General features: G+C 40.9%; 1 protein-coding gene across 1 annotated transcript; it reads right to left on the bottom strand.

The window, feature by feature from the left end:
- Positions 1 to 15367: 15367 nt before the first annotated feature.
- Positions 15368 to 71086, bottom strand: si:dkey-171c9.3 (uncharacterized). The gene is made up of 5 exons (XM_060832727.1): positions 71038 to 71086; positions 40333 to 40428; positions 32225 to 32356; positions 22393 to 25638; positions 15368 to 18215 (listed from the first exon to the last, which is right to left on the bottom strand). Exons 1-5 carry the CDS (start codon positions 71041 to 71043, stop codon positions 18036 to 18038), a joined length of 3660 nt encoding a protein of 1219 aa, XP_060688710.1. The 5' UTR covers positions 71044 to 71086; the 3' UTR covers positions 15368 to 18035.
- Positions 71087 to 71520: the final 434 nt, after the last annotated feature.

The following is a 71520-nucleotide window of genomic DNA, read 5'->3' as shown; positions in this document are numbered from 1 at the left end:
CTAGTGTCCACCCTTTTCAAGCCATGTATTATCTTGTAAGTTTCTATCAAGTCTCCCCTTAATCTTCTAAACTCCAATGAATACAATCCCAGGATACAATCCCAGAATACAATCCCATTGTGTGCAGTTTTGGTCGCCATACTATTACTCTCCTGCTCCTCAGATGCTGACTGACCTGCTGTGCTTTTTCAGCACCACACTTTTCAACTCTGACTCTCCAGCATCTGCAGTCCTCACTTTCTCCTGAGAAAAATATCTGTAAATTGATCAGATTGGTCATTGTTAAGCAGCGGAGCAATACACTGCAAGCTAAGCTTTCTAATATCAGATCAATCGCTTGAAAACCAGTTTGTCTGACCTTTTGCTATCTGAAAATTTTCAAGATGGTTTCAATATCATATGCCGTTATCAACTTTTCAGCAATCATGTGCAATTTAAAAATAAATGCTTTCACCATTAAGTAGGATGGGACTTAATTTTTTTTTAACTAATGGTAGATGTGGTTTGATTACTACTTTAGTACCACCAATCCCTTCAGAAATAGCAGGGGTTTTCACTCAGCCTTTCCAGCCATTAAAAATGAACATGGACAAGAGCATAAAGTTCCAATTTGAAGGCATGAGGAAAATTGTGATATCACATTAGAAATTTTATCAACTTTGTCTGAAGACATTGAAGGAGAATGACCTGATCCTGATCCTGATCCTGATCCTGACTTTGATGGCAATGCCCAGAGTCACAGAGACTAGGAAGTCTTTCTCTTTCCATACCCTCATTTCTTCCCTTGAAGGATATGTGGCATGTGCACTGCTTCCAGTAATGGTGCTTCTCTTTCCATCTCAAACTAGGAACCTTGAATTGATAAAGTTGGGCCTTTTCCAAATATATAAACAATTTTCAGCTGACACAAGTCAGCTCCATACGAGAGGAAAGATCAAGGTTGAGAGGAAAGCTCACACCCCTATATACCTCCATATACAATTCTGCATTCTAACAGGCCTTCCCTGCCTCCAACTCATGTTTTAATCCTCAGGAAGGAAACTCATAGCTGCCATCATTATATTTAATGGTTAGAAGTGATAAGTTGTTTATGTATACTGAAGTGATAACTGCTGGGTCAAAAACCTACTGAGATAAATATTGCTGGGTCAAAAACCTACTGAGATAAATATTGCTGTAGACAGTGGCACACAGGTTTGTTCAATATAGAAACAATGTCCAACAGTAGGAACCTGATGACTGAACATAGAGTCTTTATATCACTGAGATGATTGTATTACAGGGAATTACTGATGTTTCCAGAGCAAACTAATTGGCAGATCGCTGAAATTTTCTTATGCGTCCTTTTAGGACTGCAGACACCCCCTTGAGAACATCTGTTATGCATAACACACTGTATGTTATATGAGTTGATTTCCCATTTTTTGCTTATGAATAAATGAATAATTTATTTGAATGAATAAATGAACTATTTCTGCATTATTCTCCCAGTCTCCAAGTCAGTCAGTATGCCTCCTCCCTTCTTTGCCACATTTCCCCTCTCTCTTTGTCTCTATGAACACTTTAAGGTTTTCATATTATTATATTTCTATCAGTTTGAGTTTGACACTTTATCCATTATGATCGTTTACTCTCTTCTTTTGTCTCCTGTCTCTTCCTAATTTATCTTCAAAGTTTGGCCATGATTCAGCTTGTCCATAGAAGGGATCATGATGTGATTCACTTCAATAAGCAGTCTGAGTACTTTACTATTATAAGAATTGAAACATGTTTTCACAGAATCCCTACAGAGTGGAAACAGGCCCTTTGGCCCAACAAGTCCACACCGACCCTCCAAAGAGGAACCCACCGAGACACATTCCCCTACTCTATTACTCTACATTTACCCCTGACTAATGCACCTAATCTACACATTCCAGGCAATTTAGCATGGTCAATACACCTAACCTGCACATCTTTGGACTGTGGGAGGAAACTGGAGCACCTGGAGGAAACCCACACAGACACGGGGAAAACATTAAATCTCCACACAGATAGTCACCTGAGGCTGGAACCAAATCTAGGTCCCTGGCCCTGAGAGACAGCAGTACTAATCATTGAGCCACTGTGCTGTTCTATGTTACTATACAACTGTGGGAAGGGGTGCAGGCATTTGGGGGAGGGTGGGATCTTGTGTGTAAAGTATCCCTGCCTCTGAGACAGAAACTCAGGCATAATTGACTAACAAAGGTGTTTTGATAATATAGCCAAACAGGCCAAGAATCTACCTGCAAATCTTTCCAACACATGGCAATGGCAGCTGACAAGAATAGGAAAGGTTTCTGGTCAGCCAACAATGAAAGAAAGTTGGAGCTTCGACCATTGCTATCCATTGCCCAGAATGCAACATGCATGTAAAAGTGTATGTTACCATAGCAAATTAGACTCCCAGGTGATCTGTAATATACACCCCACCATATAACTAAATGAACAATGGCAGAATCTGGGTAGTAACAATAGTATTACTTGTAACCTGAACCTTGTCTTTTGTTTGTGTTTTTCAAGGGCTCCAAAAACAGATTATGTTAACATTGGATAAGGTGAAGTTTCATTTGAATGTTAAGCTGTTTTATGCCATAGTAAAATGATAAGTACAATATGAGTTTCAATCTATTCAGTCAGAATACATATTTATGTAATAACTAAAATGAAAGAATGCTCGACACTAACTCAAGTTTATTGAATAAAATAGAATAATACTTCTGCCCCCACTGTGGCCAAGGGAAGAACCACTCTTCCCAAAGTCTCCTGCTTTTAATAGTCTTTTCTTGTCTACCTGTCTTCCTATCAATGCAGTATATGGAGTGATGGTAATACAATAGGAATTTGGCTGGTCTAGCATTTTAGAAGCCTAGACTAATGATCTAACCATGGGTTCAAATCCCACTCTGGCCATTTCTAAAGTATAAATTCAATTAATAATTCTGGAATTGAATGTGTCTCAGTAATGTTGACCATGATGAGATCATTGAGTGCTGAAAATCCCATCTGGTTCACGAATGTCCTTTAAAGAAAGAAATCTTACACACATCTACACACAACTCTAGAACGGCAGAAACATACTTAAAAAGTTTAACTGCCCTTTAGCAATGGTCCAGCATGCCATTCAGTTCAAGGACAAATTAAGGATGGCAACAAAGGCTGGCCTTGCTTGCAATGTCAAGCATGCAATGAATTTAATAAAAGACTTGCTCAGAGGACTTTGAGGATAAAAAGTGTGATCAGGTTCTTGGAAAGGGATTTAAACTTTAATCATAAAGTTTTGGAACATCTACACTGTTATTTCCCTCTCCATTTGACAAATCCATAACTTTGGTTAAAATAGAGTATTTGTAAATTCATTAACACTAATGCACACAAGAAGGACCTGCTCTGATGACCACATCAATCCATTTACTCCCAGATCATAGAGCGACTTAATGCATCTTGGTTAGGTATGAGATGTGCATCTTCCAGGAAGAGAAAATGACAAAGTGCACCATCATATTAATGATATATTGCTGAATTTCAATCATGAGCATTGGTTCTACCATATAAGGTTGTAGAGGTGCTGAATACTAAAGAGGGATGTAATACCACAGCTAGGACACTGGTTAGGCCACAGCAGGTTTTTTATATACAGTTCTAGACACTCACTACATTTCAGGAGGGACAAATTGCACTCGTGATAATACAAAGGACATTTACAAGAATATTGCCAGGGCTTGAAAATTTCAGCAATAAGGAAAGATTGAGTGGACTAGGATTGTTTTCCATAGAATAGAGGAAGCTGAGAGATGATTTAATTGAGGAGTACAAAGTAATGAGGGGCCTGGATAGATTGTACGGGGAAACCTGTTTACCCTAACTTATAGTTCAATTACCAAGAGGTACAGATTTAAGGTGATTAGTAGAAGGATTGGAAGGGACATGAGGAAAATCATTTTCACCCAGAGGGTGGTCAGTGCTCGGATTCACTGAATATTTTGATGGTTGAAGTGGAAACACTCAGGTAACCTAAATCTGCAGCTGAAGTGCTGTAACTTGTCAGGCTATAGACCAAGAGCTGGAAAGTCAGATTAGAATCGGGTCGTGAGTCTATTCAAAATAAGAGTGGTGCTGGAAAAGCACCTCCTGATGAAGGGCTCCTGCCCGAAACGTTGATTTTCCTGCTCCTCGGATGCTGCCTGACCTGCTGTGCTTTTCAGGTATCACTCTAATTTTGACTCTAGTCTTCAGCATCTGCAAGTCCTCACTTTCACCTAGTTAGTCTATTCAGTCAGCACAGACACGATGGGTTGAATGCCCTCTTTCCATGCTGTAACCTTCCTATAAATCTATGGTTCTTTGATAAGTGAGGCAGCTGATCATATTTAAACTGTAGTTTATGGTATTTTCTTCTCATTCAGTGGCTGGAAATGTTCACACAGGTCCGTGCAGGCTGGCAAACAGAAAGAATTATTGCTAGTCTGGACAGGCAGTCTGAGTCAGGCAGCTCTTCAACAACCAGAAAAGGTGGCCCAACCTCTGGCAGCAATGTTGATTTTGTGCTGGTAGTTGCTCACCTACTAAAGGGGTTATTGGCAGTGACTACCATCTTGGCTTCCACAGAGAGAGCAGAGAGCACCAGAATGGACACCGTTAAGGTGCATTATCAGGTTTAGGATTGAAGAGGCCACTTGAAGGCATTGTTCAAGGTGGTGGGTCTCCGCACGGGAATGAATAGAAATGAGTTGTCAGGGTAAAATGAAATAAAAGGGAACGTTGAAGCTCTGGGGGCTCCTGGTGACTAGGCAGAGTTCAGTGCTTATGGTAACCACCATGAGTTATGTTCTCTGTCATCAATTGTCATTCTGGGGTTGTGCAATGCACATTAAAGTGGCTTGGACAAAGCCCAACTTGGAGTCAGTGTCAGTTTGATGGGTGAAAGCATAGGACCCAAGACTGCTGGATGCTGGGACACTGCCAGGGCAAATACCTGATGAAATCCCATGTAAACTCCAACTCCGCTTAATTTGTAAACAATAATTCACACATACACAATCTGAAAGAGTTGATGCATCAAATGTTAGTGAAAAGCATATGTCACCATGTCATTGGTGCTTGCCAAACTAACCTTGCCATCTTAATAATACAGGAGTTAGCAGCAATTACTTAAAAAGAGATGAATACTGCCCAAAAGCTCCCCATAACTTGTCAAACATCCAAGGGTGCTGTGGGATGAGGGGCACATTGCTACATCATATGTCATGTACATAGGATGATAGACTCTGCTGAATCCAGTGGGAAATGAAATGGTTGATGTGAGCCTGGGCTGGGCTGGCATGGAGATGTGGATATTGTCTTTTGGATGTTACATGTTGATCATTGGGCATCTTCATCAAGTTGGTGCACATACCAGAACCAGGGCTAGGGTGTAGATGAGAAGGCTGCTGAATGTTAAGATCCATAGTTGGAGTGGTCTGGATGGGATGCTGTAGTGTAGTCCAGACTGATGTGCTTCACCATCCTGATACGCTTGCTCGGCATAATTAGCCCTGATGCTGAGAAACTGGTGGAAGGAAAGCAGTCTTCTGAGGAGACGTGTGTAGATATTGGGGAAGAAGAGGTGATCCTTATGGATGACAGAGCTCAACTGCATTAGTCCCTACAAGCCAAACAAGATCTGGTTAACACGAAATTCTAGTTATTGATAGTTGGGTGCAGGACTGTCATGGTCAAGATGCCAGCATATGATTTGCATTGTGGATGCGAACTGCAGTCTGCATTCAATTCCACTGTGTTCCCTTCAGACTTGTCCAAATGCTTGCCTGCATGTGATGTTCTACTCCTGAATGTAGGTGACCACTGGGCATTGTGGAAAGATATCAGAGAGGGTTGTCTAACAGGTTGTATCTGAGAAAAGGTAAACTGTCCGATGTGGAGGAGGGTGACGAGGGTGAGAGAATGGGGGTTGTGTGTGGAAGGGAATGTCAGCCATTTGCTATTGGTGACATGACATTGAGGTTGCTGTTTATTATACAGCCTAGGGGAGGGAGGGGTAATGGTGATTGCCAATGCTTGTCTTTAAGCACAACAGCAAAACAAAAATCAGACCATAGTGACTGATGAAAGTTTTTGATAAAATTCAAGGCATAATATTGTGGAAAATGAAGAATTTTGTTTTATATGATGCAGACATTTGCATGCGGTTTTCAAAATCCACTGTAATGTCTAGGCCAGGAGACCTCTCAAAGTGTTGTGAGGGGTGTTCATTAAAGAGCATAAGAGGAGATTGGAACTTGGCATAAGTGTAGATAAATCTGATGTAATTGGCAAATGTGTTGCCGACTTGTGGGTTCCCTGTGTATTGCATTGGGAAAAATCAGTCATAATGTTTACAAACCAAAGGGTGGAAAACATTTCCTGTCTTGGCTTTTGCCAGAATCTGTGCTGGTCCAGCCTATTACAGGATGTAATGGATAGCACAAAGCTTTATCAGAGCTATTTTAATAACAGATATTATAAGTTCATTTCCTGAGGACGTTTCAGCTGAAAGGATGAGTTGCTGCCTCCATCTGTAATTCTTCATGAATTGTTTGGGCCTGATTGGCTGGATTTTACCCCCCAAAATATGCTCAGCATTTGTCATTGCAAGGGGTCAACATGTTAGAAGCAATTGGATTAAAAGAAACATTTACAGTTCTACTCTAAAAAGTCATATTGTGAAGGATGATATTGGAATCAATTTTTACTCAAATATACCTTTATTCACAAAGTGAACCATTATAGGCATGCACCTTCTAACTGCCACAATTTCAATAAATTGATTTTATTGTGGCACATGTCTGGGGCAGTAAAACATGAACCTGGACTGACTGGCCCAATGAAAGGAACAATACCACAAAATCCTAAAGTTCAACCAGAATGGTTCCAGGAATGAGGGTCTTCAAATTTAAATTAGTTGTAATAAGTGTTATTGCGATCTGCAAGTGTAACAGGGATTCAGACTTCCAGGCCAGAGGTAGAGACACTACCACTGCACTACCTGAGCTCCTAAATATTCTTTATACATGTTCAAATCAGAGAGAGAGAAAGAAACCCACACTGCTAACTGACATGGCAGCGAATCTGCGCAGTTACTGCTTTTGCTGTTGAATTCATGCATCACTGGGACATCGGAGTGCGTCTGGGAAAATTAACAAACAGTGACATTCACAACTGATCTTGGAGGAACCTGTTTGGGAGAAGTCACAGCACAGAAACAGATAAGTGGACAGTTTTAAGTGTGACCTTGCAGTAAGTCTGCACTGGTGAGTAGAGTGGGTTCTTTCTGGATTATATGTTTTATTGAGATATGCCTCTTGATTAAACTTAAAAATATAAGCCAAAAGTATTAAGTTAGCCCAGAACAGTGTTTTGTTGAGCAATAAGATGGTGCTATTTTCTGGGTCTGCAGATTGGAAGCAAAAGTGGCCCCTAGTAGAGTGATATGCTCTGCTTGTCAGATGTGAGAGATTAGGGAGGGTTTACGTGTTACTGAGAATTATATCTGCAATAAATGTCATTGGTTGCAAATCCTATCAGGTCAAATGGATCGGTTGGAGTGACAGTTAAAGCAATGAGGAATTTACAAGAGCAAAGGAGTGTAATGGATGGCAGTTATAAGAAGGGAGAAAAGTCTCAGATACTGTTATAGAGATGGGTTATCTCCAGGAAGGGTAAGAGAGATAAGTAGGTACTACAGGAATCTTCTGTGGCTACCCGCATTTTACTGTTTTGGAAAATGTATGGGGTGATGGATTCTCAGGGCAATGTAGCATGAACAGCCAAGTTTCTGGTATCGAGACTGGCTCTAATGCAATGAGGGGTGGGTCGGGTTCCAAGAGATCAATTGCATTCAGGGACCCTGTAGTCCAAGGCACAGACAGACATTTCTGCGGCCATCAGCGAAAAATCAGAATGGCGTGTTGCCCTCTCTGATGTCAGGATCAAGGATGTCTCACAGAAGGTGCAGAATGTTCTCAAGCGGGAGAGGGGCCAGCAGGAGGTCATTGTACACATTGGAACCAATGACATAGGAAGGGAAAAGCATGACATTCTGAAGGGAGATTACAGAGAGTTAGGCAGGAATTTAAAAAGGGCCCCCTCAAAAGTAGTAATATCTGGATTACGCCCAGTGCTATAAGCTAGTGAGATAAGGAAAAGGAGGATAGAGCAGATGAATACATAGCTGAGGAGCTGGTGTATGGGATAAGAATTCACAATTTGGGGTAGAAGTGACCTGTAAAAGATGAATGGATTGTATGTGAATTGGAAGGGGACTAATATATTGACAGGGAAATTTGCTAGTATGGTGGGGGGACTCAAGGGGGGGGAGTGGGTTTGGGACACAGGAGAGATCAATCTGAGAGTGGTACAGTTGAATAAAGAATCCTGTAAAAGGAAAACTCAGGACAGGCAGGGACAAAGCAGAGAACAAGGTAGGACTGATAAATTAAACTGCATTTATTTCAATACAAGAGGCCTAACAGGAAAGTCAGAATGAACTCAAGGCATGGCTAGGAACATGGGACTGGGATATCATAGCAATTACAGAAAGATGGCTTAGGGATGGATAGGACTTAATGTTCCAGGATAGAAACGCTACAGGAAGAACAGAAATGGAGGAAAGAGAGGAGGGGAGCGGCATTTTTGATAAGGGATAGCATTACAGCTGTACTTAGAGAAGATATTCCTGGAAATACACCCAGGGAAGTTATTTGGGTGGAACTGAGAAATAAGAAAGGGATGATCACCTTATTGGTACTGTATTATGGACCCCCTAATAGTTAGTGGGAAATTGAGAAAAAAAATTGTAAGGAGATCTCAGCTATTTGTAAGAATAACAGGGTAGTTATGGTAGGGGATTTTAACTTTGCAAACATAGACTGGGACTGCCATAGTGTTAAGGGTTTAGATGGAGAGGAATTTGTTAAGTGTGTACAAGACAATATTCTGATGTTGTGGTTCTGTTCGCCGAGCTGGGAGTTTTTGTTGCAAACGTTTCGTCCCCTTTCTAGGTGACATCCTCAGTGCTTGGGAGCCTCCTGTGAAGCGCTTCTGTGCTGATTCCTCCGGCATTTATAGTGGCTTGTCTCTGCCGCTTCCGGTTGTGAGTTGCTGTCCGCTGCAGTGGCAGGTATATTGGGTCCAGGTCGATGTGTTTGTTGATAGAATCTGTGGATGAGTGCCATGCCTCAAGGAATTCCCTGGCTGTTCTCTATTTGGCTTGCCCTATAATAGTAGTGTTGTCCCAGTCGAATTCATGTTGTTTGTCATCTGCGTGTGTGGCTACTAAGGATAGCTGGTCGTGTCGTTTTGTGGCTAGTTGGTGTTCATGGATGCGGGTTATTAGTTGTCTTCCTGTTTGTCCTATGTAGTGTTTTGTGCAGTCCTTGCATGGGATTTTGTACACTATGTTGGTTTAGCTCATGCTGGGTATCGGGTCTTTGTCCTGGTGAGTTGTATTTATTTATCATTTATATTTATATAAATGATTTAGACATGAGCATAAGAGATATAGTTAGTAGGGTTTGCAGATGACACCAAAATTGGAGGTGTAGTGGACAGCAAAGAAGGTTACCTTGGATTACAAAGGGATCTTGATCAGATAAGCCAGTGGGCTGAGGACTGGCAGATGGAGTTTAATTTAGATAAATGCAAGGTGTTTCATTTTGGGAAAGCAAATCTTAGTAGGACTTATATACTTAATGGTAAGGTCCTAGGGAGTATTGCTGAACAAAGAGACCTTAGAGTGCAGGTTCCTAGCTCTTTGAAAGTAGAATCGTAGGTAGATAGGATAGTGAAGAAGGCACTTGGTATTCTTTTCTTTATTGGTCAAAGTACTGAGTACAGGAGTCAGGAAGGCAATCTTTCCATCTCCTGTAAACTTATTAATCAGACCACCTACATTCTCCAGAAAAGCATTTATACATATAACAAACAACAGTGTTCCAGCTTGCAGAACACCATTGGTCACAGGTCTCCAGTCAGAGGAACACCCTTCCACTGCTAATCTCTACCTTCTAGGATCAAGCCAGTGCTGTTTGCACCTTACCAGCTCACCACAGATCCCATGAGATTTCACCTTCCATATCAGCCTCCATATAGTCCACGATGTCCATCTTGTACTCTACCCTCATCAATCATCATTGTCACTTTCCCAAAAACTTAGTCAAGTTTGTGAGACACGACTCAGCCAGCATAAAACCATGTTGCGTTTTGCTAATGTGTCCATATTTTTTCTAAATGTGAGTAAATCCTACCCCTAAGAATCTTTTTCAATAATTTCCTGACCACTGATGTCAGAATCACCAGCCTGTAATTTCCTGGATTATCTCTGTTGCTCTGCTTAAACAAAGGGCATAACATTGGCTACCCTCCAGTCCTCTGGGACCTCTCCTGTGACTAAAAGGTTTTATACAAGGTTCCAGGAATTTCCTACATCGCCTCCCTCAGCATTCTGGGATAGATCCCATCAGGTCCTGGGGTCGTGTTACCTTAATGATTTATAAAACTCAACACTTTTTTTTATATATTTACATGTCCTAGGATATTAACATACCTCTTTCTGGACTCATCATCCATCATGTCCTTTTCCTTTATGAATATCTATGCACCCACTTCCTCCAGCTCCATATATATATTTTTTCCTTTGTCCTTAAGTGAACCTATCCTTTCCCTAGCTACCCAATTGCTCCTTATATATTTATAAAATGCCTTGGGCACTTCCTTAATCCTGTTTGCCAAGGACAATTCTTGGCCCTTTAGCCCTCCTAACTCCATCTTTAAGTTCTTTACATTCTTCAAGGTCTCTGTCTGCCTTCAGTTTCCTGAACATTCCATATGCCTCCTTTACCTTTTTGACTAAGCTTAAAATTTCTCATGACATCCATAATTACCGAATCTTGCTAGCTTTATCCTTCATTTCCACAGGAACATTCTGGTCCTGAACTCTAATTTTTAAAATATTCCTACATGACAGATGTGGATTTACTTTCAAACAGCCTCCTCCAATTTACATTCCCGGGTTCCTGCCTAATATTGCTGTAGTTGGCCCATTCCTAATTTAGTAAGGACTATTCATATCAATAAGTAAGGTAAAACTTAGGAAATTATGGTCATTTTCCTCCCCCCCCCCATTGAAACTTCAATCACCTGGCCATCATTGGTGATAGAATCATCATTCCTCTATACCAGCTTTAGTATGGCCCATTCCCTAATTGGATTTTTTACATATTGCTTCAGGAAACCCTCCTGGACACATAATTTTCCCTCTGTCCAAGCCCTCGGCATTAAAGGAGTCCCAGTTAAAATAGATGAAGTTAAAATCACCCACCAGAACAACATTTTTTTTTTACATTTTTGCATAATATGTCCACATTTCTGTTCATCTATCTTCCGCAGGCTACTGGGAGGCCTGTAGTACGACCCCATCAATGTGGTTGCACTCTTCTTATAATGCGTAATAGCATCTCTGGGCAGGTTAATTTGGAAATAACCAAGAACAATCATTTTAACAGAGAATTCAAATGTACTCTGGTTGTGTCGTTAACTCTGTACCAAGAGGCCTGGGTTCAAGGCCCACCTGCTCCGGAAGTATGCAATTACATCTCTGAACAGATTGTTCAGGAAGAAAACTTAAAAATTGGCATGTTTGTCTGGGTTCAAGTCCCACCTGTTCTAGAGATGTATAATAAAAACTCTCAGTAGGTTGATTAGAAAATTTCTGTTGTCTTGGCTAGAATTTGGTGGTGTTGAGAAGGAATGTCTTAGTATTGAAAATGGGGGGACAAATTAATGTAAGATAATTAAAAATATAATGAACACAATATGAATTTTAAAAAATGAGTGTCATTTCTTTATCCTTTATCTCTTACACACATGTTCTTTCTAATCACCAAATCAGCTGTGGTATTTTCTTCCAACTATTAACCACCATAACCTACGGAACATGTTTGGTGACTATGGAGTGTGCTATCCTCCAATCTCTCTTTAATGAGCATATATGACAGCATTTAGTTGGGCTACACTGATAAACAAACTATGATAGAGGAGGGAAAAGCAAACAATTATAGAGATGAAGCTGCAAGTGGCAAATACACAAATGGTGATCAAATGGACTGGGGGAGTTAAACAGATTAATAATGAGCAAGGGTAAAAAAATAGCTAGCTTCACCATTAAAGAAACACATATTAAAGTACCTTGCAAGATTACAATTCAAAATAACCTAATGAGATATATAATTCCATTCTCATCTAACTCCAGGATCTCAGAGAACATTCCACAGTGACTTGGTCAAAAATGTTTTCAAAGTCAAACTTGTTATTTAAGTTAATTATAGATTGTGGTGTTGAATTTGACTTTTGTTTGAAATTATCTTCCGATTCAGGCCTTTTTAAAATGCCACTGTTGAAGCCACAGTGCCAAATGGGTGCCACATGGCTGCTGGGTTGGAAATCAGCCAGCTCCCAAATTGAGTGGACATCTGTATGGCACCCAGGGACAGAGCCAATTTGCAGAGACTGAACATTGGAAGGCAGCAGGCCACTGAATATCAGGGTTGAGGGTGATCCACAAACTCCCATTCCCAAAGGGTTCTATGCCTTTTCACAGCCACTAGTCAGTTAATTAGCTCGCAGACCAATATGAATGAGTTATAGATGCCACTCTGCTCATCTCTACCTGAAAACTGTTTTGATGAATTTACAGATTTTACGACATGAAGCCCAGAACAAGCAGGCTGCTTGCACTGTTATAGGTTAGAATTACAATTGCATCAGGTAGCAGCTGGTTCAAAAGCCAGCTTCCTGATTTGTACAGCCAGTCACCTCATTTGTCAGGTTAGCAGCAGGCAGCTAGTTATTGAAAATCCTCCTGCACTCACCCAATGTGTGTTACAGCGTCACTATCACTAGAGACCAATGCATGGGTTTAACAAGTTCCTTCTCGGGCTTCCTGATGAATGACCCAAACAGAAGGATCTGAACGATGGACAAAGAAAAATGTACAATTCAAGTTATAAAAACATGGAGAGCTATTGGGATCCGTGATAAAACTGATCTAACGGTTTCTGGTACAAGCACTGTGAGCAGAATAGGCTCCTCTTCTATATAATTCTACAATACCAGGGGCAAAGAAATCAGGATTATAATTATCTGATCTTTGTTATGAGTCTAGAGATGAAATAAATAAACATTATTGAGCTAACAATCCGCATACATGAACATCAACTAGCCACGAAACGACACGACCAGCTATCCCTAGTAGCCACACACTCAGACAACAAGCAACATGAATTCGACTGGGAAAACATTACTATCATAGGGCAAGCCAGACAGAGAACAGCCAGGGAATTCCTAGAGGCATGGCATTCATCCACAAACTCCATCAACAAACACATCGACCTGGACCCAATATACCAACCACTACAGCAGACAGCTGAAATTGACACCCGGAAGCGGCAAGGACAGACCACTATAAATACCGGAAGAAACATCAAAGAAGCGCTTCGCAGGAGGCTCCAGAGCAGTGATGATGTCGCTTAGCCAGGGGACGAAACATTTGCAACAAAAACTTCCAGCTTGGCGAACAGAACCACAACAATATTATTGAGCTCTTCTTTGAAAGGGAAGACAGGGTGGTGTTTAATAATTCTCAAGTCCCATCCTCCTACACAAGAGGAATTCAGGGAGAAGTGGCTCAATTAATCCCTGGGAACAGGAAGGCAGCCCTAGAGATGGGGAGTCTGGAATGGTGGTGGGTGGTGGATTTCTACATAACGTCAGTCTTAATCAAATCAGGGACCTGACACTGTCTAGATATGTTCCTGATTACCTGGTATTTAGTTTCGGCCTCCTGGGGAGAAGTGACATCGGGTTTTCCACCACTTCTCCAAAAGCATGGTACACCCATAAATTTCTAGTGTGTCAATTGGATTTAAAAGTGTATTTTAATTTCTGTTCCCACACCCTTCCTGAAACACATCCTTAGTCATTTGTCCTTCCTCCCTCTGTACATTATGATTTATCTACCAACCAAATGAGTGATGAGGTTCCATCCCTCTGCAGAGAGGTGTCGAAAATAACACAGAATATTTCCTATCTCGAGAAACAAATCTAGGGCTTCAACCCACACCTATCCATGATATCATGATTTGATCTGGAAAATGTCGTGTAATGAGCCAAAGACATGAACCTGCATTTTTAACCACATTGTAGTAAATCAGAACAGATCGAAGCAAAATTAGGCCTTTCAGTTCACCAAGCCTGCTCCACCGTTCAATAATATTGTGGCTGACCTTATTATGGCCTTATATGCCTCCCCTCAATTAACTATCAAAATCACTTGCTCTCAAAAATTTGCCTGTCTCAGCCTTGAATATATTCAATGACCTAATATCCAATGCTCATTGTGGAAGATAATTCCAAACACTAATGACCCTCTGTGAGAAGAAATTCCTCACCTTCGACACAAATAGGAGATTCCTTAAACAGTAGCCCCTAGATTTTCCATAAGGGGAAAAATCCTCTGAGCATCTACTTTGTCAAGGTTCAAAACCTATTATACTTCAATTAGGTCACCATTTAATCTTTTAAAATCCAGAAGATATAGATCTAACCTGGTTAACTTTTCTCCCACAAATGGGCCTTATGAACCTTCTTGGTGTTGCTTCCAATTGAAGTATATTTCTCCAAAAGTAGTATGGGGTGATAGTACAGCTGCCTTTTCAGCTCCCATTGTGTCAAGCAATAGTGACATGTGGGAAAATGATTTGTATGCAGCAGGTAGTTAGGATCTGGAATCGCTGCTTGAGATTACAGTGAAGGAAAATTCAATTGAGGCTTTCAAAAGAGAACTGAACAATTATCTATGGAGACAATTCGCAGAGCTATGAGGAATGCATCAGGGAAGTCAGACCGTAGAACTGCCCTTGCAGAGAACAGAGGGGCTCGGATGAAGGACTCCTGCCCAAAACGTCGATTCTCCTGCTCCTCGGATGCTGCTTGACCTGCTGTGCTTTTCCAGCACCACATACTCGCTACTTTGAATCTCCAGCCTCTGCAGTCCTCACTTTCTCCTTGCCCTTGCAGACAGCCAGCATAAACCTTGCACACTGAATGGTGTCTTTTTGGGCTGTGACTTTTGTGCTATTTCTTTTCTATGATTCTAAGAACAATATTATTCAAACCAAATTATACACTGAAGAATGATGACAAAGCATACTGAAGACAATTTACATTTTATTAATAAATGCAGAAGATGGTTATAATATTGTTACACTTATTCTTTGAAAATAAGTATAAAAATACTGTAATATATTCCTCATTCCTTCCCAAATATTCTAACTTGCATCAAAATAGAACAGCATGTAAATTTGAGACAAAGTACATTTTTTCAAACAGAAGAACACACACTGGAGTAGATTAAACTTCTCACTCCTTTACCACACCAACAGAAAGTTATACGTTAAACTAAGTGAAGTAAATGCTGGGAAGCAGAAATATAAATAACAAATAAACATAAACACAAAATATGCAAAATTCTCTCTTACCTCTGCACAATCCTGTCTCCTCATTGACTCCTAAATACTCTAAAACGTAACTGAGAAAGCCCATCCCTGGACTGACAAAATCTATACCTTAACACTGTCCCAACCTGACATTGTTCGCACGCTGTGTCCAGCCTGAAATTGTTCTCAGCTTGTCAGTGTATCCCCCTTCCCTCACTTTCGTCCTTGACCTGTGTCCATTTAGACAATCTCCAGCTTGAGATGAAATAAGCACGAAGAAACATATTCACAAGCTGAAAGTATCCCAACTGCCTTTTTAACCACCAAGCTTGTTATTTTCAAGGAACTACGATCTTGCACTCTCTACTGCTGTACTTCCTAGGGTCCTACCATTCAACACCACTCCATTGCCTCGTTAGTCCTTTCAAAATGCATCACCACACACTCTCAGGATTGAATTCTATTTACTAACTGTTCATTCACTGTATATATTTATGGGCAGAACAGTGGCTCAGTGGTTAGCACTGCTGCCTCACAATGCCAGATACCTGGGTTTGATTCCAGCCTTGGGCAACTGTCTGCGTAGAGTTTGCACATTCTCCCCATGTCCATGTGGGTTTTCTCTGGCTGCTCCACTTTCCTCTACAATCTAAAGATGTGCAGGTTAGGTGAATTGGCCATGCTAAATTGCCAATATTGTTCAGGGATGTGTAGGTTAGATGCATGAGGCTATGTAGGGGAATAGGTTTCGGTGGGGTTCTCCTCAGAGAGTCAGTGTGGACCTGTTGGACTGAAGGGCCTGTTTCCACACAGTAGAGATTCTAATTCTTCCAATATTAGTAGCAGTCTAACTTTCTAACATCCAATGCTTCTTAAAGCTAGGCTTATTGCTTAAATGTAGCCTACAGTTCTTAATGAAAATGAGATGCTTAGGGGCCAAAGCAAATACCACTGGCAGTCACGCAAGAATTGAATCTGAACAGGCATACATAGAAGAATGACACAACACATGAACTATGCTCAAAATGAAAATTAGGAAAGGTGTCCTGTATCCACAGGGCACCAAGAAACCTTCCAGGCACACGCTCAAATGACAGTCAGAGAAGGCAGCTCCTGACCTCAATGCTTGGAGGAAGTGCTGCAATAAGCTCAATGACCTCATAAGAGATGGGTTCAGAGATCAAGGAGCAGCCAAAACATGGATGTAGTGCAGGAAAAAGTTTAATGATTTCAAACAAATGCGCAAGGTCTGTGAATATATCTTCAAATGCTCTATCACATCTATCATTATTGAACTAACCTCAATTCACCACACCATTCACCTAATAATTCAAATGGATCACAGACATTCAGGATGCTTCACTGGACACTCACAGTACAACAAGCTTCACATTCAAGGCCACAGTCTGTACATTCTACTAATTCTTGAACCATGCAGCAACATACAGACTGGCATACTTCTTCTTCTCTTCCAGGACACATCCAGAGACAACAGGACACACTATCATTTCATTTCACACTCAGAACCACAAGTTCAATTACTGACTGTGCACATTATTTAAGGGACAGCTTTCAGACAGCGTCTCCAAGGGCAGATTTTCACATTGCCCATGAGCAGTTTATAGCTGGGGATATGGGGCTGGAAATTCCTGATGGCTTTTCCATAAGCCTCCTGCCTAATTTGGTCCACCTAAAATTTTCCACAGGGATGCGCAAGTTGCAGCTGGCTGACCCTTAGTCCATTTGTGACTCTTAAGCGTTCAAAAAATGACCTGGCATTTCAGGCTGTCAGGAACATTAAGGAACATTGAGATCAGCATCAGCTTGAAACAGGGTGTTGCGCAGAGCTTTGATCCTATCCTTCCCACCAATGAAATGGTGGTTGTCACTAAAGTGGATCCAATGATGTTGCAGTGTCTCTGCTTCCACAGCAGCACCAACAGCTTCCACCAAAAGTTTGAGTTCTGCAGTGGAGACTCACACTGAATACTCATTACCAGGTAACTGCCATGCAACTCAGACTGTCAGCATCATTGCTGCTGTACCATTCTTAAAAGGGGCTTGCAGAGTGTTATAACATTCACCGTCCACTTTGATGCATGTACAGTGACAATCCAGTCATAAAGTTGCACCTCTTCATTGATGATTGGCAGCCATCCATCGACATCCAGTTTGAGAGATGTGGGAGGAGCAGCCTGGGAACAGATCACACATAAGCAAGGTAAAAGAAGTCTACCCTAAGACTATGATTTTAACCATTCGATTTTAACCACTTTAAAAATGCAGCACTTGATTTTTTAGTATGATACAAAACTAGTCTGAGAATTGTGAGGTCAGATCAAACTTTCAAAATGGAATTCATTCTTTACTTCTTCCAAACTCAGTTCATTCCATACATCTCTGTCTTGGGATTTTAACTTGATCATAAGACGATGAAAGATGAAAGTTGTTTCTCTAACAACATCGTGGGTAAAAGCCAAGACCTTAGCTTGACGTCATGTGCTGCTTACTGGGAGTCTGAAGGCTATCCAAGTGTTCCAGAAGATAGTCAAAGAGTGTTGAGCTGACTGCTGTCTGATTTCTTTCATAAAATGCTAGCACTGCATGAAGAAGCCTTCCAACCGCCCATTCTTCAGCTTTAGCTAGCGCCAAAAGAGTCGGGAACTGGAAGAGAGAGAGAGAGAGACTACCGTCATCATATTATTGTAGAATCACTACAATGTGGAATAAGGCTATTTGACCCAACAATTCCACACTGACTCTCTGAACAGCATCCCACCCAGACTCACCCCACTCAGTGCTAACCACAGAGCCACTGTCATGCCCCAAATAGGCAACTGTTTTTGAATCAGGGTCCAAGACATCAACTGGAATACTGCAAATGATCACTATTATCATTGCAGCATCGTCAAAACATTATAAAAGTAACATTGTGTATATATTTATTTATTTAAATTGGGTTTATTTGTGATTTCATGACCATCGTTCATATTTCTTTCAAAACTGCCCATATCCTTGAAATATTTTTGCACATCTGGCAGTGAACTTCTTTTTATTAATTCATGGCATGTGGGTGTCACTGGTAAGGCTAGCATTTATTGCCCATCCTTAATTGTCCTCTATAAGATGGTAATAAGCCCCTTCCTGAACTACTGCACTCCTCGTTGTGTAAGTTCACCCATAGTGCTGGGAGGAAGGTAAACTAGGATTTTGAAACAGTGAGACTGTGTCAAAATAGCGATACATTTCCAAGTCAGGATGGTGTGTGGCTTGGCAGGGAACTTGCAAGTGGTGGGATTCCATGTATCGGTTTCCCTTATCCTTCTAAGTTGGGTAAAGGTTTAGGTTTGGAAGAGACTAGTTTTTTGTGCAATCCGCAAAGGGACTGGTTCAGCGTTATGTAGTCACAAGGAACATTGTATCCTTTAATCATATCATAACTAGGAAGTAAATTGGGTAATGGATGACATGGTTCATCGTGACAATAGTACATGATCCGTTTTGACAAGTTTTTCTATTTCTGTTTCTGAGTTTGCAATCTTTGCTGTGTTACTATAAAAGCATCACATGAAATTCAGACATATTGCACAACATGGCAGAAGCTTTATTGTTTTTTTAAACTCATCTACTTAGAATCTTAGGATCATTAGAGATGTACAGCACAGAAACTCGAACTCGTCCATGCTAACCAAATATCCTAAATTAATCAAGTCTCATTTGCCAGCAATTGGCCCATATCGCTCTAAACCCTTCCTATCCATATACCCATCCAGATGCCTCTTAAATGTACCAGCCTCCACAGTTTCCTCTGGCAGCTCATTCCATCCTCTGTGTGAAAAGGTTGCCCTTTAGGCCCCTTCTAAACCTTTCCCCTCTCACCTTAACCTATGCCCTCCATAATTGGACTGTCCCACCCCAGGAGAAAGACCTTGTCTATTTACTTTTTAAGAAATGAACCAGCTTTGAGATTTACTTCTACATCAGTTCCACAAGGAATCTAACAACTGTGGAAAAATCAGATATTCGAATATCAGTGGACTCCATCTCAAAGAGAAAGCTTCAGTATATTATTAAAATACAATTAATAGTCGCTATAAAAGAGAAAATTGAAGATACAGGGAGAGAGGGAGAGGTGCAGCAGAAATGTTGTACCTACATTTCTCTGGCAGATTATTCCATATATGAACCACCCTCTGTGTGAATAAGATGCCCCTCAGATCCCTTTTAAATCTTTCTCCTGTCACTTTAAAAATTATACCTTCTAGTTTTGAACTCCCCAATCTTAGGGAAAAATCTTTGCTATTCATCTTATCTATACCCCTCATGATTTTATAAACCTCTAAGGTCACCCCTCAACCACCTAATCTCCAGTAAAATATGTCCCAGCCTTTTCTTATAACTCAAACCCTCCAGTACCAGTAACATCTTTGGAATCCTCACCAATTCAATAATATCTTAGCTATCGCGGAGTGACCAGAACTGTACACAGTGCTCCAAAAGTGGCCTCACCAGTGTCCTGTGTGTCCCAACTCCTATATTCAAAGGTCTGAGCAATGAAGGCAAATCCACCAAACACCTTCTTTTCCACCCTATCTACCTATGATGCAACTTTCATTGAACTATGTACCTAAACTCCAGGTTTCTCTGTTCTACAACACTTACCGCGGCCCTACCATTAACTGCGTAAGTTCTGCCTTTGTTCGCCCTACCAAAATGCAACACCTCATATTTATCTAAATTAAACTCCATCTGCCACACCTTTGCTCATTTGCCCAATTCATCAATGGCCCTTTGTAATCTTAGATAACCTTCTTCACTGTCATTAATTTTGGTGTCACCACAAACTTATTAACCATGCCGCCTATATTCTCATCCAAACCATTTTTATAAATAACAAACAAGAGTGGACCCAGCAGAATACCTCTGGTCACAGGCCTCCAGTCTGAAAAACAACCCTGCACCACCACCTTCTGTCTCCTACCATCAAGCCAATGTTCTGTCCAACTGGCAGGCTCTCCCTTAATCCCATGTGATCTAACTTTACTAATCAGTCCATCATGTGGAACCTTGTCAAATGCTTTACTAAAGTCCACATAGACAACTTCTACTGCACCGCTCTCATCTGTCCTTTATGTCCTAAAAATCCCAATCAAGTTTGAGAGACACGATTTCCCATGCACAAGGACATGCTGACTATTCCTAATCTTGCGCCTCTAGATGCATGTAAATTCTGTCTCTTAGAATTGCTCCAACATACACATCATTGATGTCAGACATTCCGGTCAAAATTCATACTCAGACTCCTTCTTGCAGCCCTTTTTTTAAATAAAGGCAAACATTAGACACTCTCCAACTGAGAAGGAATAGCTAAAAAATATAAACCAACCTCAAAAAGAAATATTGGAATGATAAGAATGAAGCAAATGTTTATACTTAAAAATCACAGCTGGTAAATATTAGCTTTGCAACATTAAACTTATCACCCTACGGACATGACATCATATCTTTAAAATATTTATTTGTGTTTAGTTAAAAATAATCATATGTAATTAATTTCCACTGTGTTGTGCTAACTCCTCTAACTAGATACATACCATATCGAAAGAATCCCTCTATTATATTTAGATATCTCAAAAATAATTTGAATTTAACCATTACAACTACAATTTAGCTATGTTTATAAATGCAAACAGATTGCAGATAAATCAACTAAAAAGAGATAGTTGCTTGAAGTAAAAATGAAGTTGGAACAAACAAAATAATATTTGAGGAGACAGCTACTTTGCTTCCTATATGACAGAGATTGTGTAAATTTTAAATCTGGAATCGGAAAAAGACTTAATTCTCTCCAGACAGAATTTCCAGTCTGGTCAGGCTTCCTGGTTCTGTCCCCTTACATATTAGCCATGAGTAGGAAGCTTGCAATAAAACAGAAACCATCCCCATAGTTGTGTGTGAGTACTGCAGAGCCTTCCTTCGGAAAGCAGTGAACCATGCCAACAGTTCCACAGTAAAAACATGTATCTCGTCAAAAGTGAAGTTAAAAACGTGATTGACAAAACATTATTTGAAGTAGGAACACACAACTAAGCCTGATCCATGTAAATATTTGTAATAGAAGTCTCTGGATTTTGATCAAAAACAGAACAGGGGATGAGTTCTGTAGTATTGAAGCAAATTATAATTTTAGCTGTTGACCTTGGTTGAAATCGGTACAGTCCAAAGATTGGACCTTCTTGGATCTGTGTAGTTCAGTGTCAAAATACATGATTCATTTATCACAGACCACTCAGGGGAAATACACCTCCTCACAGTTTCTCCACAACTTGTTAAGTTTCAATTTTAAACTGAGGTTCTCCCATTAAGTTTTGAAACATTTCTAAAAGTATGAACAATCTTTAATCTCTTGTTAAACATTAGATAGATGTAACTTAAAGCAAATGGTATTTTGTTGACATCTTCAGAAATTTCCACCAGTAAGAAGGTAAACGTAATGGGGAATATCTATTTGCATTGTAATCAGACATAGATTAATTCCTTGGGACAGGAAGTGGGCAATTATTTACATGACGTTCTTCCGTGTGGTCAATGGAAAACACCAAGCAGGCTGTCCAAATAGCAAACCGCAGTGCTGTCTGTACCACATCTTTTTCAAGTAAAATGGTTCCAATCAAAAATGTTATCTTAACATCACCAAATACAATTAATTACAATGCATTACTTTGTAGTTTTATTCATGGTTGTAAAGTGGGCTAATTAGGCAAGGTAGTGTCATAACCAAATTATGTTAACTGGGAGCTTACGGGGAAAGAAATCTTAATTCCTAGTGAATGACACTTACCTGTACGAAGTCATCACTTGAAGTCCTTATATGAATCTTAGTGATGTTAAGCTGAGTTGCTGCTGCCCACTGCAGCATTGCTTGTACCTGTGCATCAACAGCAGCAGACTTAGACTTAAAGTTCACCAACGAGATTTCAATTCCCCTTGGAGCAATTGGAGTAGCATTCCCCATTTCCTCACAACCTTCCTGTTCTTCAGCATGGCACTGTGCCATAACAGTGGACTGACTCAGATTCTCCTGTGCTTGTTTTGACGATGTTACATCTGTATATTCAACTACATTTAATCTTTGTGATTTAGTGTTTTCAACAATGGGAACACCTGGTTCTCTTTCCTTCAATAATTCTTTTGTCCTTATTTTCTGTTGGAGTTCTGGACTTTGTTCACCTGGACTGTTCGAAATACATTTCCTATACTGTTCAGCGTTTGGAGAACACATTGGCATCTCATCTCTAACTGTTCCAGTACCAGAACATCTATATGCATCGTCCAAGGAGGACTCAAGTATAGTTGCTGCTAGGTTTTCAGCATATTTTTTATGTACCAGTTTGCAGTCTGGATCCTTCAATATGACCTTGGATAATTCTAAGATGGAAGAGGTTTCTTTATCTTCAACAATTGCCTCTGAATGAAGGGTTAAAAAATCATTCTCCTTTTGTTCAAATAAGTTCATTTTTGTTTCTGCTTGAGCAAAGCAATTTTGGTTCTTTCCAGTGAGCTCTTCAGTTGTCACATCTGTCTGTGTCTGCTTATATGGGTATGGATTGTAATTGTTATTGTCGTCATTTGTTCCTTCACCAGGGCTTGGTCTGATTCCAATACCAATTCCACATCCTAAACCTTCAGTAACTGGATTTTGCTCTTCAGTAAAAGCAAGGTGACTGTGTAGACCCTCATCCTCACTGTTTGCTTCAGAATTAATTGTTTCCACTGACATTTTGATATGGTGATCTTCTGTACTGTCCTTAATGTCAACGCTTCTGGCTGAATCTGTATTCTGCAATTGTTCTGATGAATGCACAGTCTCAGGGTTGGTATAGCTGTCCTTTTGCAATCGATATTGAGTAATAAATACTTGTAGGGCAGATTGTATTATCCCTTTTACCCACTCCTCTGACATGGAATTTATCTGCTTAATGTAATCTGAATGCCGACAATCTTGCTTTCCATCTTCAAATGACATTTCACTTTTTCCATTCATGTTTTGTTCTCCATGGTCATGTAGGTCAATTTGATTCAGAAAGTTAATAACCACATTGATAATTTTCTGTGCTAACATATCAGCATAGTCCCCTAACAGGCTTTCCATGCTTTCTGGAAAATTGTCTCCGTGTTTATTCTCAATGTGTTCATTTGGATTCTTTTCTGTTTCTGGAATAACTGGAACAGGAAAAAGTGGGTTTGGTTCCTCTGATGTCTGGATATTTGGTTGATATTCATCACTACATGTAACACTATCACAGTGCTGATGTTTGGGTGCTTTAAGATCAATACTTTCACCCATAATGCTGCAAATTACTTGTGCAGAAGAAAAAACAATACCTGACATCAAATGACTAAAATAGTCTTGGACAGTTTCTCCATCACTGCGAGAATTCTGTGTTGGTTCATTTTTTGGAGCCAGAGACATCAGTTCCAAATTCTCCTCTTCAGGTTCCTCAGAAATTCCAGTGGTGTCTTTTCCATTGAACTCTTGAGACAAGGATCGGATTAACTTTCTCATAAATTCTGTCTTTTCCTCAGTTTCTCGATCCTCTTCAGACAAACAAAAATTGACGTTTTCCTTTGGGGTTGGTGGAGGTGGTGAAGGAAGGAATTCTTTTGCCAAACCTCCCTTGAGCTTTCTAGTGAAACTCCTTTGACTGCTACTCAGCTGTGGCCTCAGTGGTGTAGGTGGAGGTGCATCGGGATAATCCAGTGAACCCTTCTTGGTGAGTCCAAGTTTATCAAACATTTGTTTCTCATAATCATGATCAACAGCTCTTTCTTTGTCTGTCATTGATAAATGCCTTTCCCTGTCTGGAGAACAGCCATCCAGATATTGTTGTGATACTTGGGTGAAAGTTTCAACTTGTTCACCTTGTACCAATGGTCTTACTCCAGTACACAATGAACTGACTTCCTTGTGTGTAAGATGGTTAATTTCATGTGTAAGAATGTCAGATTGCGACATATCTGAAAGCTTGTTATTGTTATGTGATTCAATAGAAGCAGGGTGTGCGTTCACGCTTTCTCCTTCAACTTGCTGTAGTTTATTTTGTGTCGTCACCCTTTCTAAGCTTGCTTCTTTGGTGCTGTCAAAAATTACATCATTGGTCAATCTGAATGCATAATTTTCCACAACAGGAAGTACTGCAACATTTGCTTCTTCAGAGGAATCTGCTTTTATTGATTTTGAAATGTGGTCAGCTAAGCTCTCTTCCGTTTGATGCTCAACTTCCTGAAGGGACTTCTCAATAACACTGGAAGTCTCCCTGCTTGCCAGATGGGCCAGGCCACAATGTAGAGCATCTAGGTCAAGGCTTTCCTCAGATCCTTTTTCTCTACTTGTACTTAAATCATCTTGAGATGATTTGGGAAATTCGTCAATACCTGCAAAAGTATCATACAATTGGGCATGCTGGATATTATCATGTGAAAATACATCTGATGAAAGTTGGTCTTCTGTGGGTGTCGAAACCTCTGGCTGCTCCACTGTAGATCTGTTTCTATCAGGACTATCCTCAATAACTGTGCTGAGTATTTCAGTTGACATAGCCTCTGCAAAATTGGAAAGAAGGTCTAAAAACTGAGATTTATTGGCCCATGGAACATCAGAAGGATATTCCATAGCTATGTCTGTTATTGTATTTGGCAATTGGGTATCCTCTGAAAGACTAGATACTGAAGAATGTAGAGGACTAGAAGGCCTTTGAGAAATTGGCATCTGATAACACAACTGCTCTGATATTGGAAGGTGAATACTGGGCAGGTGTGGATTATCAACCTCAGGAAAAGAATTATGACGAGGGCACATATTGCCATCAACAGCAGGCACTTCTATTCTCTGAGTATCGACATCAGGAAAACAAGTCTCATTAGTGGAAATGTGCTCTGTACTCTGACTGATGGTATCAGGAAAATTTCCGGTAATTGCATGGATTGCATGCTGGAATCCCAATGCATATTTTCGGAGGCTGCAAAATACAGAACTACTGTTGTAGCTGGGTGAAGGGGACAGGCACATGACTCCTTCTGTTGAATTCTGTTATTTAAAACAAAACATCAATCAGTTTAATCAGCAAAAGCAGAATCAATCCATTTTATATAAATTATTAGTTAACTTTCATTTATATTTGCAACAGCAACTTTATAGTCACTGTTGTCTTTCATCTGCTGCCAGAGTTTTACCAGAAATATGGGGAAACCTGATTTACCTTTATACACTACTTCCAGAGAATTAAGAGCCACATAGCAGAGCAGCTCCAAAGAAATTCCCAGCCTAAGTTTCTTTCATATGAACATTATCGCTCTTCACCTTAAGCTAAGAATAACAGTGAGACCAGCAGTGCTCTGTTATTAAGGATTAAATCAGACAATGACATCCAAAGTCCATATGTGCTGGTAAATGTTGAAATTGTTGCCTGATACATCCTTCTTAGTCACAAAATACACTAGTATCTTGCCCTTAAAGTGGGAAGTTGTATTATGGATGGACAAATTAGGCAGAAAGCATCTCAGAAAATATTAGGACTGTGCATTCAGGAATAAGTAATTGTTTAAACATTATAACTCTCAAATATTGTCAAGCAACCTCTCCCACACTGAAAACTACCTTTTTACATTTTAGAATACAATTACTTCAAACGGTAATGTGGATTTTTTGTAAAAGTTAAAGTTAATAATACAAATACAAATATAACTTTTCATTTCTCTATCTCTCAATTTTATCTTTGTTTCCCTCTGTTGCACATTCTGAACATGATTTTACAGTGAACTAGAACACAGAAAACATTGAACAGTATGGCACAGGAACAGGTCCTTCAGCTCACCATGTCTACACTGACCACGACTATTCTAATCATTTGCTTCCACATGGTCTGTATCCCACTATGACCTGCCTGTTCATGTATCGTGTAACTGCCTCTTATAGGTCACTGTCATTGCTGCTTCTACCACTTTCCCTAACAGCGCATCCCAATCACTTACCACCTTCTGTGTAAACAACTGCTTTGCAAATTTCATAGAGTCACAGAGATGTACAGCATGGAAACAGAACCTTCAGTCCAACTCGGCCTTTCCAACTTTCCCTCTCACCTTAAACCTATGGCCCCTAAATTTGACATTTCCACCGTGGGAAAAAGACTGACTATTCACCTGTCTATGCCTCTCATAATTTTATCTACTTCTTTCAGGTCACCCCTCAGCCTCCGATACTCTAACGAATACAATCAAAGTTTGTCCAAACTCTCCTAACACACTCCAATCCAGGCAACATCCTGGTAAGCCTATTTTGCACTCTCTCCACAGCTTCCACATCTCTCCTACAGTGTGTGACCAGAACTGCACACAAACACCAAATATGGCCCAACTAAAGCTTAATGCAGCTGCAACATGACTTGCCAATTTTTATACTCAATGCTTTGACCAATGAAGGCACGCATGCCATGTGCCTTCCTTACCAACTTATTCATTTGTGTTGCCACTTTCAGGAAGTTATGGACTTGTATATCAATGCTCTTAACAGTGCTGTCATATACTGTATACTTTAATCTTGCATTTAACCGCCCAAAGTGCATCACCTCACATTTACCTGGATTAAATTTCATCTGCCATTTCTCTGCCCAAATTACCAGCTGATCTATATCCCGCTGTATCCTTTGACAAATTTTAATGTCACTGCAAACTTACTAATTAGATCATCTACATTTTCATTCAAATCATTTGTATACATTACAAACAAAAGAAATCTCAACACGTATCTTTGCTGAACATCACTGGTCGCAAACCTTCAGTCAGAAAAGCATCCCTCTATAACTGCCTTCTTTTTAATTAACCTCATTCACAGGATATGGGTATCACTGGCAAGGCCAGTGAGCAGAGGGGAATTAAGAATCAGATTGCTGTGGGCCTGGAGTCACACAAAGGCCTGACCAGGTGAGGATGGCAGTTTCCTTGCCCAAAGGCCATAGGGAACCTGATGGGATTTTCCCGAAAATTGACAATGGTTTCATATTCATCACTGGACTCTTAATTCCAGATTTTCTTATTGAATTCAAGCTTCACTATCTGCCATGATGGGATTTGAAACTAGGTCCCCAGAACATTACCTATGTCTCTAGACTAATAGTCTAGCAATAATACCACGAGGCCATGCATACCTTAATGACCAAGCCAATTCTCTAATCAACTTACCAATTCACTGTGGATCCCATACAACTTAATTTTCTGGACCAGCCTATCATGTGGAACCCTGTCAAGTCTTGTAAAATCTACATTGACAACATCCAGTACCCTATCTTTATCAATCATCTTTGTTACTTCCTCAAAGAAAAATCAAATTTGTGAGACATAAAACTCTGCTGACTATCCAGTCCATTTTCATCCCTAAGAATTTTCTCCAATAATTTTCCTACCACTGATTTAAAACTCACTGGCCTATAGTTTCCTGGATTGGCTAAGTTGCCTTTCTAAAACAAAAGAAAAACATTAACCATTCTCCAGTCTCTGGGATCTCACCTGTGGCTAAAAAGGATACAAAGATCTTTGTCAAGACCTCAGTAATCTCTTCCCTTACCTCCCTCAGTAACTTAGGATAGGGATTAGGGTCTGGGACTTATCTACCCTAATGTTTTTCAAAACAGCCAACACTTCCACCTTCTTAACATCAACATGCCTTAGAACATCAATGTAACTCTCCCTAATCTTAGCATCATCCATGTCCATCTGCTTGATAAATACTAATGTAAAGTACTCATTAAAGACTTAGCCCACATTTTGTAGCTCCATGCATAAATTCCTTCTTTTGTTGTAGAGTCGACCTATTCTTTCCTTAGCTACCCTCTTGCACCTAATATATGTAAAAAATACCTTGGGATTCTCATTAATCATGCTTGCCAAAGACAATTCATGGCCCCTTTCAGTTCTCTTGATTCCTAGTTTCCTGCTTCCTTTATATTCCTCAAGGTTCTTGCCTGATTTCAGTTTACATGTGCTTCCTTTCTCTTTTTGTCTAAAGTTTCAGTATCTCTTGTCATCTAGGATTCCTGAATCTTGCCATCATTACCTTTCATTCTCACAGGATCGTGCTTGTCCTGACCTCTAATGAATTGGCCTTTAAAATACTCCGACATGTCAGATGTGGATTCTCCCACAAAGAATGTCAGATGTCCCTAATCTAATTTCTCCAGTTCCTGCTTGATACTGTTGTAGTTAGCTGTCCCCCATTTACCACTTGCATCCAAGGACCAGTCTTATCCGTACGCACAGCTATCTTAAAGCTTAAAGAATTATGATCCCAAAATGCTTCAATCACCTGGTCAGGCTCATTCTGCACTATAAGGTCTAGTATGGTCCCTACAATAGTTCCTGCAGGTACCTAATGAATTCTGCCCTATCTAAGCCCCCAGCACCAAGGGAGTCCCAGTCAATATTGGGGCAGTTAGCTAAATTCACCCAATAAAACAATCCTGTTATATTGAAATATTCAAAACCTTATCACTGATTTGAATTTCATACTTCTCAAAAAAGGATTTGTTAACATGTGTTGAAGGGACTCAGCCTAAAATTAATGTCCCCAATACTGTACCTTCCTCCCTTATGTCCATAGAATAGAATCATTAAATAGTACCAAACAGGAGAAGGCTATTTTGCCCATTGCATCTGTGCTATCTCTCTGCAAGAAGCTATGTGGTTTTGTTTGCATTTCTTGAAGAGGTACATGAATAGGAAAGGTTTAGAGGGAAACGGGCCAAATGCAGGCAAGTCGGACTAGTTCAATTTAGGATACCTGGCCCACTTGGATGAGTTATGTCGAAGGGCCTGTTTCTTTGCTGTATGACTCTACTTGTTGGTGACTGTTTTGATGATTAATTCCCCTTTGAAAACAATTGAATTTGTCCCACACTACACTCGTAGGTACTGTTTTCCAGATCCTATCCATTCACTGCAGCAAAATATGTCTCTTCATGTCACCAATGGTTCTTTTGCTATTCAGCAGCTGAAGTTTTGAGGAGTTTTCCAGAATTAACTGTAGTCATTTAATGACTTTTGAGAACAAGTGACGATAAATGAACTATGCAGTATCAATTTCTGATACTCCTTCTCAGCTATATGATTTTCTTAATCTATTTAAGGACAAAAGCTTACCTTGCCAAACCAGTTTAACCTGTTTATTTTTCACATTTAGATGAAATAATTGAACAGGATCCAATTTGGAAATGCAGCTTGCACATCTCATTGAATTAGAAATTTACGTACATGTTATTGATGAGAAGAAATGTTGGAGTGAAGGAAGGAAGGAATGCTGTCCTTCAGCAAACATCAACAATGTTGACAATGATCAAAACCAAAAGAACTGCAGATGCTGTAAATCAGAGACAAGAACAGAAGTTGCTGGAAAAACTCAACAGGTCTGGCAGCATCTGTGCAGAGAAATCAGAGTTAACATTTTAGGTCCAGAACTCCGAACTGATGGTAGCTAGGAGAATGTTGGTGGTTGGACAGACAAAGGAGTGGATAATTAAATGATAATTCTAAGCAGCGACAACAGCATGAAGATTGGCTTCAGTGCAGCATTTTCACAATTGTTGGTGATTTAACAGGGTCGAGAGAATGAAAATTATCTTCCAGCTATTTTCAACAACGAGTAATAGCAGAATGGTGCAAAAGTTCTAAGAAATTATGAAGCAACGTATGTAAATGTTGTTAATGTCACTCTAATTTTCTGATTTTCCGTGCTGTAATCATGATATACACTGTAAATGATACATATTTAGTGAGTGTCATATTGCTCTTTGCCAGAGGTGCAAAATATGTTCCATTTAAATTTGCATCCTAATTTCTACAGTGTCCTATTTTCTCTTCCATTTTTCAACAGAATAATAATTTTGGGGATGTGTTGGTGAAATGGTAATGTCACTTGACTAGTAATCTATAGGTCTGGGCTATCGATCTATGGCTACAGAAGCCAGTGGATTTGAATTGTATTAATAAGTCTGGAATTAAGCACTAGCCTCAGAAGTTTTGAGTATGAAACTATTGGTGATCATAGCAAAACCCCATTTTGTTCACTAGCACACTTTTGGTAAGGTAATCTACTGCATTTACATGGTATAGTCTACATTTGACTGCAAATCCACAGTAATGTGGGTGACTCTTAATGGCCCTCTGAAGTCTAGTAAGTCAGTAGGTTTAAGGGAAGTCAGGGGTGGGTAGCAAATGCCAGCCATGCTGGCATTGTCCTCATCCCACGTGGGATTAAAAAAAATAGCATGGAGGATTTCCAATTTGCATTAATAACAAAGAGAACGTTCACCACAAATATCTCAATTTATGACCGTCTTTAATAATGCTGTAACTGCAACACCAAGGTCCCGCTATTTCATTATCCTGCTTAATTCCCCATATTATCAACTTTAACAGGTTTGTATAAGTGGCATTTCATGGATAAAGGTAATAAGGTAATCAACATAAAACACAACATTGTATCTTCATTATCTATTTTGTCCTTTCTTCAAAGAATTCTCTTAACATAGGTTAAAGGTAGAATGATTTTTAGAATGCCACTATTACTGTTCCAGTCTCCCTTTTTGTCTATCCTCTCCTATCTTATTTGCAGACACTCTGAAAGGCCATAGAGTTAGATGAAGTAGGGACAAGTATCACAGGATCTTCCAATGTCTTTTTGAAGCCCCATTGTACAAGGACAATTCAAAAAGGTTTGCTCTACATTTAACTTACACCAAAACAATGATTACGTTTCATAAATACTGCATTGATTATGAATAAACTTAGAAATGTAAGCTTTTTTGTACTTTATCACTTGACCCTACAATTATTAAATGTTGTTTCTATTGTTATTATTTTATTTGGAACTTTCAAACAATACTGGATAATAATTGAGGTAACTTGTCTCCGTATGATTTACACAAAGAAAACATGAGAATTGATTTCCTAAACAAAAAGTGTGCAGGTATCTGGTCAGAAGATGTTTTGAACCATCATGCAGACAGCCATTTGAAAAAAGATGGGGAGGTGGAGGGACCACCATGTATGTGTCACATTGATTGGCATTAAAGTGTCTTGTCATGGTCATTCACTGCTGTTATATAGAGATCACATCCTATCAGAGTGCAATGGAAATGCTGCAGTGCTTTGATAGTTCCAACATTGCCTAGGTTAAGTGTCATTTATGTTAGATAAATTATAACCACTGTCATCAATAAGCATCTTGGGGTCAAGGGGTTAATTGACTCCGACACCTGAATGCCAAACAGCGCTTGCTCAGTTCTAAAGGATTGAAAAAATGTGTAAAGATTGCTGGATGGAGCTAGATCAAACTCTTCAATCTTCTCTTGACTGTCTTCAATTCCTTAATGGTGTGATAGAATTAAAACATTTCTGTGTCAGTCACTTTGAAATTGAGATTTGGAGAGTCTCAGTTGCCACCTTGAATCAGCATTACTAAAGTGCACCTTAACTTTAGTATGAACTCATATTAAAAGCACTTACAATTTGGAAAGTTGCTCCTTTCCTAGTTAAGATATTTCAAGAAGCTTAAGAATCCCAAAAATACATACAAAGGTGGGAGGCCTTCTGATGAGTTTTATTTTGCTAGCTTTATAGTTTACCTGCAAACCATCTGTTGATGCCTCAGAATGTTGTTGTATCCCTTTGATTAAAATTATATCATCTTCTTTGAGGTTATGCAGTTGAATGGATTCCATCAGCTCGTGGAGTTCAGGATAAGTCGTGGTCACTTCCTAGATTAGCAAGTATAAATCAAATAAAAAGAACATTAAGAATTAATCTATTTTAACAATTCAGTATTAAAAATTGCAGAAAATAATAATTTGGAGATCGCAGTCACAATTAGGGAAAGGTTTGAGTGAAAAGCGGGACCAGAAATTTGAATAAGAAAAGTAAAAACACATTCTCTTGTGAAAGTATTCTATTTTACTGTAACATCGCCATTTTATTCTTGAAGAATCGCAAAAGTACTTTCATGACTTCACAGCATGCTAAGATGTTTCTGAACAAGTGAGCTGCTTTTGAAGCTTAGTTACAGTTTTATTGTGGAAAACATGCAGCTAATTTGAGAACAGCAAGCTTCCACAAAGGCTGCGAGTTCAATAATTACATAATCTTTTAATGATATTGGTAGTGAAATTGACTCTTCTGCACATAGTGTCATAACAGGCCACAAAGAACTGCAGATTAACATTGCATCTGAAACAGAGCAATGTAAACAGTGTAGTACTCCAGAACAATGCCCTGAAGTATCAACCTGGATTATGGACTTAAATTCTGTGGTGGAACTTGAACCCATAGTTAGCACTGAGCCACGTCTGGCACTTTGGTGAACAACAACCCCAGCACAGCTTCTTTCTGCACAATGAACTTTTATTTTCCTACGGTCAATTCTAGAGTTACAGGAGGTGGATTTCATTCTCCATAAAATGCAGACATCTTGAATGTCAAGAACCAAGGCCTCATGTACCTATTGAAGTATCACACTGGATCAGGCAACTGACAAACCGGGTAGATTGGTATAAGATGATTGTTGATCCTTAACAGCAGATTTGTGCATTTGTGGTTTCAAATGGACATAAGTGTCCAACTTGGAGCGGTTGGGGTACAACTAACAGTGTAATGCAGGGGAAGACAGCCTTTGAAAACAAATTATCTTTAGGCAATAGACAGAGAGAAAACAGCATATTCTTTATTTCTGTGTGCCTCAAGCAATAGCCTTGTCTCAATAAGAAGTTCTATAATACAAATAAAGAGGTGGCATACACATGGGTGGAGGCAGGGAATATCATCCCATGAGGCATTTTCTTCCCTCCATTTGGAAACAAAGCATTATGAACTACAAAGGAAATTGCTGATATGATTATTAATATTTCCATTTCCTTCTGGCCCTGGTGAAAAATTGCTGTCAACAGCACAACTTGCTTGTTGTCGAATTTAATGTTTTATTCTGGCTGCAACCTGATTAAGTTTTCAACTCGCTGTTGATGTGCAACTTCAAGTTCTTTGGTTTGAAAAGAACCTTCCCTTAAAACCAGTGGAAGGCCAGAGTGGAAAAGCTTGAAGGGATTTTGCCAGAACTGCAAATGTGCAAACTGGGATAGATTTTGCATAATATTCAGTTGATCCTAGTCCATCAAACAGGGCGTGAAAGTGAAAAGGGGCACCATTTCCACTTAGTTTTACAGAAGACTTCAAACTTTCGACTTGCACTCGATATCCTTTGAAAGCACGTGAAATTGATTTTATCTTGTTCTTAGTTAGATTCTGTATCCCAGCATGTAGGAACAAATTATTGCAGATGCTGAATTCTGTACTGAAAACAACAAATGCTGGAGATCACAACAGGTGGGCGGCACGGTGGCACAGCGGTTAGCACTGCTGTCTCACAGCGCCAGAGACCCGGGTTCAATTCCCGCCTCAGGTGACTTACTGTGTGGAGTTTGCACGTTCTCCCCGTGTCTGCGTGGGTTTCCTCCAGGTGCTCCGGTTTCCTCCCACAGTCCAAAGATGTGCAGGTCAGGTGAATTGCCTGTAGTGTTAGGTAAGGGGAAAATGTAGGGGTATGGGTGGGTTGCAGGTCAGTATGAACTTGTTGGGCCGAAGGGCCTGTTTCCACACAGTAAGTAATCTAATCTAGGTCAGGCAGCATCCGGGCAAGCTAACATTTCGAGTCCACAACACTAGAATCATCTAGACTCGAAACATGGAAGCTGTCTGACCCGCTGTGATCTCCAAACATTTTCTGTGTCCAAACATTTGCATTAAAACATAACAGATAGAACAGTACAGCACAGGAACAGATTGCATCCAATTCTTGTAGCCTGTCAACAAATCCACAAATGCAGTTTTACTACCAATCTGGGAAGAAATGTAAATCTCATGAAATAAGAGTTAAAAGAACAGCATAAAAACAGCCTTTGATCATTCTAAAACCATGTCCAATGCACATTTTAGTCATTTACAGAGTTTTTACTTTTTTTTGAGAACAATGTTACTTAGAGTACCCCCCAGTGGTCACCTGTGGTCTTGCAGCCTCCCAACTGCTGCACAGCAACCTGGGTGATGATCAGAAACTGAGAGAAAGCATGGACTGCAGATGCTGAAGGGTCAGAGTCGAAAAGATTGGCTCTGGAAAAAGCACACCAGGTCAGACAGCATCCAAGGAGCAGGGGAGTTGACGTTTCGAGAATTGGCTGTTCATCAGGAAGGAGGCGGTCGACCAAGGGGGCTGAGAGATAAATTTGGAGGGGGGGGGGGGGGGGTGGAAGAGAGCTGCTGGGGAAAGGTAGCTGGGAATGCAAAGGTGGAAGATGAGGAGTTCTTCCTCCAGGTGTTGGGTGGCTAGAGTTTGGAAGTGAGGAGGCCCAGGTCCTACATGTCTTTGGTGGAGTGGGAGGGGGAGTTGAAATGTTCAGCCACAGGACAGTGGGGTTGTTTAGTTTGGAACTCCCAGAGATGTTCTCTGAAATGTTCCTCAAGTTGGCGTCCTGTCTCCCCAGTGTAGAGGGGACCACTTTGAGAGCAATGGATACAGTCGATAATGTGTGTAGAAGTACAGGTAAATCTCTGGTGGATGTGGAAGGATCCTTTGAGGCCTTGGAGGGAGATGAAGGGAGAGGTGTGGGCACAGGTTTTGCAATTCTTGCACAAGGGAAGTTGCTGGGAGGGCAGAGTGGGTTGGTGGGGTGTGTGGACCTAACAAGGGAGTTGCGGAAGGAATGCAGATGCAATGGAGGCGGAGGAATTAGGAATAATGGATAGCGGTTTTACAGGAGGAAGGGTAGGAGGAGGTGTAGTCTGGGTAGCTGTGGGATTCGGTGAGTTTGAAATAGATAACCGTTTTGAGTCGGTCACCAGAAATGGAGATGGAGAGGTCCAGGAAGGGGAGGGAGGTGTCCAAGATGGCCAGGTGAACTTGAGGTCAGGGTGGAAGGAGTCAGTGAAGTTGATGAACTGTTCAACTCCTCATGGGAGCATGAGGTGGCGCTGATACAGTCATCGATGTAACAGAGGAAAAGGTGGGGGATGGTCCCGGTGTAGCTGCGGAAAGTGGACTGTTGAACGTACCTGACCAACAGGCAGGCATAGCTGGGGCCCATGCAGGTATCTATGGCTACCCCTTTAGTCCGGATGAAGTGGAAGGATTCAAAGGAGAAACTATTGAAGGGAAGGACAGTTCAGCCAATTGAATGAGTGTGTCAGTGGAAGGGTACTTATTGGGTTGGCGGGAAAGGAAGAAAGGGAGGGCTCAGAGGCTTTCGTCATGGCAGATAGATGTGTACAGGAACTGGATGTCCATGGTGAAGATGAGGCATTGGGAGCTGGGGAAATGAAGGTCATGGAGGGGGAGAAGGGTGTGGTGGTGTCCTGAATGTATGTGAGAAGATCCTGGATCAAGGGGCACAGGACGGTGTCAAGGTATGCAGAGATAAGTTCGGTGGGGCAGGAGCAGACTGACACAATGGGTCGACCGGGGCAATCAGGTTTGTGATTTTTGGGTAGGAGGTAGAACCGGGCAGTGTGCGATTCCCGAGTTAGGAGCTGAGAGGCTGTTGGTGGGAGATCCCCTGAGGTGATGAAGTTGTAGATGGTCTGGGAGATGATGGTGGGAGGTGAGCTCATGGTCAAGGGGACAGTAGGAGGAGGTGTCCACGATTTGGCGCCTGGGTTCAGCAGAGTAGAGGTTGGTGTGCCAACCTACCACTGTGCCCCCACCTTGTCTGCTGGTTTGATGGGGAGGTTGGGGTTGGAGTAGAGGGAGTGGAGGGCTGTGCATTGCGAGGGTGAGAGATTGGACAGGTTGAGGTGGTCAATGCCACACTGACAGTTGGATACGCAGAGATCGAGGGCAGGTAACAGACCAGCATGGGGTCTCCAGGTGGAAGGAATGTGTTGGAGGCAGATGAAGAGGTCTTCAGAGGATGAGTGAGAGTCCTGATGGAAAAAGTAAGCACGGAGACAGAGGCAGTGGAAGAAAAGTTCAGTTTCGCAACATGCGTTGAATCCGTTGATCCGGGAGCATAGGGAGATGAAGTGAGGCCTTTACTGAGGATATATTCACGGTACACAAGCATGATACAATGATCAATCTCCACCAAGACAGAATCCAACTATCCACCCCCTTCACATTCAATAGCATTGCTGTCGCTGAAGTCCCCCATTATCAATACCCTGGGATTACCACTGACCTGAAATTGGACCAATCTTGTGTGAAAAAGTAGCCACCAGAGCATGTCAGAGTTGAGTAACTCCTCTCCTCAATTCCCAGAAGCCTGTCCATCATCAATAAGACTCAAATCGAGAGTGTGATGGAATATTCTCCACATACCTGGAGGAGTGCAGTTCCAAAATCATGCAGCAGCTCAATATTATCCCAGCCAAAGCAACTTGCTTGGTTACCCCTCATGCACCACCTTCACCATTTACTCCCTTCATCACCACAATGACAGCAGTGTCTGTCATCTACAATTCACACTGAAGCAACTCACGACTGCTCCTTTGACAGGACTTTCCGAACCTGCAACCTCTACCAACTTAAACATCAAGAGAGACAAATGCTTGGGAACACCATCAGCTTAACCTCTACTCTAAGCTACATGGCAGCCTGACTTGCAATTACATCATTCTTCCTTCACTGTCTGGGTCTAAATCATGGAGCCACCTTTCCAACAGCGCTATAGGTTCCTGCATTTCAAGGACAGCAGAGATTCAAAAAGTCTGCTCATCACCACATTCTGACTTGCAAATGTGAAAAGACAATAAATGCCTGGCCCAGCCAGGGACACTCACATCCCATCAACAACAAAAAAAATGAATCAAATAGAAATTGCCACCACTTCAACTTTATTTATCTTTATGTTAAATACACATTGAAATTTCTCAGGGATAGGAATGCTAAAAAAAACACTGCAATTATTTCTGTCAGAATCAATCAATCCATCTTAAAAGAACAAAATAAAATGGATTCCTAAACTTGCCACTAAGGAAATTGAAAAGATTAAGATCAACAATTTTGCCCTTCATCTGATCTTCATATTTTTCTAATTATGAATGTTTCCACTGGTAAGAGAGACTAAGACCCAAGAGCACAGCCTGAGAGTGAAGGAACAACTCTTCAGGAAGGAACTGAGATGAGGAGGAATTTCTTCAGCTGGAAAGTGGTGAATCTGTGCAACTTATTCCCCTGGAAGGCTGTGGAGGCCAACCATTAGGTATATTTAAGACAAAGATAGCTAGGTTCTATATTAGTAAAGGGATCAAGGAGTACAGGGAGAAGATAGGAGAATGACAAACATATCAGCCAGGAAAGTTTGGCAGAGCACACACAAATGGGTCAAATGCCCTAATTCTGCTCCAATGTCTTATGTTCAGAGATGTTATTACATACCTCTGGCTCATGTGGGACTTCCACCCCCCCCAGCACCACTAATCCAGAATCTGGGTCTTGAACCCAGGCCAGAGGTGGGGACATGACCACTGCACTACAAGAGCCCCACATGTGATCTCTATTGCTGTCTTCACCAACAACAGAAATAGTTAAGGACTGAGTGGCTCTAACCATGTCTCATTCATCAACTCCTCTGCCCAACCCTTGTCTATGAACGATTCCAACAGAATACCTGCAATCTCACCTTCCAATTGATCTAATTGAATGTTACAATTCCATAGCAACTGGCAAATCTCTGGAACCATCACCACACAAAAACTGGGGATAATGACAAGCCATTTGACAACAGAGAATATCATAGCCAAGTTATGCAAAGTCAGCAGAGGAGACCCATTCTCTCCTTCTTACACCTTCATGTTACATGTTACCTCACCACCACTAGCAACCTCTTTGTTTTTGGCTCTGAGCCCAGCTGTAGTGATTGTAATGAGGTCAGCCAGGTGGACCTCATAGAATGAACTCCCTGACTGGGGCTGTTCATCTAGTCCAATCAGGAAGCCTTGGCTGACAGATATAAACAGAAGTGAGGGCAGCATGGTGGCTCAGTGGTTAACACTGCTGCCTCACAGCGCCCCCAGGTTCAATCCCTGTCTCCAGCGACTGTCTGTGTGGAGTTTGCACATTCTCCCCATGTCTGCATGGGTTTCCTTCGGATGCTCCAGTTTCCTCCCATGGTCCAGGGATATGCAGGTCGGTTGGGTTGGTCATGATGAATTGCTCATAGTGTTAGGTGCATTAGTCAAGTGTAAATATAGGGTGGGGGAATGGGTCAGTGTAGACTTGTTAGGCCAAATGGCCTGTTTCCATACTGTAGGGAATCTAATCCAATCTAACAGAAAAGGAAAATGAGTTAGGGTGGCAAGGTGGCTCACTGATTAGCACTGCTGCCTCTCAGCCAGGTATCTGGGTTCGATTCCAGCCTCGGGCAACTGACTGTGTGGAGTTTGCACATTCTCCCCGTGTCTGCGTGGATTTCTTCCCACAATACAAAGATGTGCAGGTTAGGTGAATTGGCCAAACTAAATTGCCAACAGTGTTCAGGGATGTGTAAGTGAGGTGCATTAGTCAGGGAAAATGTAGAGCAATAAAAAAAAATCAGGAGTGTTCATTCTAAGATTTGGCTCCAAGGAAGCTAGATCAGTGTCAAGGATTCTCCATGTGGAGATATTTCACCACCGATACTCCCTGTTCCATTTGCTCCTTCTTCCCCTCTGTATAGAGCATAATAACGACAATTTTCCAACCCCCTTCAGTTCTGAAGAAGTCATATCAAACCTAAAACTTCAACTCTGTTTCTCTCTCCACAGATGCTGCCAGACCTGTTGGGTTTCTCCAGCACTGTCTATTTTCCTTTTAGATTTCCAGCATCTGCAATATTTTGCTTTTGTGCATTCCAAGTGAGACTGTGCCATGACAAGTCATTCAAATCACTCAACATTTACACATACATACCAAACTCTAACGATACTTAAACCTAACTTCTCTTTGATTGTAATGCTTGCTAAGTCAGAAGTGGGCTATAAGGTTAACAAGCATTGATTAAAATGGATTTGTTGTAGAGGAAAATACCCTGGTATACAATTTCAATGTTGTTGTCTGATTCTGTGTTAAATCATTTATATTAATAACGCTTCTGACAGTGTACATCTTAAAAAGATATCTACAATCTAATGTTAATAAAACCTTTAATTACTACTTACATTAAATTCAAAATTCATACAAACTGTAAAGTAGCTAGGTAATCATATAAGCAAAAACTGACTAATAAAACGCACTGAATACATTCCATGCCATTTACTGAAGATCATTTGCTGTTATTTCACAATTAGAATTGCCTCCATTCTTTCTCACTCAGTAGTGTGTTCAGTTCACTGATGCATCATCATGTTTTCCCTGTCACCTAGATCTTCCTCTGATGATGCAGCATATTTACTGGGTGACACAATGGTTAGCACTGCTGCCTCACAGTGCCAGAGACCTAGGTTCAATTCCTGCCTTGGGCAACTGTCTGTGTGTGTTTCCTCCAGGTGCTCAGGTTTCCTCTCACAGTCCAAACATGGCAGGCTAAGTGAATTGGCCATGCTAAATTGCCCATAGTTTTAGGTGTAGGGGAATGGGTCTGGGTGGGTTACCCTTTGGAGGGTCAATGTGGACTTGTTGGGCCAAAGGGCCTGTTTCCACACTGTAAGTAATCTAATTTCCACAGCCTCTGCCTATTTGGGAAGCGTTTTTAATACAAAGACATGAGGTTTCACTTACCTCTTTAAGCCGCATTGCAATTCCTTGCTCATTCCTTTCAATCACTACCTGACAAAGCTTCTTGGTGCTATGCAACCAATTAATTGGATCTGACATCTGTGGGAAAAAAAACATGAACAGGAATATATCAGATGTGCAGACAAACAAGTTGGTTTCTTACACCCTATGGCATTTAAAAAATATACCAAATGTGCTTTATGGGAAGGGAGGCTTGAATAATTATCTGAACAGTTTCCAAACCTGGAACTTGGGATGAAATATGAATTCTTGTTATTGTAGTTAATGGCTAAATTGGCATATTGGGTCATCAGTTAGAGTATAGGTCACCAGGAGTTAGCTAACTTACAAATTGACAGGTGGGGGGTCTCAATGATCTACTAACCTGCTCCTTGGTTGATTAAACAGCCAATTTAACTAATTTATTTGCCGGTGGACATACCATATAATCCACCAAGAAGGGAGACCCAGATTCAACTCCTACCTGCTTCAGTGACGTGTAATAATAAACACTGAACAGATTGATTAGAAAATATGTCCATCAATCAAAGAATCTTGTGATGGAAACTGATTGATGACTTGTACATCTGTTGTTTTTCCACTGTGTCTCACCCCCCCACACACCGCCCCCGCACCCCCCCCCCCACACACACCGCCCCCGCGCCCCCCCCCCCCCCACACACACACACACACACACACAATATGGTGCTGGGGATACAAAATTTAAAAAAAGAACTTGTGGTGTGGTGAAATTGTATACCAGGGTATTTTTCTCTACAACCATATCCATTTTAATCAATGCTTGTTGTCCTTACAGCCCACTTCTGACTTAGCAAGCATTACAATCAAAGAGAAGTTAGGTTTAAGTAACTTTGGCCATTGTTAGAGTTTGGTATGTATGTGTAAATGTTGAGTGATTTGAATATGACTTGTCATGGCACAATCTCACTTGGAATACACAAACACAAAAGTATTGCAGATGCTGGAAATCTGATCAAGATCTCATTGTAATCTGAGGTAACTTCTTCGCTGTCCACTAATCCTCCAGTTTTGGTGTCATCAACAAACATTAAGGACAAAAGAGTAACTTGGGAGAGAATAGGGCCCCTCAAAGATCAGCAAGGCCGCAGGAGATGGGACAGATACTAAACAAGTATTTTGCATCAGTATTTACTGTAGAAAAGGACTTGGATGATATAGAATGTAGGGAAATAGATGGTGACATCTTGAAAAATATCTATATTAAAGAGGAGGAAGTGCGGATGCCTTGAAACACATGAAAGTCGTTAAATCCCCAGGACCTGATCAGATGGGAAACTAGGGAAGTGATTGCTGGGCCTCTTACTGAGATATTTGTATCATCGATAGTCACAGGAGAGGTGCCGGAAGACTGGAGGTTGACTAACATGATGCCACTGTTTTAAAAAGGTGGTAAAGACAAGCCAGGGAACTATAGATCAGTGAGCCTGATGTCGGTGGTGGGCAAGTTGTTGAAGGGAATCCGGAGGGACAGGATGTACATGCATTTGGAAAGGCAAGGACTGATTAGGGATAGTCAACATGGCTTTATGCATGGGAAATCATGTCTCACAAACTTGATTGAGTTACTTTTTTTTTCAAAATATACTTTATTCATAGAAATAAATCTTTGGTACCTGCACAATTTGTCATGTCGTTCATAGATATATACATTGCATGTCTTAACATTACAAAGAACAGATTGAATTAATCAAATTTACAGTTATCCTATTTACAGTTCCCTTTATTAACCATCCAGTCTTGATTGAGTTACTGTTGTCGAGTTTGGGGAAAAGGTGCAGGTAAGACAGTATAGAATCAAATTGTCATCGAAGTACAAAGAGGCTTTGGGTCATTTTGGTGAGATTTGGCCCAATAAGAATCAATTGTTTGTGGTTTGATTTTCAGAGAAAAACCTTTAAATATTGTGTGCAATTCTGGTCTCTCAGTTGGGTGGTCATGTTGCGGCTGTACAAGGCATTGGTTAAGCCACTTTTGGAATATTGCGTGCAAATCTGGTCTCCCTCCAAACAGAAGGATATTGTCAAACTTGAAAGGGTTAAGAAAAGATTTACAATGATATTACCAGGGTTGGCGTGATTAAGCTATAGGGAGAGGCTAAATAGGCTGGGGTTGTTTTCCTTGGAGTGTTGGAGTCTGAGGGGTGACCTTATAGAGGTTTATAAAATCCTGAGAGACAGAGGTAGGGTAAATAGATGAAGGTTTTTCCATGGAGTAGGGAAGTTCAGAACTGGAGGGCATAGATTTAGGGTGAGCGGAGAAAGACTTAAAAGGGACCGAAGGGGCAACTTTTCCACGCAGAGGATGGTGCGTACATGGAATGAGTTGCCAGAGGAAGTGGTGGAGGCTGGTACAATTGCAACATTGATAAGATATCTGGATGGATATTTGAGTAGGAAGGGATTAGGGGGATATGAGCCAAGTGCTGGCAAATGCGACAAGATTAGTTTAGGATATCTGGTCAGAATGGATGAGTTGGACCGAAGGTTCTGTTTCTGTGCTGTACATCTCTAAGTAAAACATATTCTTCTGTTTTATCAGTTTAAACCGAGAATCAGGTGTATCCTGTTAATGGTTAATATTCCAACATACCATACATTACTCTGTACACCCAAATCAAGGCCCTGTTTTACATCCAAGCAGAAAATATAAAAATGTCTTTCAAAAATGAAGGAAAGAAGATGTAAATGGGGAGCTTTAAATGTGCACTACATTGGTGAGTAGTGGAAAAAGAAAGTTTATCAGAAATTCTCCTGATCACTACACAACTTCCTGTCTGCAGAAGCGTTGTGGAGTGCAGTTGCAGTATCAAAGAGTAACATTTCCTGTTGTGGGCCACTGTGTATAACTGTGTATCTAATTCAGATCATTATCTCACTAGTGCAATCAGCAACTGTTGCTGTCACTTGCTGCCCTTTTCATGGCCTTTGATTTGTAGAACATTCCAGCAATCCAACAACTTCAATTTTCACTTGAGCTTGTGGGTAAGGAAAAAGCACAAAGTTTGTTACCAGGCCCACTTTTAAAATGAAGTTGGTATTTGTTAACTATTTCTGTTCATATATGGCAGATATAGATAGATATCTTGTGCTTACCAACCTGTGATTTTCTGCCCATTCGAGTGAATGAAAATCACAAGCAAACTAGACATGGGGAACCCTAACCATAGTTCTTCTCTGTTTTCTTCCTTTTTCTTGCTTGAAGGTGTTGCCTCATGTTTCAATGTGGTTTCTAGGATACCAGCTGTCCTCTACTTGTGAGCCAAGCTGTTTTTTTTCTCCAGGAGAAAGTGAGGACTGCAGATACTGGAGATCACAGTCAAAGAGTGTGATGCTGGAAAAGCACAGCCAGTCAGGCAGTATCTGAAAGCAGGAGAGTTGATGTTTTGGGCATAAGCCCTTCATCAGGAATGTTCCTGATGAACAGTTTATGTTTGAAACGTCGATTCTCCTACTCCTCGGATGCTGCCTGATCGGCTGTGCTTTTCCAGCACCGCAGTCTTTGACTGTAATCTCTAGGAGTAGTTTCTGCCAGTAGCTCATCAACTCTAGGATATTAGGGAGGCTGATCGATTCACAACACAATTCTCTTAACATCTGATTTCTACTGGCCTTGACAGCAAGGTTCCCCACATTGTGATCAGGATCAGAAACCCTTTCTAATTAGTTTCTCTCCTCCTTAGCCAAGGAACCTTACCCTTTACTGACATCATATTGGAGACTGTACCTGCAACCAACCTGGGCCTTGCAGCTCAATACTAGAATTATTGAGCCATTAGGAGTTGTCAAAGATACGTAAAAAACAACAACTTCACAAGAAAAGCATTTGACAATTCTTTTGGCTACAAAGAGAATGCAGCCAAGTGAGCCAACAACAAAATGTCATATGCAATGTAAGAATACATATCCCAACATTTTTGTTACTGTTGGAAGTGAGGGCCTAGTGGTATTATTGTTGGACTGTTAATCCAAAGCCCCAGGTAATGTCCTAGGAACCCAAATTCAATGAATGCTGGCTAAGCCAGTGACACCCTCATCTCGTGAATAGATTTAAAAAAAAACAATAGGTTTTCACAAAAAAGTAAAAAGAATTGTTTAATAAACTTGAAGCACATGGTGTTTTAAATGTTTAATAACTGGCTAACAAAAATCTTGATTTTCATGAGAATCGCAGCTGAGACTTGAATCTAGAAATCCCTGCCCTAATCCCAACATTTACCTTACTCACAGGGGTGTGGGGAAATGGGAAAGATTCTAATTTGTGCTTCTGTGGTTCACTGAGGCTGAACCTGTAATTTGCAGCTGAGGGTTCTTGTCATACAGTAGAAGTGACTCTACCTCTGAGCCAGGAATCTGGGTTTAAGCTCTACCTACCCAAAGGTCATAGAGTCATTGAGTCATAGAGATGTACAGCATGGAAACAGACCTTTTGGTCCAACTTGTCCATGCCGACCAGATATCCCAATCCAATCTAGTCCCACCTGCCAGCACCGGGTCCATATCTCTCTAAACCCTTCCTATCTATATACCCATCCAGATGCCTTTTAAATGTTGCAATTGTACCAGCCCCCGCCACTTCCTCCGGCAGCTCATTTCACACACGCACCACCCTCTGCATGAAAAAGTTGCTCCTGAGGTCCCTTTTGTACCTTTCCCCTCTCAGCCTAAACCTATGCCCTCTAGTTCTTGTCTCCCCCAGGGAAGTGTGTAATATCATCCCTGAACATGTTGTTAAGGAGGAAGCAAGTACAAGCTGATTTGATTAACACAAGTAGATGTCTAAAACACAACTTGTGCACTTTAGTGCTTCTGTTCAGGTGCTGAGTTTTTCCGGTGATTTCACTTTTTGTTTCTAAACCTGCTGACATTATTTGGAGAAGTAGGGTATTCTTGGAGACATGGTCCTGAAACAAGCTTGGAATTGCTTTAAAAAAATTCATAAAAATGCCAAAACAAATAATTCCAAAAAGCTTGACAATCAAAACAAGAGACAACAGGAACTGTCAAAAGCATTTGAAACTCCTGTCTTTTAAATATTTGAAGAAAATTGTAGTGCTGAAAAACGAGCTTGCTCTTTCATTCAGTTGATTGACATATATCTGAGGGATATCTTCGAGTAAAAAATGAGGTCTGCAGATGCTGGAGATCACAGCTGAAAATGTGTTGCTGGTCAAAGCACAGCAGGCCAGGCAGAATCTCAGGAATAGAGAATTCGACGTTTCGAGCATAAGCCCTTCATCAGGAATAAGAGAGAGAGAGCCAAGCAGGCTAAGATAAAAGGTAGGGAGGAGGGACTAGGGGAGGGGCGATGGAGGTGGGATAGGTGGAAGGAGGTCAAGGTGAGGGTGATAGGCCGGAGTGGGGTGGGGGCGGAGAGGTCAGGAAGAGGATTGCAGGTTAGGAGGGCGGTGCTGAGTTGAGGGAACCGACTGAGACAAGGTGGGGGGAGGGGAAATGAGGAAACTGGAGAAATCTGAATTCATACCTTGTGGTTGGAGGGTTCCCAGGCGGAAGATGAGGCGCTCCTCCTCCAGCCGTCGTGTAGTTGTGTTCTGCCGGTGGAGGAGTCCAAGGACCTGCATGTCCTCGGTGGAGTGGGAGGGAGAGTTAAAGTGTTGAGCCACGGGGTTTTTGGGTTGGTTGGTTCGGGCGGCACCTCGGAGGTCCTTGGACTCCTCCACCGGCAGAACACAACTACACGACGGCTGGAGGAGGAGCGCCTCATCTTCCGCCTGGGAACCCTCCAACCACAAGGTATGAATTCAGATTTCTCCAGTTTCCTCATTTCCCCTCCCCCCACCTTGTCTCAGTCGGTTCCCTCAACTCAGCACCGCCCTCCTAACCTGCAATCCTCTTCCTGACCTCTCCGCCCCCATCCCACTCCGGCCTATCACCCTCACCTTGACCTCCTTCCACCTATCCCACCTCCATCGCCCCTCCCCCTAGTCCCTCCTCCCTACCTTTTATCTTAGCCTGCTTGGCTCTCTCTCTCTTATTCCTGATGAAGGGCTTATGCTCGAAACGTCGAATTCTCTATTCCTGAGATGCTGCCTGGCCTGCTGTGCTTTGACCAGCAACACATTTGCAGCATATATCTGAGGGAAACCATTACCATAAGACGAAAAGAGCAGAAATTACGCCATTCAGCCCGTCGAGTCTGCTGTACCGTTCAATCATGGCTGATACATTTCTCATCCCCATTCTCCTGATTTCTCCCCTTAATCCCTGATCCCTATGATACTCAAGAACTCCCAAGTCTCTTTGTACTTCAGATTTCTGAATTTTCTCCCCATTTAGAAAATAGTCCATGCCTGTATTCTTCCTTTCAAGGTGCTTGACCTCACACTTTTCCTCGTTGAACTCCATCTACCACTTCTTTGCCCACTCTCCTAATCTGTCCAGTTCCTTCCGCAGCCTCCATGCCTTCTCAATACTACCTGTCCCTCTACCTATCTTTGTATCATATGCACATTAGCCAGAATGCCCCCAGTTCCATGATTAGTTCTAGTTGACTGATTTCATGACCTTCTGTTAAGTAGTTAATAGTTTGATTCACAACTCCAGATGATTAAATCTCATTGAAGTGGGACTATGAATGCTAATGTTTGTTTTATGAAGGATGATAAGATGCCAAATGTTTTGATTTAGCAGTTTGGATTAGAAACTGGCTTTCTGAAAGAAGGCAGTGGTGGTTGATGGAACATAGTCAGCCTGGAGTCTGGTTACTAGTGGTGTGCCACAGGATCTGTTTTGGGACCACTGCTGTTTGTCATTTTTATAAATTACTTAGACACAGTCATAGAGGGATGGGTTAGTAAGTTTGCAGATGACACTAAAGTCAATGGAATGGTGGACAGTGTGGAAGAATGTTACAGGATGCAGGGGGACCTGGATAAACTGCAGAATTGGGCTGAGAGGTGGCAAATAGAGTTCAGTGCAGCTAAATGTGAGGTGATGCACTTTAGGAAGAATAACAGGAAGGCAGAGTATTGGGTCAATGGAAAGATTCTCGGTAGTGTGGATGTGCAGAGGGATCTTGGAGTCCATGTACATAGATCCCTGAAAGTTGCCACCCAGGTTGATAGTGCTGTTAAGGTTTGTTAGGTTTCATTGGTAGAGGGATTGGGTTCCGGAACCGCAGCGTTATGCTGCAACTAATGCGGCACACACTTGGAATATTTTGTACAGTTCTGGTTACCCCATTAAGGAAGGATATGGAAGCACTGGAAAAGGTGCAGAGGAAATTTACCAGGATGTTGCCTGGTGTGGAGGGAAGCTCTTATCAGGAAAGGCTGGAAGACTTGGATCTGTTCTCATTGGAAAGAAGGCGGCTAAGGATGGATTTGATAGAGACATACATGATGATCAGAGGATTAGATAGGATAGACAGCGAAAGTCATTTTCCTAGAATGATGACATCAACCTGTATGAGAGGCCTAACTACAACTGAGGAGTGATAGATTTAAGACAGATGTCAGAGGCAGTTCTTTACTCAGAGTGGTAAGGGTGTGGAATGCCCTACCTGCCAAAGTAATTAACTTAGCCACATTAGGGAGACTTAAACAATCCTTGGATAAACACATGGATGATGATGGGGTAGTGTAGGGGGATGTACTTAGAATATTTCACAGGTCGGCGCAACATCAAGGGCCGAAGGGCCTGCTCTGAGCTGTATTGTTCTATGTTCCATGTAGTGAAAGGGTTTAACAATCAGTATTTCTTCTGAAGTAGTGAATTCATCAATAGACACTTAAAAACATTAATCAATTTCAGCATGCATCCTGATGTCTGTCCATGATGGATATTGAATTGTGCTTGAATTTCTGCAGTGCATCTTTGTACCATTTCAAAACACTTAACACTATTGATGACTCATTCAATAACTTTACTGATGATCAAGAGTAGGCTGATGAAGCAGTAATTGGCCAGGTTGGGTTTATCTTGCTTTTTGTCAACAGAATAGTTTGGCAATTTTCTCCATTGTCAGGTGGATGCCAGTGAGAATTAAGAGATATCCTCATTAGGGATATGGATATTTGTGGCGGATCCTCCAATGAATTGCTTAATTTATACAGTACCATGCGGCAGGACTGCAGAGCATAGATTTGGTTGTACAATCACTTAGCTCTGTCTAGAATTTGCTTGTTATGCTGTTTGGCACACAAATAATCTTGGGTTGTAGCTTCATAAGGCTAACACCTCGCCTTTAGGAATGCCTGGTATTGCTCCTGGTATGGCCTTCTCCATTGTTCTTTGAATCAAGCTTGATATTAATAGCAGAGATGGGGATGCACTGAACCATGAGGTGAGGAATATGGTGAGGAAAGGGGTTGGTGGTACTGAGAAAGAGGTTTCCTTGCTAATTTTTAAATTATTACCATAAGATTTCATGGGGTCCGCAATCAATGTTGAAGGAAACTTCCTCCTGACTGTATCATCGCAAGATGGTGAGCAGCAGTGAGGAATGCTGACACAAGATGGCGAATAGTGTGAGTATTTCATCCAGCTACTTCATGCCACATGGTGATGTTTAAAGATTTCTTCAAATGCATCTGTAAGAATCCTATTCATACAGACAGTCAGTAGTAGAAAGATCTGAAAATTCCAGAGTCCTACAGGAGAAATTTCATTGAAAGATTCAACAAGTCAAAATCTCCAGCGAATGGTAAAAGTTCTTGAAAGAGACACGCTGCAGTAGATGAGTATTCAGAACTCCCTGGAACTGAAGAATTCATCACTCCAGACAGTTACAGATAACAGAGTACTAGTGTCCTGTCGGACCATCAGGAGTCAGGGTCTAGTCAGAGAGCAAGCAGACATTGGAGACTGTGTGAGTAAAGTTTAAATCCCTGATGGACCAGGGCAAACGTTTGAAAACAGTGCAGAATTACAGCCTGAAAAAGCCACGTGTAAAGTCAATTAAAGCTGAGATTGAGCATCGCCACCATTGTAAGCAATCGCCATGGATCATCCCTACAGTAAGAGAAACACAAGGATGATAATTGCAATTCAACCTCAGATCACAGACCAGTGGACATTGCATCTTTGAAGCCTGAGCTTAAAAGGTCAAATCAAAGATGAAAAGGCAAGAACCTATTACTAAAACAACAGACAGCAGGAATCATTTAGGAAAAACCATGAAGAAATATGAATCACTTACTTTCGCCACAAATAGCTGGCTTCAACTAGAGAAGCTATGGAAAAGAGGGGAATCCATTTCAGCTGCCTAAAGTGAAAATCTTCTATTTTAGCCACAGAAATTGTGAGAATACTCTCAGAACAAATACAATTATTAATATATCAAGGTTTAACAGAAGACTGCAGCACCTCGGGAATCCTTAGATGAGCCCTATAGATTGGTGGGAAAGTGTAGTTGTGGCGATTTAATGTTAGGGTTCATAAAAGGACAGAATTGTTGCTGGAATAGCTGATGAGTGTGTGTCAGGTTTGTTGCTGTCAAAAGAAAATCGATTCTAGGAAAAACCACTGAGTGAATGAGGCTCAAGTCCAGAAGCAGCACAGATCAATCTCAAGGGAAGAAGATTTACCTTATGACAAAAGATTTGCAGAATGCATTCTGTTCTTACAGTATTAAACCACAAACGACACAGTGGAGAAACCAAAAAAAGCAAGTACGACTGACATTAGATATTAAATTACCTCGCACTGTGGAGTAAGGAAACTTCACAGACACAGGAAGTGCCTACCTACCTATTAAAAAGAAGTGTTCTACTTCTAAAACAAAATGTAATTTTGTCCTTTGCTGAAATAGGACATAATCACAGAAAAGCTGAAGTCATCAGCCACCCACACAAAGAGGTTAATGAGTAGAATAATTTACAATAGAAGAAAAGCGTAAAGTCCTCTTAACAGAGTAGGAGATCCAATCCTAACCTGTTGTCAAGAGAATATTTATGTCAATAGGCATATCATTGATTTCAAGTTTTATACAGGTGTGAATATTGCTATATTATCAGATGATGAACCATGGTTAAAAACATGCTGCATGCCAACACCAGTGCAGCAATCTAGTCCAGGAGGCATAGCATTTAAAAGTAGAACGCAAGCAGCTTTAGATATATATTTATATACAATCAGGGACTCTCACTCCTTAATGTGCATGCATATTTTGAATTTAACCTTCATAAAGTCACAAAAGAAGTCAAACTGTTCAAAGATAAGAGCTGGTCTAGGAACAGCCAGTCATGAAACAGATAAGGAGCATTGGATAAGAGCAGCCTGATGTGGAACAACTAGCCAAAGGACAACCACCAGATTTCATAGGGCTGCCAAGTTTGCAGTCCACCATGAATCAAGATGGAATTACTTGAAAGTAGCTACGTTTGCATCAATTTGTCATGTTTTGAAAATCTGCAACTACACTGATTTGACTCATACGTTTTCACAGCTGTCAACATTGAGGAGACGTTAGACTGAAAGGATCAACATAGTGTATATGCAAACACTGCCAACCATAAAGCCATTGAGCAGTGTATCTTATGTGAGCTCACTGATACATCTCCAATTGAGGTAATTCAAAGTGCAATATAGGATATTGTATAAATAGTGATGAAAGATTGAAATCTGATGTCAGAAGCAGAGGTGATACAGAAGATGCAAGTTTGAACAGAGCAGTTAATTTCCATATCTTCTCAGGATTAATCTTAATTAGCAATGTTAGAGATGATTCCATACAAGAAGCGATTCTCAAAACAGCAAAACTGTGGAAGTAAACGTGATAGTTTCCCCAATACTTCAATCACTGAAGCCAAATGAAAACATCTAACTAATCAACAAGTTAATCTAAAGAATTGAGATAGATTTACCTGCAGATTCAGAATAAAAATTTGCTGACACAGGTTGAAGATTGATGCATACAACCTCATGAAAGCCACCAACTGGAAAGGGCAAAGCACGTCCAGAGATTCAGGATACAGCCAAGAAGAAATTATTTAGTTCAAGATACTGTAAAAAAGAAATTGCCTGTTTCAACGAGACAGCCATCCTCCACAAAGGAAACAAATGAGTTTAACGGTCCTCTAGTCAAAAAAGAAACAAAACAGTCAATAGGTCAATGGTCTTCAACCGAAACACCTATTCATCTTCCAAGCCGAAAGAAAATATGTTCAAGGAACCTCCAGGCACCTGAATTTATACAGTCAAAGGCATGGGGGAGGGGTGTGGGGTGGGGAGGAGATAGATTAGTGGTAAAAGTAATTATGTATAATATGTTTGTTAATGATGAAAGTAAATGCTTGAGGGGCGGAAGATGTTGCATATGAGTTCAAGGGGCTAAAAGGTTTAATAATAATGCCTTAAGCACCACATACTTTGAAGAGGTCATATTGATCTAATGGGAAAACTGTTTTGGATCTCAAAAAGGTATAATACTGAACACACAGATTCTCCTCATTGTCTCTGTAACAATGTTTGATATATCCGTGTATCTTGTAACTAGTTTCTAAATGCTACAGACTATACTTTGTGTAAGACAAGAGCTTCTTGTTGGAATACCAAGAACCAAGTGAGCCTTGTAGGTCACCATCCAAGAAGGAGATGGTGTCATAAATGGTGCAGACAGATTCACACACTGGTGGTCAGTAGTGAGGGCCATAATATAACACAAAAATGTACTTTCCAGTGAGGGCCATAATATAACAATCAAGAGTGGTAACCAAGACTCAATAACGAAAGGCCACTGCTTAAGGCCCTCAATCATGTTAAATCAAAGGGCTAGAAATTGTAAAAATCTTCAAGCTGCACATGTTTGATGTGAAATGACTATTGTAGATATAACCAATAACTCATTGTCAGCCACCTCAAAATTTTTCACTATATATTGGGAGAAATTGATTTTGTTTGGAATTTTACATAATGTTAACATTATTATGCTATTTGTTTGTATACATCCTGTGAATAAAGTGTACATTTGGAAAAGATTACAAGTGAGATCCCTGTGTGGCTTTATTTTTCTCTGCTAATTCAGGAAAACTGACAGAAATAGAATTGTCTGTATTGTTGCCTTGACAAATATTAACTCACTCAGTAAATGCCAGTAATACACAGCAGATCAGGAAAGAATCTATGGAAAGAAACCATCAAATCATTATCCTGAAACACTAGGCAATGTTCTTCGTGGATTGAGAGTCTGTTGCTGGAAAAGCAGAGCAGGTCAGCATCCAAGGCAGCATCCAAGGAGCAGGAAATCAACATTTTCCAGCAACACACTCTCAACTCTCATCTCCAGCATCTGCAGACCTCACTGTCTCCTAGAATGTGCTTAGTGCCATAGTGATAAGTTTGGAGGCAGGAAAAATAGAATTGAATAGATTAGAATATCCTTTATTGTTAAAAATAGAAGATAACTCACTGGAATGATTTCCCAACAAATTTGTCATTGGTGAAGTTACCCAGAGGCAACTTAGAAAATAGGTCATAAAATGCTACATAGAAGCAAGCAATATAAAGGTCCCAATTAGAGCAATGAGTCACAGGCCTGCATCAAGTTCAGAGGCTGCTAGCTCTGTAGACGCACCCTCCCTGAACCAGGCTGGGGACTGGGGTGAATGGAAGGGGCAGACTTGGAAGTTCAATGCCTGAGAGTGCAGTTTGCCTTGAAAAACCTTCAGCTGTGGCTCAAAGTATTTCAAGTAGGTGACTCACATCCAACCGGAGGGGTTTAGTAGCTTGGCTCCTCTGAAGTCTTCAATTACATTGCATGGAGCAGCTCCATTTTGAGGCTGTCTCACATATTCCAGCCTACCTTGGCAGCACTGCCAAGTCTCTATAGCTATCAGTCCTTTGGATTGGCTGAAAGCCTTGTGAGATCACCCAAGTATGGTAAGTGTGGTGTGACCAATTTGGATGTTCACTCAGAGAAGATCACTTGGCTAATCTCCCTCCTGGCAAGTGCGTGCTTGCAAGCACCAGAATCCTGAAGGAAGCTTCCACAGGGGAAAAAAACAACGATCTTCAAACGTTGATCTTCTCCCCATGGATGTGACCTGCTGAATACTTCCAGTATTTGTTTTTACTTCACATTTCCAGCACTCACAGTACTTTGCTTTTGTTTTAGGGGAAATCACATAGTTGCTGACTACACCTCTAAAGGTTCAGAAAGGAATTACAAGGATGTTGCCAGGACTGGACGGTTTGAGTTAAAAGGAGAGGCTGAGAAGGATGGGTTTTTTTTCACAGGAGTGTAGAAGATTGAGTGGTGACCTCATAAAGGTTTATAAAATGATGAGAGTCATGATAAGGTGAATGGCCAATGTAAGTTTTCAAGGGGGAGGGACTCTAAAACTAGAGGGCATAGGTTTAGGTCGGGGGTGGGAGGGAGATTTAAAAGAGACTTAAGGGCAACCTTTCCTAGCAGAGGGCGGTGCATATATGGAATTAATTGCCAGAGGAAGTGGTAGGGGTAGAGGTGGGCACAATTACAATATTTAAAAGACATTTGGAAAGGTAAATGAATAGGAAAGGCTTGGAAGAATTTGGGCCAATACAGACAAATGGAACTAGTTCAGTTTAGGATACCTAGTCAGCATGGATGAGTTGAACCAAAGGGTCTGTTTCCGTACTGTATGACACTATGACTGGCATTTGATTATAGGTAATAGATTTTTGATTTAACTTTAACAGAAATGAAATTGAAGTCCAGTTCTTTGAAAAGCTATAGTCCTCAATTTTATATCACATGGAGTTTTTAGATATACCTCGTGGCAAGAGAAAGCACCAACAACTTAGAACACCACATCAATGTACTACGCAGTGAGAAAATTAGATATAGTGTACCAGCCTGCACTATTATTTTTCACATGTACTGCACCAGTTAGAAGCACTATAAGATACTCCATAACTCTGCACCATTAGAAAAAAAATTGTGGTGACTTTATCTCTGCATTCGGATGAAGCAAATTTTTTTTAAAGTAAAGTTATTGTTCAGCTTTCAGATCACGTCTGAACTAGCATACTATAATTAGCAAAACGATACACAAGTGCTGTTCAGGGAGCAATGTTGGTCCGGGGCCATCTAATGATAAGTGAGTGGAATCTTCCACATCCTGTAATGCAACTGTGAAACAGGAGCAAGGTAGCAATACGGAAGTCCCACATCTGAAAGTTTAGCCTTAACCACAGATCACACTGAAGCCTTCAACTACAGTCTTGCTCACACAGCATTCAGCACGTTGTTTCCAGTGAATTATCTCCATCTCCTGCCCCATCCTGTTGAACTAATTTGCCATAACACTAAGCAGAAACTAGGGAAAGAAATTGAGACACTGAGCTTTGTTCAGTATTGCACTGTAAATGAAAAATCAAGACCTAGCTGAGACTTCCACATGAACCCAGGGATTGGATTCAGTTTAATGTGTGCAATCTAAAGGGTGATTCTGGTTCAGTTGCGTGTTAAACCAGATTCTACTGAGGAAACACTTACAGAACCTGGATGTGTCAAGATATTGTAAAATGACCCATAAAGGGATTGAGATTTTATCCATCCTACGATTCCAAATTCAATTAGATTAGGGAAACTAAAACAATGGATTGGTTTATATGTAATGTTATAATCAAAAATCACCCCATTAGCCTTGAATTTAAGTTCAGACTCATGACTTCTGACACTATCCCAGGTAAAATGTGAGCTACATTACAAATATAGAGAAAGATAGAGTTTAGGAGTATCCAGTAGGCTGCAGTGAAGAATACACAGACTGTTCTAGGAAAAATCAATAGATTGGCATTCTGAAAAGATAAGCTGAAAAATATAAATAATTATTTTTCCATGTTGGCATGATCCATTTACTCTCCACTGAAGACAGAAGTTTGAGTTTAACAGAATGCTCAGAAAATGATGCTGTCTGCAGTCCATTGGATATTTTAAAATTGTTTTGAAGAGTAAACTCCAAGAATTTGTGGGTGGCATGGTGGCACAGTGGTTAGCACTGCTGTTTCACAGCTCCAGAGACCCTGGTTCAATTCCTGCCTCAGACGATTTTGTGTGTGGAGTTTGCACATTCTCCCTGTGTCTGTGTGGGTTTCCTCCGGGTGCTCCAGTTTCCTCCCACAGGTTAGGTGAATCGGCCATGCTAAATTGCCTGTAGTGTTAGGTGAAGGGGAATAGGTCTGGGTGGGTTGCGCTTCAGCGTGTCGGTGTGGACTTGTTGGGCCGAAGGGCCTGTTTCCACACTGTAAGTAAGTAATCTAACTCACCTTATTCTGAGTACTACACAGTTACTAGTGCTGTGTAATATTATATGAATACAATGTTTACCACTTTAAATGATATGATTGACACTAATAAAAAAGTAAGCAAATTAACATATAAATAATGCATATCTGTACCTATAATCACAATCTATATGAACAGGTAGAATGGGTTGATACTAAGGGTGATTGAGGTCAAAATGTAATTCAGATAAGAAACCAATATATACTTGAAATGTTTAACTGGAAAAATGTATTTGAATAATGTAGGCTGAAACTGTGAAGGAATTTGAAAATGAGACCAGTGCATGAATAGATTGATCTTTAGACTTGTGTTCGAGGTCTTTTAAAGAACTGAAGTTTCTGAAGGCATAACAGTATATAAAAAAAGCTGTGTTAGGAGGAAGGGACCTGAAATGTTAACTCTGATTTCTGTCCACAGATGCTGCCAGACCTGCAGAACTTTGAGTAATTTTTGATTTTGTTTCTAATTTACAGAATTGGCAATTACTTCAGTTTTTACATAAAAGAGCATATTGATAAGACTTTCAGACAAGGGGCTTTGTAGCCCATTCAGCCCAGCTATCTGCTCTGCCATTCAATGAGATCATGGCTGATCTGAACATTTTCAACTCTACATTCCTGCCTTATCTCTATAATCCTCGATTGCCTTACTGATTAAAAATCTGCCTGTGCAGGCACTCCCTGGTTGCGAACAGGTTCTATTCTGGTGTTGGAACACAGTGCAGGACTATTTAAAATAGCAATTCATAAGTACAGAAAATGTTATTATATCAATTGTTTAGAATTATATGCCTGTATGGGATTGCATTCATAAGTGTGAGCATTTGTAAGTTGGACATTCATAAATTGGGAACATTCTGTGTCAGCTTGGAATATACTTAACGTTCCACTTTCTACGGCTACAGATTCACCATCTTCAGAGAAGCAGTTACTCCTAATCTCTGTTTTAAATGGGTGAACCCTTAATCTGAGATTATGTCCTCTGGTCTGAACTCTCCCACAGGGGAAACAACCTTTTTGCATCTCCCCTATCAAGTTCCTTAAAAATTTGATACATTTCAAGGAAATCAACTTTTATTCCTCTAGACACGGATGAGTATAGGCATAACCCAAACAATCTCTCCTCATAAGAATATCTAGAATCATTTTAGCGAACCTTTTCTGGACTGCCAGAAATGACAGCATATCTTTCCTCAGATGAGAATTCACAGTATTCCAGCTGCGGTCTGATTATTGTCTAGTATAGTTTTAACAAGACCTCCCTATTTTTTACTCCATTCTTTCTGAAATACTGAACATTCCACTTGCCTTCTTTATTACCTTCAGAACATGGATGTTAGCTTTTGTGATTCATGCATTGGAAGCCTTTCATCCTCCTGTGCTGCACCTTTCTGAAGTCTGTCTCCTTTTAAATAATACTCAGCCCTTCTATTCTTCTGGCCAAAGTGAATTGCCTTACATTTTCACACATTATATTCCATTTGCCAAGTTGTTGTCTACCCACTTAACTTGTCATTAACGTATATTGTAAATAATTATAGCCCCAGCACCTATTCCTGTGATACTCCACTAGCTATAGATTATGATCTTGAAAAGTCTCTCTTTATCCTAACTCTGTCTTCTGTTAGTTAGCCGGTTCTCTAGCGATGTTAATGTACTACCCTACCACCATAGGCTTTTATCATATTTAGTAGCCTTGTATGCAGTAGTTTATTGAATGTCTTTTGGAAGTCCAAATACATTTCATATACTGCTTCCTCTTTATCTATCTTGCTTTTTGCCTCTTCCAAAAATTCTAATAAATTTGTAAAGTATGATTTCCACTTAATGAAGCCATGTTAACTCAGCTTGACTATAGTGTATATTTCTAAATGCTCTGCTGGTGTATCCTTTGGAAAAGACTCTAGCATTAAAGATGTTAAACTAACCGGTCTATAGTTACCTATTTTCCATTACATTCCCCTTTTAAATAAATCTATTGCATTGACAGTTTTGCAATCTTTGACCCCTGACATGACTTCTCCACCTCCTGATGCTGCCTGGCTTGCTGTGTTCTTTCAGCCTCCTGCCTGTCTACCTTGCCATAACAATTCCATGGATATGGGACTCAGCTGTGGAGGTATTGAGGTAATAGGGTACTATATGACAGACTAGAAATAGAAAAAAAGCATAAGGTGAGTATCATATATTGAATACAAAAATTATCTTAGGATTGAACAAACTGCCAAGTGTCACAGCTTTGTAGTCATAATACAATACATTTTGTAAAGAAAGCTAATCTGACTTTTTACAATGGACACAGAATCTAACAAGATGGATAGCAGACATTACATGACTGCTCACCCTCCTTCGACTGACTGAACTGGTCCTCACCCTGAAAAATTTCTCTTTCCAATCCTCCTACTTCCTCCAAACCAAAGAAGTAGCCATGGGCACCCGCATGGGCCCCAGCTATGCCTGCCTCTTCGTAGGATATGTGGAACAGTCCATCTTCTGCAGCTACACTGGCACCAACCCCACCTTTTCCTCCGCTACATCGATGACTGTATCGGCGCTGCCTCGTGCTCCCACGAGGAGGTTGAACAGTTCGTCCACTTTACTAACACCTTCCACCCCAACGTCAAATTTACCTGGACTGGCTCAGACACTCTCTCCCCTTCCTAGACCTCTCCATTTCTATCTCGGGTGACCGAACCAACACAGACATTTATTATAAACCGACCAACTCCCACAGCTACCTGGACTACACCTCCTCCCACCCTGCCCCCTGTAAAAATGCCATCCCATATTCCCAATTCCTTCGTCTCCGCTGCATCTTCTCCCAGGAGGACCAATTCCAATACCGTACAGCCCAGATGGCCTCCTTCTTCAAAGACCACAATATCCCCCCAGACATGATCAATGTTGCCCTCCACCACATCTCCTCCACTTCCCACTCCTCCGCTTGCCACCAGGACAGAACCCCACTGGTCCTCACCTACCACCCCACCAACCTCCATAGATCATATCATCCACCGTCATTTCTGCCACCTCCAAATGGACCCCACCACCAGGGATATATTTCCCTCCCCTCCCCTATCAGCGTTCCAAAAAGACCACTCCCTCCATGACACCCTCGTCAGGTCCACACCCCCCACCAACTCAACCTCCACTCCCGGCACCTTCCCCTGCAACCACAAGAAATGTAAAACTTGCGCCCACACCTCCTCCCTCACTTCTCTCCAAGGCCCCAAGGGATCCTTCCATATCCATCACAAATTCACCTGCACCTCCACACACATTTACTGCATCCGCTGCACCCGATGTGGCCTCCTCTATATTTGGGAGACAGGCCGCCTACTTGCGGAACGTTTCAGAGAACACCTCTGGGACACCCGGACCAACCAACCCAACCAACCCGTGGCTCAACACTTCAACTCCCCCTCCCACTCCATCGAGGACATGCAGGTCCTTGGACTCCTCCATCGCCAGACCATAACAACACGACGCCTGGAGGAAGAGCGCCTCATCTTCCGCCTAGGAACCCTCCAACCACAAAGGATGAACTCAGATTTCTCCAGTTTCCTCATTTCCTCTCCCCCCGCCTTGTCTCAGTTAAATCCCTCGAACTCAGCACCTTCTTCCTAACCTGCAATCTTCTTCCTGACCTCTCCGCCCCCATCCCCACTCCAGCCTATCACCCTCACCTTGACCTCCTTCCACTTATTGCACTTCCAACACTCCTCCCCAAGTCCCTCCTCCCTACCTTTTATCTTAGCCTGCTGGACACACTTTCCTCATTCCTCAAAAAGGGCTCATGCCCGAAACGTCGATTCTCCTGCTCCTTGGATGCTGCCTGACCTGCTGCGCTTTTCCAGCAACACATTTTCAGCTCTGATCTCCAGCATCTGCAGTCCTCACTTTCTCCTGCTCTTATTGGTTCACTATTACCAAAAACAAGCAGGAAAATTGATGTTGAAAAGTGTGGTGCAGGAAAAGCACAGCTGGTCAGGCAGCATCCGAGGAGCAGGAGAGTGGATGTTTCGAACATAAGCTCTTCATCAAGAATGGGGTGGAGAAATTTTAGGAACGGAAATTAGAGTGGGCCCTATATCTCTCCTTTTGGGCTTTTCGAACTTACCCTCCCTGGATATACACGGGAAGAGATTATTTTTTATTCTCTCTTTCTGTGCAAGGAAAAATATTTTGGTGAACTGGGTGGCTGAGGGCCCCCCTGGACTTTCAAATTGGCACAGATTAATGATGGAATGTATTCCCCTTGACTTCCTTACAAATATGGTGCACCGAAAGACCAAATTATTTCATAAAATATGACAGCCCTTCTTGAATTACATAAATACTGATATTTCGGCCATCCTAACAAGGGCTTTTATTGAATGGAGATTACAAACCTGGCTGCTCCCGGGCCCCTTAGGAGAGGATTCCCGCACGAATACGGGTTTTATTACATTTGATGTTAATACATTCCAAGCATGTAAGAGACTTAAGTATACACTCTGGTTAGTTGTAGGTTAGATTAGTAGAAAGTTGAGTTTTGTTTTTTTTCCCATTATTAAATTTTGACTATTGTATATTTGATTTAATTGTATATTTGATTTAATTGTATATCAATGTTTGTATTTGAGAGTTTTGTTTATTTTTGTAAACTTGTAAAAATGTTAAATTTCTAATAAAAATATCTAAAAAAAAGAATGGGGTGGGGGATGAGGGGGGCAAAGGGGGCTGAGAGATAACTGGGAGGAGTGTGGATCTGGGGGGGGAAGGTAGCTGGAAGGGTGATAGGTAGAAGGAGGTTGGGGGTGATGGCGATAGGTCGGAAAGGAGGGTGGAGCAGATAGATAGGAAGATGAACAGGTAGGACAGTTCAAGAGGGCAGTGCCAAGTTGGAAGGTTAGGTTTGGGATATGGTGGAGGGAGGGTAAATAAAGAAACTGGTGAAATCTACATTGATCCTGTGTGGTTGAAGGGTCCCAAGGTAGACGATGAGGCATTCGTCCTCCAAACGTTGGATGGCAAGAGTTTGGTGGTGAAGGAGGTCCAGGACTTGCATGTCTTTGGCAGAGTGGGAAGGGGAATTAAAGTGTTCAGCCACAGGGCAGTGAGATTGCTTAATGCATGAACTAACTCACTTTAACTCTCCTTCCCACTCTGCCAAGGACGTGCAAGTCCTGAGACTCCTCCAGGCATCAAATGGTAAGGGTTTGGCATTGGAGGTGCCTCTCCAGCTTGGGACCCTCCAACCACACGGGATCAATGTAGATTTCACCAGTTTCTTCATTTCCCGTCCCTCCACTTTACCCCAAATCTAACCTTCCAACTCAGTACCGCTCTTTGAACGGTCTTACTTGTCCATCTTCCTTCCCACCTATCCGCACCACTCTCCTTTCTGACCTATCACCATCACCCCCCACCTCCATCTACACATCGCCTTTCCAACTACCTTCCTCCTAGCCCCACACCTCTTCCATTTATCTCTCAGCCCCCTTGGACCACCTCACACCCCCCAATTCCTGATGAAGAGATCATGCCCAAAACATTGACTCTTCTGCTCCTCGGATGCTGCCTGACCTGCTGTGATTTTCCAGCATCCCACTTTTCAGTCTGATCTCCAGCATCTACATTCCTCACTTTCGCCTTGGCAGATTGATATGTCAACTTAGCATCAATCACAAAGGGAGACACTTAGAAATTGATTAACTGTTTGATAAAAAAAATACAAGCAAATTTAAGGATGTGAGAATTCAAAGCATCTGAGAGAACAGGAGTCTGGTAAGACACTGCATGGAATTCCAGCGAATTGACTTTACTTTGAAGATTTAAAAGTGTTTTTGAGAATGCAAAGTTACGTAATAGCTATTTGCTTTGGTCATGATAAAGCAGCTGTGAGACTCCAATCTGGACAGAACTCCAAGAGAAACACCAGAGAGGGAAAGAGACTTTTTTTAACAGGGAGACAGAAAAGGTACACTGGCTAAAGAACTCTACTGAACCAGACTATCAAGGGACACAACTAGAGTGTGATAAAAGCTAAAGAAAGGAGCCTTCGCTCCCACCCAGAACCTTTCTGCTCAGTCAAACTTATTGAGTCATAGAGCCATCAAGATGTACAGCACGGAAACAAACCCTTCAGTCCAACTCATCCATGCCAACCAGTTATCCCAACCCAATCTAGTTCCACCTGCCAGCACCCGGCCCATATCCCTCCAAACCCTTCCTATTCATATACCCATCCAGATGCCTTTTAACTGTTGCAATTGTACCAGCTCCACCTCCTTTGGAAGCCCATTCCACACACTCTCTGCATGAAAACATTGCCCCTTGGGTCTCTTTTATATCTTTCCCTTCTCAGCATAAAACTATGCCCTCTAGTTTTGGACTCTCCAACTCAGGGAAAAGACCATCTCTATTTCCCCCATCCATGCCCCTCATGATTTTATAAACGTCTATAAGGTCACCCTTCAGTCTCCGAGGCTGCAGGGAAAACAGCCCCAGCCTGTTCAGCCTCTCTATAGCTCAAATTGGGAGAAGCCACCAACTATTTGACCACAGAAACATTGTAGCTGCTGAATTCTTACTTTAAGTTTTACTTTCAGGTTAATGATATCTTTAATTTTGTTAGTTAAAAATAGTGTACCCTTCTCCTTAATTGTGTGCCACTGCATTTCCACTGACCTATACCTTAAACGAATTTCCCAGTTGACTTTAGTCAGCTCTGCGTTCATCCCCTCAATTGCCCTTATTTAAGTTTAAAACACAACCCTTACATCACTCTGCATTGTCAAGCTCAACTAAAAATTCAGTCATTATTGCCTTTTATTGTATTTTGACCTATCACCATTCTTCACAGAATTATACCTAGAGCATCTTTTCTAGGAGGTCACTAATTTAATTTGATCTCATTACACATTACAGATCTAGAATAACCTTTTCTCTGGTTGGGTCTAAAATGTGCTGCTCTAAGAAACTGTCCTGAAAACACTCCATCAACCCATTTACCAAGCAGATTTGTCAAAACTGAATGTGAATTAAAATCATCCATGATTATTGCCTTAACTTTCTCAAAAGCCCACATCTTTGCTTAATATATGAATAGGAATTTAATTACAGCAAGTCTTTGCCATAACAACATCAATCTGCACCTTCAAAGGAAAACAAATTAAAAATGAACTTAATAGATTATCTTTTTAAGCATTATAAAACAAGATTCAAACTGGGCACTATCACTGAGAGAAGTAGTTGGATCCTATGGATTTGATTTCAAATGATATTTTACTACTGACTGAGATGTTAAGAAAGTCAAAGGACTCTAGATACAGGGGTTATCCATCTTTAGACCAAAGGACTGAATCCTTATGATGTAGCCAGTGAGAGGATATTTTTTGATTAAGCGTTCATTTCTACCATAACTCCAACATGGTGTGCAGCAGGAACCATGTGGCCTGATACTTCTTTTCTTGCACTCAGTCTTTGACACGTATCATCACTTGTGGTCTCCTTTCCTCTTTCTCATTCACTTCATTTTCTCTCCCTCCATCTTTAGTTTTTCTCATATATTAAGTTATTAAGGAAAATTTGAATTCAATAAATATCTGGAATTAGGAGTCTAATGGTTTCATGGTCACTATTTGTCGAGGGTCAGAAAATTCCATTTGGTTCACTGATGCCCTTTAGGAAAGGAAACTGACATCCTTGCCTTGTCTGGCCTACATGTGACTGTGGATACACAGCAATAAAGTTGACACTTAACTGCCCTCAGGGCATTTAAGGATGAGTAATAAATTTGGCTAGGCACTGAATCATGATCAGGTATCTTGAATTTAAGAACCTAGACATATGGTCCATGGCACAAGACATTATAATTGACACAAAATAAAACGATAGAAGAGAAGAAACAAGGAATTAATTAAAAGGTAGTGATTGGGAGTTTTGAACTGCTAAATGTTATAGGCGAACAAAAGGATCGGGCTGTAGAAGAAATCATGTTTAAGAACAGCAGATAAACAGGTAACTTGGTTCATCAGGTGTCATCATGCAGTACATTAAAACAATTTCCAGTTAACAATTAAAACACTGCTTCAATAAGTCTTTATGACAGCAATATTGGCATTCTATTAATCCCGGCCTGTTGGTCGGGTATGTGGACTAGTCCACCTTCCACAGTTACACCGGCATCACCCCCACTTGTTCCTCCGCTACATCAATGACTGTATCAGTGCCACATCATGCTCCCATGGAGGCTGAACAGTTCATCAACTTTGTCAATACCTTCCACCCCAACCTCAAATTTACCTGGACCATCTTGGACACCTCTCTCCCCTTCCTGGACCTCTCTATCACCGTTTTCGGTAACTAACTAACTACAGATATCTACTACAGTCACACAACTACCTAGACTACAAGTCTTCCTACCCTACCTCTTGTAAAAATGCCATTCCTTATTCCCAGTTCTTCTGCCTCCACCGCATCTATTCCCAGGATGACCAATTCCACCTCAGAAAGTTCCAGATGGCCTCCTTCTTCCAAGATTGCAATTTCCCTTCCCATGTGGTTGACGATGCCCTCCAACGCATCTCCTCCACTTCATGCATCACTACCCTTGAACCCCATCCCTTCCAATGCAACAAGGACAGAAACCCATGGCCCTCACCTTCCACCCCACCAACCTCCACATACAACGTATCATCCTCCGCCACTTCCGCCACCTCCAAACAGACCCCACCACCAAAGGTATATTTCCCTCCCACCCCTGTTAGTGTTCCAGAGAGACCATTCCCTCTGCAACTCCCTCTGCAGGTCCACCCCCACCCCCAAGTGGCCCACCCCACACTCCTAGCACCTATCCTTGCATTGCAGGAAGTGCAAAACCTGCGCCCACACCATTCCCCTCACCTCCCAAGAGATCCTTCTACATCCGTCAGAACTTTACCTGTACCTCTACCAAATGTTATCTACTGCATCCATTGCACCTGATGTTGTCTCCTCTACATCGGGGAGACAGGACGCCTTCTTGCGGATTGTTTCAGAGAACATCTCTGGGACACCCGCATCAACCAGCCCCACTGCCCCATGGCTGAACACTTTAACTTCCCCTGCCATTCCATCAAGGACATGCAGGTCCTGGGCTTCCTTCACCGCCAAACCATTACCACCCGATGCCTGGAGGAAGAACGCCTCATATTCCATCTTGGGACCCTGCAACTACACAGGATAAATGTGGCTTTAAGCAGCCTCCTCACTCCTCCTCCCCCCACATTATCCCAGTCCCAAGCCTCCAATTCAGCACCGCCCTCCTGACCTGTCCATCACTCCCTCCTCTGACCTATCACCTTCTCCCTCACCTTCACTCACTTTTCAGTTTCTCAGCAACCTTCCCCTCATCCCCACCCCCTCCCATTTATCTCTCAGCCCCCGGCCCATAAGCCTCATTCCTAATGAAGGGCTTATGCCTGAAATGTCGATTCTCAAGCCCTCAGATGCTGCCTGACCTGCTGTGCTTTCCCAGCAACACACTCTCAACTCTGATCTCCAGAGTCCCCTCTATGTGAAGGAATTGTTTCAATTCTTCCCTTCAACTCTTTTTGAACATCTTACATGCCCTTTGTTTTACTGATTAATGGAAACAATTTACAATTACCTTCACCACATTTCTTCATAATCTGCAAGACCTATCCCAGTCTAGTGAAAAGAATTAAACACCTCCAGTCTTTTAGAACATCTGTAACTCTTCATTTATAATAATACATAAATGTACCAAACTGCTTTTATCCATTTCTTTATGCTCTTCGTATAATAGCATGTCCAAAGTTATGCGTTAAAGTTCCAACTGCAGCTTCACCAAAGTACTGTGCGAGTTTAAAAAGGTAAAACATAAGAGCAGAAGTAAGCCATTCAACATAAATGTGCTCCACCATTTAATGTGATCATGGCTAATCTGATAATCTTCAACCCTACTTTCCTTCCTTTTCTCCATAACCTTTAATTCCTTTACAGATTAAAATTCTGTAAATATTGGCCTTGAATATACTTAATGACTTAGCCTTGACAGCCCTCTGTAGTAAAGAATTACACAGACCCACAGCCCTCTGAGAAGACATTCATCCTTATCTGTGCACCCTTATTCTGAGATTATGCCCTCTGCTCCTAGACTCTTCAACAAGGGGAAACAACGTTTACACATCTACCTTCTGAATGTCCTAGGGACCTTGCATATTTCAAAAAGGTTATCTCTCATTCTTCTAAATTCCAATGCGTACAGGCACTGTCTACTCACCTCTTCTCATAAGACAGTCCCTCCTGGTGACGTGGTATCAGCCTAGTGAACCTTTCCTGGATTGCCTCCAATGCCAATAGATCTTTCCTTAGAGAAGGGCCAGAATGTTTTTTTTAAATTCACTCATGAACATATGGGAATTACTGGTTCAGCCAGCATCTATTGTCAATCCATAAATTCCATTCCTTTGTTCTTCCTTCCCTTTCAAAATAAAAGGTGTTACTTTGGCAGTTTTCTAATCCTCTGGGATTCCTGGAAGAGTATTACCAGTGTACCCATCATCTCTGTAGCTGTGCCCTTTAGTATCCTAGGATACATCCCATCAAGTCAGCGGGACTTAGCAGCCTTTAGACCAATTAGTTTCCCAAGTACTTTTTCATCCAGTGATAGCTATTGTATTTACTTCCTCTCTATTTGTCCCTTAATTATTTTGTAATTTTGGATTGCTACTAGCACCTTCTCCTGTAAAACCCTCTGCAAAGTATTTATTCAACTCCCCATTATTATTTCCCCAGCCACATTCTTTTAGGTGCCTATGTTCAGTTTGCCTCCTCTCATCCTTTTTACATATTTAATGGAGCTCTTGTTGTGCATCTTTCTGTTGCAAGTTTACTTCCTCCCCCTTTTGTTTTGGTTTTAAATTTTTTCCAGTCGTCTGGTTTACCACTAATCTTTGCCACCTACTATGTTTTTTCTTTCAATTTGATGCTATCCTTAATTTTCCGAGTTAAGATTATTTTATGTTTTTGTATAATATAAAACCGAATACAAGTCTGAAGATTTCATTTACCTTTTTTTTATTATCTAATACATGTTTATAATGTCAACTATGGTCCAGCTGGTCTCAAACGTGCCTCTGAATAACAATATTTCCAATTTATTCCCAGCTAGGGCCAAGATTCCAGTGCACTGCTGATCGAATGCTACTCTGGTAGAAGGGCCATCTTTCAAAACCAAGGTCCCAACTGTTTACACAGGGAGATATCAATGATCCCAAAGTAATATTTTGAAAAACAAAGCCTGATTTTTAAGGCTACCTTTTTCCCTTAATCAAAATTGTGAAAGCAGATCAGGCAACATCCAAGGAACAGGAAAATTGACGTTTCGGGCAAAAGCCCTTCATCAGGAATGAGGAAAGTGTGTCCAGCAGGCTAAGATAAAAGATAGGGAGCCTGCTGGACACACTTTCCTGATTCCTGATGAAGGGCTTTTGCCCGAAACGTCGAATTGCCTGTTCCTTGGATGCTACCTGACCTGCTGCGCTTTAACCAGCAACACATTTTCAGCTCTGATCTCCAGCATCTGCAGACCTCACTTTTTACTCAAAATTGTGAAAGCAAAGAATATCTGGTCATTGTCAAACTGCTTTTTGTGCAAGTTTGTGGAGTGAAAATTGATTGCCACATTGCTTTACAGACAATGAGTACTTTTGTTATAGGCAATCAGATAGCTGGCAGTCCTGAAAAGCACAATATAAATGCAAGTCTTTCTTTTTAAGCTCTACTTGAGTCACTTTTTTAAAAAAACATCCTAGATACCTGCCTGACAAACTATGTGGCACATTGCATTTTTTCATGATTCTTATATGATGTAATACCTTTTATTTTAAATTTCAGCAAATTTTGGTATTGCTCTCGCAATTCCTAAATTTATAATCACCAAATCTAAATATAAAAACAGAGCAATGTTGTGGCCTGCACTCAATCTCTTTCCAGTCTCAGAAACTCCCTTTTACCTAAGCCGTTTGCTTTCTGCTCTGACCTATTTGCCTATACACATTCCAATTCATACGAATGCCATGTAATATTTGTTTTATTCACAAATCTCTTACATTGTAAGTCCAAATGTTTAATATGTGTGGAAAAAAAAGTATAAAACAATGGGTCTTATCCAAACAGCAAAATGATATGGGAAATATGCTGTTCGTATTAAACTAGTTCTTTTGTTTCATACTGCCTGTGCATCACTCTGCTGTTCTGTAAATATTTTAAGCTAAGTATAAAAATTATCACATTAAAACTACAGAATGTGCTTGTAATGTTGATATTCCTATGCATATGTAGCAATGTACTTCACTCAAGTATTGGTTCATTTTTAGTCACAGGGTTATTGTCTGCACTTATAGATTGATATCAGTATGATTTTTGGTGGGAGACAATAGCTGGGTATGGGAGCAGGTACTGAGAACAACTACACTCTGCATACAGCTTTTATTTCTTAGGCTTTTGTCAAAAACTGCATCACATATGGTTTAAAAAAGTATCTAGCACACTTGCCTTTATTGCTTAGTTCTTTGAATATAGGAGTTGGGAAGTTATGTTGAGCTGGTAGGAAGGAAATTACTAAACTGGAGAGAGTCAAAAGAGAGTTACCAGGATGTTGCCAGGTATGGAAGGTTTGAATAATAAATCCAATCTGGATTGGCTGGGACTTTTATCACTGGAGCTCATAGAAGTTTATAAAATGTTGAGGGGTATAGATAGAGTTAATGGTAGTTATTTTTCCCTAGGATGGGGGATTTCAAGACTCTGGGGCACATTTCTAAGGTGAGAGAAAAGAGATTTTAAAAAAGAGGGTGCTTCATGCGTGGAATGAATTTCCTGAGGGAGTGGTGAATGTGGATACAATTGCAACGTTTAAAAGACACTTGGATAAGTACATGAATAGGAAAGGTTTGGAGGATATTGCTCAGGAGCAGGCTGACGGGACTAGCTTAGTTAGGGATAGACGGACTGGACCAAAAGATCTGTTTTTGTGCTGTAAGACTCTATGACAGGGTCGGGGTGGGTCAAGGAGTCATGATTTTGATTCTGAGAATTTAAATCCTGCTGATGAAACTTTGTGAAAAACCTACATATTTTCATAATAAATGCTTTCACATTACAAAATTAGGCTCCAAATTTACCAGACTGTCTCAAGAACTAACTCACTTTATATTTACTATTCTAATGGCTTGATCTGGATAATGGAGGAAGTGAGAATAAGAAGTTCACTACATAGCCATTGGAATTGGAATTCATTTCATACAGCTGGGGAAAAAAACACAGTCATGGCAACCAGGACAACTGTCATTGATTGTTGTAAAACAAAACCCCTGATTCACTCATGCCTTTAAAATAAAGAAATCTGCCATCGTTATTTGGCTTGGAGGTAATGTTCAACCTACATGTGGCTCCAGACCCCCAGCAGGACACTAGATTCAAGGAAAATTTAAGTTTGGGTAACAATTTTTACTGCAATTTAATGCTGCATTCCTTTGCAATCCTTGCTTAAAAATCATAACTCTTTATTAATGGTCTTAATTAAAGTTATGCTTAATATAGTAATGACCAACATCATCAAGCAGTATTGTCATTTATAGAACAGGGTACAATGCGTTCTGATGTCTTAAGTCTAAGATGTTTAAATGTAGTCACGCATATGCCCTCTTGGACACTCTGAATGAAATTACAAACCACTTTCTATAGAAGTATCAGCTGGAGATTTTTTTTTAAACACAACTGGAGGATTTCTTGTCTCATGATCTTAGTGAAATTTAAAGACGTTGTGCCACCATAGCCTCTTGATTGAGCAATTACCAACGACATGATCACCGAGAAAACTGTAACTTATATTCTTTTTCAAAGCTTAAAAAGTGTTTTAAAAATCTTTCACAATACAAGCTATGTCGAATAGGCAAAATAAATATCATATTTCAATTTATCAAACACCTCAGTCGAGAAAGCATTTGTACAGATTAATTATGACTCGAAGTTTCCACTCAGTTAAACATCATGGGGGCAATAGAAGTTTCAAGTAAGTGCGGACGATCATTAACCAGGTTAACACTGAGTATAAGGAGGCGTACTCGCAATTGTGCAGATATACCTTTGGGGTTCCTAATGTGAGGTTTTTGCCTACATCCCGCCTAATGACCCATCAGCAATGCAATATTTCAATATCATCTATGTTCCTTGTTTAAATGATGAATTGTGCAAATTGTTTGGATCTTGCGGTCAGATTACACCATGCTGTTAACTCTTTTGTGCAGAAGTGTTACTTTTAAATCCAAGTTATCTGTGACATCAGTACATCATCGTTTAACATAATCAAGTTCGATCAATGCAAACTGGCTTGTGTCTTAGATGAAAATCAGCAGAAAAATGCAAATGCTAATAAAAAAAAACTGAATTACAGCTTTTCATTTTTAAACCAATGTCCTTCATGTATCACTCGACAATTTCCAAATTTAAACACTGAAAACTGTTTTCCTTTGAAGCTAGAGATTTGGACTTTTAATTGTACGAGTTTATTTAAAAATATTTTCTTTCTCAAGAACATTGACTGGATACATTTGTAAGAGCAAGCAAGTTGAAGCATTGGGGAACAATAACAGTGGTTGCCATTATAAGTAACCGTGTTCAGAAAGTAGATTTTAATATTTTCCTGAATACTGAACAGCGCATTTCTTCTTAATCGCCTCATTTAGATTTCAAAAATATACAATGTAACATATACATTAGTCCCCAATTATTGCTGTCTAGTTAAAGGCTTTGTATCAAAGGGAGCTTTTAACAGATAGCATTGGTTTTAATATGTTTTCAGTTTCTAAACTAGCTATACATTTCTACTGGTGACATAATCCTATTTTGGAACTCTCTCTAAATTGACCGTGCACTTTAAGCAAACCTTTAAAGTTTTTTTTAGTAGAATAAATCAATCAATCACTCTCAGCAATGAAACACCCTTGAGTATACTGAAGGAAAACACTTCATTGAAATGTTTCCAAGAACACAAAAGAAAACGAATTTTCAAGAGAGTTTTTGCTATTAAAAGTGGCAGATGTGACAGCATGACTCGCCCTAAAAAACATTAGTTAAGGCACCTTCCGCCTTGAAACAAAGTTACTTTTAACACCTGCTATTCTGAGAGAAGAAATACTCCTAATGCTTGATAGAATGCTCTTAAATAATTGTTAAACTTAGCATATTTGCTATTGAACATCTAAAGGATGTATAAAGAAGTAACTTAACGAAATTAATTTGAAAACTAAAACATGTCATAGTAAATATATAATTAATGATTGTCATAATTGTACACTTGCTACATGTTCTTCGGGTAAAGTGTCTCAGAAAAACTGAGAGTTCGGAACCACCTAAAACAGAACTAAGACAGACAAGTGCTGCTTACCTCCATGAATTGGTCACTGTGTGTTTATATATGATTCCAGACACTGAGTAAATTTCTTGAAGAATTTAAATTGCTTGACGTTACTTTGCAACTCAACTGAGCCTCCAGCGTTTTGTCAGTATTGATTGACAACCAGTTCCTGGGTTTATCCACCTCTTGAGAACTGGTCATTTCGATTGGTGCTGTAAGGGCAATGTTCGCCAATTGGAGCAGGGCTGGGGTGGACCCATTATTGTTGGCAGCTCTCCGCCTTCGAGTTAACATCTGCATGTACCAAAACGGAACTGGTCGGTTTCATTTGAGTGGTAATGTTAGACGTATTTAGCTTCTGAATACTTCAGGGATGAGTGCTGTACTCATCTGCCTTCAAAGTGATAATGCGCTTCCTGTCTGCACTTAATAACTTGTTTTTGCATACTCCATTAGTATAGCGCCTTATCTTGTGACAAGGAATGCGTGGAAACAATAATGTTGCTCATAATA

Source organism: Hemiscyllium ocellatum, chromosome 11 (genome assembly GCF_020745735.1).
Source record: "Hemiscyllium ocellatum isolate sHemOce1 chromosome 11, sHemOce1.pat.X.cur, whole genome shotgun sequence".
Classification (NCBI taxonomy): Eukaryota; Metazoa; Chordata; class Chondrichthyes; order Orectolobiformes; family Hemiscylliidae; genus Hemiscyllium; species Hemiscyllium ocellatum.
This window is presented reverse-complemented; position numbering and strand designations above follow the sequence as displayed.

Excerpts from the sequence above, each read along its gene's own strand:
- si:dkey-171c9.3 (XM_060832727.1), bottom strand. Across the intron at positions 25,639-32,224 it reads CATCAACAGATGGTTTGCAG|AATTCAACAGAAGGAGTCAT; the intron begins GTAAACTATAAA and ends TTTAAATAACAG. Across the intron at positions 18,216-22,392 it reads CAAGTGATGACTTCGTACAG|TTCCCGACTCTTTTGGCGCT; the intron begins GTAAGTGTCATT and ends TCTCTCTTCCAG.